Source organism: Haemaphysalis longicornis, unplaced genomic scaffold (assembly GCF_048455015.1).
Source record: "Haemaphysalis longicornis isolate Haplotype H1 unplaced genomic scaffold, Haemaphysalis longicornis Haplotype H1 scaffold_9, whole genome shotgun sequence".
Taxonomy (NCBI): Eukaryota; Metazoa; Arthropoda; class Arachnida; order Ixodida; family Ixodidae; genus Haemaphysalis; species Haemaphysalis longicornis.
This window is the reverse complement of record NW_027526460.1, coordinates 160,294,869-160,366,957: the sequence shown is the minus strand read 5'-3', so window position 1 is coordinate 160,366,957 and position 72,089 is coordinate 160,294,869. Positions and strand designations below refer to the sequence as shown.

Here is a 72,089-nt window from a genome sequence, read left to right as displayed (position 1 = left end):
CATTTCGCACACGTCGTTCGGCCACGGCAAGAGGTTGTACCGTGCCCGAACCGCTGGCACTTAAAACAGCGCCGCGGATTCGGGATGTACGGACGGATGGAGCAACGGATAAAACCCGCATTGATGTGTTGTGGAAGAACTGCGCGGTCGAAAGTCAAGATAATGTGCTTGGTGGGAATCTCCTTGTCGTCTCTGCGGATAGTGATGCGTCTCACGGCAGTGACGCCCTGATCCTTCATGCCGGCAAGGAGATCCGCATCCGTTTCGTTCAGGAGATCTGTCTCGGATATCACACCCTGGGAGCTGTTGAGGCTCCGATGGGGTGTGACCCTGATGTCTAGATCAGACAGTCTAGTCCGAGCTAGAAGCTTCGTGGACTGCTGCTTGTCATTTATTTCGATGAGGAGTTCACCAGACCTTTGTTTTTTGCACTTATATGATTTTCCTACTATGGCTTCAAGATACTTGGCGATCAAGAAGACTGACTGAGATGCTAGAGGATGGGTTGGATTGAGCGATTCCATCACAAGAAATCGAGAAAAATTATCCGGTTCAGGAAATTTTAAAGATGGCAATTGGGGAAAAGATACTTCGGTGCGGCCCCTTTTCAGGGACCGATCACGTTTGGGGGGGGGGGGGGTTTGAAAATGCCATATAGCATAGTATAAAAGCAGGGAGACTGGGGTACTTTCTTCTTTGACCTTACCCTGGTAGCCAAAGAGGTCCCGGAGCTCCCTGCCTGGTGAACAGACAGGGAGCCCATCCGCCGGAGCTTGACCTGGGCTCCGACGGCCACCGTTCGTGGTTTCTAACCCTCCACCTATAAACACATTGCCACGGTTGGATCCAGCGTATGTTTGGGGGCTCGGGGTCCGCGGTATCGCCAGTACCGTCACCAAGATTGCTCAAGGTGCCCCGTGCGGGGAGTAATGTTAGAGTCGTCTTAGCGGCTAATTGTGATGCAGTTCGTTCAGGTCGTTCGGAATTCTCCAAAAGGGTATTTGCTCCTCCTCCTCATCCTCTGCTTAAACAATAGTAACCTCAACTTTCAGAGTACGCAAAACGCATTAAAGAAGTCCGCGTGAGTGAATGCAACCTTGCCTTTGATAGCTTGCCATGCTCTCGCTTGCAATGCGTGGCCGAACTCTGTACACTTCGGGGAACAAAGTAGGGCAGTAAGCCGGATGCGTATTGACCGTCTTGACATTGCTTTTGGCATCACCCGCGAAGTGCTGTGAACATATTCTTGTGCCGCCTTTTGGCATCCATTCGGTGCCGTGAATGCCGCTAAAAAAGGTTACTGCTGATAAAACAATAGTGGCAGAAGCCGCAATACCCTGTGTAATGCAAATACTACGACGTCATGCGATTCATCGCAGCGCGCGATGTGTATGGAACACTGAAAGCAAACGTGTTAGTTTTACGGCCCTTTGTGTCTGCGCTGCGCATAAACAGTCATCGTACTCATAATTTTACTCCTTCCAGTGACAAAAAATGTCGTGGCTTTCTTACTGCTAAAATCCATTTCTTGCGACGCTTATCTCCACGGCTTCCCGAGAAACCTGTACAGAACGATGGCAGGCGGCCTTTCGCGATTGTGGCAGTCCTTCACGCAGCAGTAGCGGCGTGGCCACTAATTATTTCCTGCAGCATTTTGATCCTTTAGGATCCTTTGTGTTTAGGAAGTGTTTTGATCCTTTGATCTTAAAACACTTCCGCCACACAACGTCGAAGCGCACGCAGCGCGCGTATTTTTGCGTGCGCTGAACGGCCGGTCACGACATCCACCGACCCAGAGTTGCTAAGCGGCGGCGACAGATGGCGCTGCAGTCGCGCGCAAACTTCACTGTCCGGTGCCTATACACGGAAGCCGCGTGCGGAGGACCGTCCGAGTCAAACTCACGCAACAAGTGTGACATGTGATAAGGCTCCCTGGGCCATATGACTATATTTCGAAGCATTTAGTCGCGGACGCGGATTATATTCTAAGCCCGTCTCCGCGCTGCGCGCAGAGGATATGTAGAAGATGAATGTTGGCGGGCGCTCCTCACTACAAGATGACTCTGTCGTGTGCTGATGCCCGAATATAATTATGCATTGTCCATCGTACTTTTGTGGAATATTCCCGGAATTAATACATACTGGCTTGTAAATGGTGGTGATTAATATCAGAGGTATATAATTGGCAAACGTTACTGGCGCGCTGTCAGGTATGAGTGCTCTGCTGAATATGTAAGCGCACAAAACTGATTTGCATCGTAGTGTATGCCCGTAGCATGAACATGTGAGGAACCAGTGGTAACGGAGACACTGCTAGTAAATTCAGGGCAGTGTAACTACAATCAGCTCCATCATACGCTGGTTCCACGACGCTGGCCTGTGACACACACCTGGCGCTTATACATACCGAATATACCACACTAAGATCGCGTCAGAAACATTTACACTCTCGTAAACACACCCCATTTGCGAGCAGAGTGACTGCTCCACAATTACAGGGATTTTAAACGCACGAACGGTAAATCTCGGTCGTGAACGTGCCGCAAAAGCAGCGGCGAGAGTGGGGAGCGGGACGCGGACTCCCGCGGCTGCTTTCGAAACGGGCCGTTAGGGGGATTTCAGTGGCGTCCCTACACGCCGCGCTCGAGGCGTATAGGCTCCGGACAGCGCCCAGGAGGCGCTGCGGAGAACGGCCAGCCAGCGCCATCTCGTAGCAGCAGACACAAAACTGGGTCGGTCCCTCGTCCTACGCGGCGTTACCCGTGCCTGCTCGTGATACGTTCAGTCGCTGCTGTGTTTTCTGGCGCGTGTTACGAACGCGCACACGTTCTTTTGTTGCTTTCCAGCCATCATGTCGTTAATTTTGAGGTGTGGCTTCAAGCCAGTAACAGGAGTAGAAACGCATTTCCACTCTTCCGTTCTCGCGAAAGGACGCTTGCTGTACGACGCTGGGCGCGTTTTCGGCGCGACGGAAATCGACGGCGTCGACGTGCTGGGCCGATGCCATTCTCAGCAAGGAAAGCAGATATACAGCGTTTCGTTGCACGTGAGTTGCAAATTTACTTATATCGACTTTTTTCGCCGTGCGCGCAAATCTGCGGCTTGCTTGCGGTTTGGCGCTCGATCGATCTCGACATGCACGTCGAGATCGATCAAGCACATACGTGTGCAGTGCGCCCGCGCATTTTCGCGGCGTTGTCAATCTCAAATTGCTAGTAAACCTTCAAGTCCTTGCAGTGGTCAAATTTTGATTTTTCTTAACAATTTACGCAGCTGAACGAGTTTTTTCTTCCAAGCGGCACTTCCTGCTGATGGAGCGTTTGTTCTCAGCGTCACGTTCAAAATGCTCATTTGTAGGTGAATGTCGCCGGTATAATCTCGTTAACTCGAACGCTAGCTAGCATTACATGCATATCATATATAATCTCGTTTTTTTTTTGTGTGCAGCTAGACGAAAATGGACAAGTTTCGAATTTAAAGGTGCAGTTTGTGACGCAATGACAAACTGCACCTTTAAATTCGAAACTTGTCCATTTTTGCCTCATTGTGAACAAGGAACCCGTACGGGTTCCGAAACGTCTTTTTACATTTTTGACTTGGTCAGTGACTGCCTTACTGTTTCTTCAAAGCAATGCCTGACCAGACGAACTTCCGCCGAACCCTTGACTACATCCACTACAGGAGTGTTTTTGGACAAGACGTCGTGACCAGAATACGCCGCTATGTTTCACTAAATGCAAGGATTGCTGCTTTCAAGTCCCATCTCAACTTCAGCTTGACCTGCAGGAATGAGGGCCTGGTGCCCAAGTCCCTTCGACTGCAGACACCGGTGCGAACGTCGTGGGGACACCAGATCGTACGACAAGCAGAGCGCAAGCTCGTAAAAGCACAGGCCCAAGAATGCCGTCAGAAAATCAGGCGCTTAGAGACTGATGCCTTCTTTGCGCGGCGGCAGCTGGAACACACCATTCAAGGTGATTTCCCTGACGTCCATCTGCACGCCAACTTCAATGACAACTTGAGGGCACGCCAATGCGCTTCGTCTCAAGAAAAGAAACTTCCAAGCCCTGCGACCGGTCACAACCGACAGAGGCCAGAGAGATGTGATCAACCTGTACTCTTACCAGCCCACAGCTGCAGAGGCGTCCGTTCTTTCCCGTGGAATGAATTTCAATACTGACCGGGATCCGGACCAAAGGAAAGTAATATCCTGTGTGGAGCAAGCGGTCAACAGGTTACCACCTTCCAAACGGGATGAAGCACGTTCCCGGGCCATTGGCGTAATCTCCAAGTGGCGGAAAGGCGCCAGACCCTCGAATGTTGAAAAACAAGCCATCAAGACCCTTCGGTGCAATGATAATATTGTCGTCCTACCGGCCGATTAGGGATTAATGCAACTGTGCTGCTTGACAAGGAAGACTACGACGGAAAGATGAGACGACAAGGAAACATGCCCGTCTGCAGCGCGACCCTACGGGAGTACTTCAAAAGAAGCTGCAAGAACTGCTGGCAGATATCTTCCGGTTTGTGCCCCCGGACAAGAAGGGCCTGTACTACCGCCTACTGTGCACAAATGGCTCAGCTCCTGCCATTTATGGTCTTCCAAAAGTCCACAAAACAGGCGTTCCTCTCCGACCCATCGTAGATTTCAGCAGGTCTCCTCTTTATAACCTCTCGAAGTACTTGCACAGCGTGTTAAGTCCTTTGGCTGGCAAGACAGCCACGCATGTGGCTAATTCTTGCGACTTTGTGGAAAAAGTACGCGACGTACAACTAGAGGCTAAAGATGTGATGGTGTCCTTTGACGTCAAATCATTGTGCACCAGTGTCCCGGTCAACTTGGCCGTCGCTACGTGCGAGGAGCTTCTAAGTAAGGATGCCACTCTTGCCGACCGCACGCCATTTGACGTCCCCGACCTGTGTACGTACACTACTTCGGTTCTGCCTCAGCAACACGTATTTCACGTACTGCTCTGAATTCTACTCGCAGACGCACGGAACAGCCATGGGTGCCTCCAAACGACCGCAAATATTGTCATGGAAGCTGTGGAATAACAAGTCCTCTCAAGTTTTACACCTCAACCGAAGGTATTCTACCACTACGTGGACGATTGTTTTTGCATCTTGCGGAAAGAAGACTCATCCCGATTTTTACAAGCTCTTAATGCCGTCGAGCCGAGACTTCAGTTCACAGTCGAGTATGAAGAAGATGATCATCTGCCATTCCTCGACGTCTCGGTGGAACGCAAGAACGGCGAGCTCTCCTTCAGTGTGTACCGCAAGCCAACAAACAACGGGAAGTACTTGGACTTCCAATCGAACTACCCGGTCGCCCACAAAAGAGCCGTCGTTTCATCGCTGGTGACGCGTGCGAAGATAATCTGCATAGACGGGAACAACGTGAAAGCAGAACTTAAAATAGTACGCCGGGAACTTTCTGGCAACGGCTACCCACAACATTTTGTGGAAAGAATTGAGAAGCAAATACTACAACCTAAGGCTGCCAATCGTAAGGTCTTCACCGCCACTGCCGGCATTCCGTATGTACGTGGCATAAGCATAGCTTTGGCCCCTATTTTGGCGGATTATGACCTACGCATTGGACACGTGCCGGCCAGCAAGCTTCGGAATGAGCTGGTGAACGTCAAAGACCCGTTGCCCGATACTCTTTTCCCCGGTGTCGTCTATCGTGTCCCCTGCGCCGATTGCAACCACGTTTACATCGGTGAAACAGGAAAATTCCCAAGAAGAATGAAAGAGCACGAACGCGACGTGAAAAACCAAAAGGTGGCTTCTAATGCGATTGCGGAGCATGCGCACAAGCACCAGCACGATATTGACTGGGACACCGCTGCGATTCTGTGCAAAGAACGAAACGTGACCTCACGTCTTTTACTTGAATCATCGTTCATACAAACGCACTCCGACACGATAAATCGAAATGAAGGGACGTTACCATTGGTTTACATGCGGTCATTGCGTCACAAACTACACCTTTAAATTCGAAACTTGTCCATTTTTAAATGCGAATGCATTTCTTAGTCGAGCCATGTCAGGCGCCGTGCGGCGTCCACGCGCCCGCAGGTGTTATCTCTCCGCTCTCACCCCCTCTCCCATAGCAACAGCTGCGAGCGCGCGCGCTCCTCCTCTCCCCTAGCAACCGGAGCAGGTGGTGCGGGCGGATCAGCGGCGAGTGAGTGGAGAGGAGGAGCGCGCTCGGGCGTGTGAGGGCGCTCGCATCGCGGGAGCTCGCCGGAGCTCCCGCGTGTGTGGGAGAGTGTAGGCGCGATGCTTCGGTGCTTCTCCTCTCGACGCTCGCCCCACTCTCCCGTTCGCAAGTATGCATTCGCCTTTCCTCACGATTCCGTTCGGGGAGGTGGGGTGAATTTTTTGCCTCATTGTGAACAAGGAACCCGTACGGGTTCCAAACGTCTTTTTACTTTTTTTGACTTGGTCAGTTACTGCCTGTTTCTTCACAACAATGCCTGACCAGACGAACTTTCGCCGAACCCTTGGCTATAGACAGCACATCCCGTTTCACCCATCATATTTTTTAGGAGACGAGCCCATGTTTTCCATCAAGCGTGTTTTTAAGTATCTTACTGATGTTAATTTTTTACATCTCATCTCTTATCATGCATCATGACAACCTGGCCCTTTACACCAGTCATCTCCATTAGCTTGTGTTTTAATCCGTTTATTTTTACTGAAATGCTTCACTTCTACTTTCACGCCACTGCAATAAACTAACCATCCTTTGGCGCTCTTTGCCCTCAGTCGGCCTTGCGCCATAAAAATCGAAACATCATCATCATCATCAATTTTCTAATGTTTGTGCATTAACTCAAATAAGAAGTTCGAGGAATGGCTGTTTGGTTCTAACCATGAGTGTTGGAAGGCCAGATATATTCGGGGAATCAGTGCACTTATACCTATTGCAAATGAATCTTGCTACCTTCCTTTGTACTTCAGTTTATTTAATTTACTGACCATGCGGGAAACCATATTGTGTTAGTATATTCTAGTGCCGGTCTCATGTGGGAAGTGTAGGGTAACAGCTTGGTAGATTGCGGCGCCATTTGAAGACATCTGGAAAAATAAAACACCCTGCACAGTGCAAGAGTCAATGTATGCATCCCATTTGTCAATGTGGGCATCTCATTTAAGTAGTGAAGTAACTGTTGGGCCCCAATATCTGTGGGGATCTACTTTTTCAATTCTCGTGCTGTTAACGCTGTAAACATAGTTCACAGGTTCTTTCTTTCATGTTAAAGTCATGCACACAATTTTCTTAGGGTTAACAGACATTTTCAAATTCGCTCACCAGCGCACAAGGTTTTTTATGAATCGGCAGCCGCGAGGTGATCGGAATGACTTAATTTCGTTACCAACAATGCAGTTGTTGATGACAAGCTTTATGTTGCAAACAATATTTTTTTGATAATATTATTGAAAATGACAAACAGCAGTTGCCCAAGTACAGAGCCTTGCGGTACCCCAGGCGTGACAGGAATGGATTCAGATGCCACTTGCTTAAACGGCGAATGCTCATTCAAGAAATCTTTTATCCAGAATGTTAATAGTCTATCCCCAATCATGTGTTGGAGCTCCGGAGTTAATCTATTCTGACACATAGAATGAAATGTGTTTGAAAAGTCTGGTAACATTACATCAGTTTGGAAACAGTTATAATACATGCTACATCATAAACAACTTCTGTTAGTTGTGTAATTGTTGATAATCTATGAAATCCACATTGGCAAGGTGACAGCATGCTCTTAGTTTCCAACACAATCGTTAACTGTTTCAGGATAATATCATTGGTCTACGGTTATAAGTGTCGTCAGAATATGCTGACTTCAAAGTTGGTGTTTTCCAGCCATCCGGAACCTTTGACACTGAAAAAGATTTCCAAGAAAGCCAAGCCAAGGTATAATTGTGGCGCCGCTCCCGATATTCCCATAGAAATTTATTTCAAGTGTTATCTGTGCCCGAAGCTCTTTTATGGTCTAGGTCAAGCAAAAGACTACAGATTGCTCCGTCAGTTCTATTTTTGTGGATTGATTGAAGTATTCTTGGCTGATAAAAAGAGACATTTTGACATGATCTTTCGTGAATACGGGCTGAAAAAAGTGAGCGCTACATTTAACTTTTTTTCTGTCCTAATGATAGTGTAGAACTGCCTTCTTTCCTAAGGTGGAAATGTTTCCAGAACCGTTGCGGGTTATTAGTAATAAATTGCGGTAGCGTGATACTGAATTATTGTTTCTTTGTATGTTTGGTTGTGCTCCTAAATTTTGCAATGGCAGCTTGTAATTTTGACATTGATATGCCCTCGTCTTTTGGCTCATTTTGTAGCTGTTTGAAGTTTCATTTCTTGTGTAAGCTTCTCTCATTATCCAGGGATTATTTTTCTGTGGTCGCATAAGCCGTAATGGAATGAACTTATTCATTTAATGTGAAACAATATGGTTAAATCGTAGCCAGAGGCTGTTCACAGTGATAGAGGAATTATGGGCTAAATCGATGAAGCCGTACGTAGTATTCACGAGCCAAGGTGGTTGACACACTAGTGTCATTGGCTTTGTTCAAGTCTGCAACAAGAGTTGCTATTGGGTGGGACACTAAGCAATGATCAAGTTCCACGGCGTCAAAAGGAGAGCGTCGTCAAAATTTAAATGGTTAACTACTAGATCCAATATACTGGTAGCTGTCCCCTGAACACACGTTGGGCAGGAAACGACTTAGTAAAAGTTGAAATTTAACACCCAAATGATTAAAGCCTCCAAACTGGGTGAGGTGTGACACATGTTACTCCAGTTTATAACCGCAAGGTTAAAATCACCCATCAGCATGCACGCAGAACTATGGACATGTTTTCCCAGAAAATCGTGAATGGCAACGAGAAGATTGGCTGGAATACCCGCCACCTGTAACCAGGTTTGTAGCGTCCCACATTATTTTAGAGAAAACTGCTTCAGAACCTAAAATTCGAATTAGCATGCGATGCCTCTGCACAATATGGGCTGTGTTTGTGCATAACAGTGTAGCTCGGGGGAGCGAATTCATGTTTAAGAACATTTGGCGACAGCCAGGCTTTCGCAATCGCTACAATATCAGGTTCTTAATGCATTAAAGACTTTGTGAAGAGAAAGTGCATTTGCCTTCACTTAATTTTGTCTGCGTAAACGACCTTTTGAGAACATAAATCCGAAATATTCTCACAATGCATTGCTTCTAAAATTTAGGAGGCACCTTTGAAATTCTCGTTTTCAAGGCGCATCGTCAAAAGGCAGCGCAACTAGCAGTGACGTCGCAGTAAGGGCACTCAAAAGTTAAACCAGTTAAATGCTCTGTGTATATATTTTGTACAGCTGCGAACCCGATATCTTAAAAATAATGAATGGTTTACTTGTCATAAACATTTTATCGACATGACCGGCGTCGCGACCGCTTCAGCTGTCTGGCAACAATTGTAGCAGAACTCAGACTTGCTGTTTGTACGGTTTGTAGCCAGTTTCCTTGCTGAAGTTCACATTGTTTTGCTGAATTTTCTTTGGAACCTTACCTTTTTGTATCAAATGGCACAACACTGATGAAGCAAAAAAAAAAGTGCCCCGTGTGCGATTTGAAGTTGCAGCCGCTGGACCAGCCTGCATTGAAGTTAGACACTTTATCCACTACACTATCGACGAAAAAGCGCGCACAGCAGAAAACTGCGGCATAAAAGCTGATTTGCATTTGTAGCCCAGCGCTCCAGTGTTTTTTCATAAATTCTAATCAGCCCCGAGCTTTAACCGCCAACTTACCCTTGAATGCTTCTGCAGTAAGCCAAAGTGGAACATACCCAATCAACGAAACAACATTAACAGCATTGCTTATTGGAGGAAACAGGAAAGCAATCGAACTGCGTGATCATGGGACTCGGCAACCCGGCGCTGTATCACTGCTTCTCGCTAGATATTTTTGCGCTTGATGAGTAAGCGACGGGTTGGTTTTAAGTTTTGACTACTCGAAGTTCCTTCAACAAATGTGCCTATGTAGTAAATTCTCATTTTAAGCTTTCGGTCATTCATTTCGTCTGGTCAGAAGTATCCAATTCGCGCAACTCACAACGTACTCGGCTACGAGCAAGGTAGTGCCCTGGGGCAGCCGTGAGCCATGAACTATCAAGAAAGCCGTGGCGATCCATGGATGTCCACAGATAGTGGCGATCCATGGATGTCCACAGATAGGCTATGCGCAGACGCAGTGCAGCGAGCTTGGCTTAGAAGCAGGCTTGACTTGGATATTTAAATAAAAGTGACACTAGACACAAGGTTACTTTTAATTTCGGCTTTGCACTACAGGGTTAAAAAGTGCTACCAAGGCTTTCAAAATGCCGCTTTGGTGCACGTTTGGGGCAAGGCGAAATTCCCTTAAAATGATCATTCGGAGCAGCGTGGAGGAAAATTTCCGTCCCGGAGATCACTGCTTTTGTAGCAGATTTGGAGCAGCGAGAAAGGACTTCTGGAGCAGGTTTGGAGTAGCGAGAAAGGCTGCTTGGCAAGGGGCTGGCACAGGCTGCTGTGACAACCCCCTGCCAATTTAGTGTTATCTATTGATCTGCTATATTTGGCAATCTACTGTGCACTAGAACCTGCTCCAAACCAGGGATGCAGTTCTTGTGCTAATCTGAAAATTTATAGTAAGCGCAGTTATCTACCTTTGGCCCCAGCGAGTGCACTGTGCTATCAACATTGAACAGGTAAACCTCACGCGCACAGTAAATTGGACTAAATGACAGATCTCGCTTCGTGTCTCGCAGGCTGTAGTGTTAAGCGACTTCGCGTAGGGTGCCTCGATGCCAGCGCCGGCCGTACAGTAGAGCGTGAACCGAGGCACCCCAAACACTGCGGCACTCCATAATACAAGGCGTTTTTGCTGAATTTTTTCTATGAAACAGCAGTTTAAATGCCTGAAAAGCAGAATATAGCTTTGTCTCTTCGTCTGCGGCAGGGTTCCGAGAATCGACGAATGTACGCCGCAGACTCCATAACGAGAGCGTGTTAGAAGGCATCATTAAAGCCGGACCATCCTCCACATAAGCAAAGTTAATTCCAAAGTTCCCAGGTAAAAATGAATGATTACCTGACAATAAAGAGGAACCGAATGACCAAGCAAGGGCACATCGTCTAGGACCCTGTTTGTTCGTACATGCAGCTACACTCGTCAAAAATGGTCAACTAAATCGATGTTCCCCTTCAATAAACTACAACCTTTCGTACGAATATTATTCTGTTTTCTGTGTTTGCAATGTGACTCAAAAATATTTCACTCACTTTTGCCATTTTCAACTGATTTTGGTGAAAGGGCCAGCAGCGGCACAGAAACTGTGCAAATGTGGCACAAATAAACCTAAAGGGAAGGAGGGGAAGGCGCGTAGTGGTTACAGCATTACCGCGTAGCAAAAACCAACTTCCATAGGCGCTCATAGCCTTGAAGAAACCGAAACCGTAAACGCATTGAACTGAACACACAATGTTTTATAGTCACATTTTCTGGCATGGGGCATCAAGGCAGTCAAGGTCGCGGTTCAATGCAGGCTCTGCGGCGTAGAACGGCTCTGATAACCAAGTTTGGCGCAATTGGGGTGGTTTGGCGCATGTTGGCACGGGTGAACCAGTTTGTTGCCCAATAACCTAAATGCTGCAGCTGTTGTACCCCTGTAAGCAGGTTTATCTGGTGAAACTGCAAATCGCCTTACACTGGCTGAAAAGTGGCTGAACGGCACTACGGCGAGAGAAACCCCATGTTTTGCAAAAATCCTAGCTAGCAACAGTGGCATGAGGTAAAGGATAATCATTACATACAGCTGTACAGCAGACTGACAATTCTCAAGAAAAGGCAAACTTTCACAACCCACTACACGTGCGCAGTCTGCTTTCACTGGCGATAACTAGGTTAAGTGTTAAAACAGTCACTTCTTGTTAGGGTTATAAATGCAATATATCATTAAAATGGCACATAGAAGACAATGAAATACTTTGATTTGGTCGTAGGGTTTAACGCGCTGACATAGCGCAGGTGATGAGGCGCACCATAGTAGAGGGCTCCGGATTAATTTTGACCACCTGGGGATCTTTAAGGTGCGCCAAAATCTTGTCACACGGGAGTTTTTGCTTTTCGCCTTTATCAGAACAGAAGCCGCCGCAGCCAAGAATCGAACCCGTGTCGTCGTGGTCACCAGCATGCCTTAGCCACTGAGCCGCCCCGGCGGGTGGAGCACTGCACAGGCCTGATTTTAAAACCCGGCTCTAGCCCGAACCATACCCAGGCCCGTAACACGTAGCCCTGCTGGGGCCACTTGTGTATAAGTGAGCCTGGCCCGAGCCCGTCATCTCGTGCCCAGGCCGGGCCCAGTCAGATTTTTGTCTAGCGACGGCCCGCATGTATGTTACCAGGCCTGGGATTAGATGCTGAAGAAAATTTGATTATATTTGGTTGAGTGTCTTCATAGTGGGCAATCAGATGGACTATCTAGTCTCAACAAGCACGTCATGAACTGAAATGCAAAACATTACAGTTAAGAAGTGCAAATACTATACCTTATACATGTGCCACACGATTGTTTGAAAGGCCATTCGAACTGGAAGGAGTTCCACTAATATACATGACAATTCTGGAAGGCAGTTGTCAGTTTCCGTGTTCACCCACCATGTATTTGTGACGACACTGCTGCCCAGTTTCATTTCCGTAAAATCACAAAAAATTTGCTTTAGGAGTTGGAATATTTCGGAGGAGTATATTGAGTATATCCTACACACACGAATAAAACATGCACAACGTAGGCAGTCTTTTTTTACTTTATTTGCACCGCCGGTGTTGGGATCCCAAGTATTTTGTAATCGTACAAGTGATAGTAAACAAAAAAACAGTGATTAAAAGTGAGCTTTTTAAAAACCAAGTTTTATTTCTTAACATTTGGTTTTGTAAATGTAGCGTGCACAAACTCCGTATAAGGATATAAGTATTCGTATTTCAAATGCCTTTGAGATTCCCAAAGGTCGGTTGTCACACTCCTTTGACCCAAGCGGCATTTCAACCAAATGCCTTAGAAAAATTCCCCGCATTTCCCCGAGGGGAAGAATGTGAAAGTGCGAATGCACGAGTTGAATTTGCGCGGTTCGGTAATGTTCGCGAAAGAGAGATCACACACACACACACAACTACAAAGAAAGAAAGATGCATTTATTCACAGACACCTATTTGTGTTGTCTTTGTACTTGATTGCTAGAGCGGATCTCAGCTTTGAAATTTCGTGTCAGTACTCCTTTAAAGGGGTCCTGAAATGCCTTCCGCCGATGCATGGATGTACATGTAACCAAATAAAGCAATGTATTAGCAATCTCCTCCTGCAAGAATTTTGTTAAAGCGATGAGTATTAGCTGAGAAATCGTAAATCAAAAACCGCGAATTATCGTCGCGCCGTATTTCCTCCTCCTTTCAACTGTTTCTTCGCTGTTGGCCTCCTCTCCCATGATGCTCCGCTCCTCAGCGGTGACGTACTTCCGCTATTGCGCTCCCACAGACTGCCGTCTGCTACGGGCCAGCTCTTTCGGCTTTTTCATCTCTGTAGACACCATGAACACAGGCTGGAAAAGCGAACGAATGACCTGGCCGCATGTGTGCGGCCTGGCCTTGCCCTTTCGCGGTGTAGTTGGTATCGGCTGCAGTTGGTATCGGCGGCGAACTCGCAGCCGCGTGGGCTCGTTCCCTTTGGTGCACCGCGCACTCTTTATCCAATAAGCGCGGTCTCAGATGTGGCCCCGCTGGTGCCGGGTGTTATTTTGCGGTGGTTGTGATTCCTACTACCGGCGGCATGTGAAAAAAGACATTTTCAACCGACACAGAACCCGTGCACAAAACGCGCCGGATCGGATCGCTTTATCAGCGGCGATGAACGTGAAGGCGAAGAGCAAACCAACGCTGCACTCGATCAGCGAGAACCCGTGTTCTGACAAGCTGCACCCATGTGTTGCATTCAACACTGACGGGAAAGCGTTTGTTTGCACTTGTTTGGATAGTCGTAAAATTTCCAAACACTCCGGCACTCCGCTAGCAGATCAGCCGGCGAGACATTTCGGAAAACATTTGACAGATGGCGCCGTATGCATTAGTGTGTCGCTACGCAAAACTGATGAGACGCTCTACTAAAACTCCCATCGCAGTGTCACGTAGCGGGACGCAAAAATTTAGCGTTTAGCGTATGCAAAGGCCACAAACGCTGTACTAAAACTCTATTAGCAGCAAAATAGCCTGCGTATGTGAAACCGCTTGCGTTTACAAAGCTGCACGCCGAGCGCGTACGTTTCAAACCTAGTGACATCGTTTAAGTACACTGGCAAGCACAGTGTAACGTAGTCAGATATCAACCGTATGCTCAGGCGACAAGCAAGAGCTTGTTTTATGTGGGGCGGAGATTGCGCATAAAGGCCCGTTCGCACTTGCGACGAAAGCGAGTGAGAGCGGCAGGAATTCCGTCGCTTTGTCTCGCGACGATCGTTTTTGTCGCATGGTCGGGACAAATTTTGGTTGCGCGACAGAATTCTCGTCGCTTTCGCTCGCTTCCGTCGCAAGCGGGAATGGAAAGTTCTGCCGCTGCCGTCTGCTACGCAGCTCGGAGGTAACCGCGCGATCTGCTCGGGCCGGATGAACGCGCACACTCCCGCACGGCAGCGCCCCAAGCGGCAGACAGCCGCGTACATCGCTCCCGGCGCCCACCTGGAGCCCCCCCTCGGCACACTAGCCAGTATATTTCAGGCACTATAATGGAGGAAAGATTTTTTGCTTCCGATGAACCTAGTTCTTTGCCCCTGTGTTTTTAAATACGTGAAGTTGTTGGCACGTCGTCCTCACGCAGCTCTGTATCGTCGTAGCATCGCTGATTGTCCGAACGAAGCTTGCAGCTAAGCCAATGCAGCGACCGAAGCTGTGTGTGTGTATGTGTGTGCATCGCCTCCTGTGTGTTGTGGACGCGTTCGTTTCGCGATGAAATGCGACATTGTACTTCTGCGGGTGGATAGTGCTTCCCATGGTCTGGATTATCTTTCTCGAACGACGTACCACTCAACCTCGCATGGGGTATGTGCAGTGTGCCTGGCTAAAAGCCTTCTCGCTTGCGCGCCAGAGTTGTGACTTGCTGCTCGTCCCCGCAAACCGGGTGTGAGGTGAGTGCCGTATTTACGACGGGCAGGAGGAGGCAACTTATCGTCTGTCAATCGCGGTTCAGACTTGCAACGCATGTTGTGACGTTGCGTTCGTTCGAAACGCATCTCTGGATTGTTTTGAAGTTGAATAAGATGTACGCGTCAAACCCGGGCATTCGGCTCAGGGCGTTCTCTGCGATTGCACCAAAGAAGTGCCACGGGACTTTCTTTATGGTACGTACTCACGTAAGATAAAATCCACGTCGTGTTATGGCCGTGTTGCATTCAATACAAACGGTTAAGCGTTTGTTTACACTTGTTTCGTTTGTCGTAAAATGTCAAAGCACTCCGGCACTCCGCTGGCAGATCAGCCGGCGAGCCGACGCTGAGCAGACGACTCATCTCTTTGCCGGAAGTGCGTGAAAAAGCCGCCCAATAGCAGGATGTCTAGCTCATGACGAACATCTGGGAATCGATGATGTAGACATGTGAAGATGGCGGCGTCCAAAAACACGAAGGAAAGAGTGAGAAAAAAGCGACAAACTTTGCAACAAAAGTGTGAGCTTTCCGCTGCGCGTAAAAGAGTAATACTTGGCACAGGTGACGTTGGCGACCCAATCCAGCGATTGCGCTAGTTCATTTAGTGTGCTCAAAATGCCTTTCAGGGCCCCTTTAAGCGGGTGCATTAGCCCTTCTCACGCCCGATTCCTGGCCAATCCCCCACGTGGGTATGTGCCATGTCAGCGGCCAGGCAGCGTGCGCCCATCTCCCCCCGTTGCCAAGGAAGATGAGGAGATTCCTGGCCAATCCCCCACGTGGGTATGCTATGCGGACATCGCCGGTGGACGCAGGTTCAGGGTCGCTTAAGAAGTGCATTCGCACTTAAAACGCCGTGTAGCAGCTCAAAATTGGCAGTTGAGTTGAATGACATTCCGTTAAAAGGCCTTCGAAACGCTCATGTAGCACCATCCGCAGTTTACGTCACATCGGTGTGATAATAGCTTGTATTTTCACACGAGAGACACCATCACCTTTGGTGACCAGATTCTTGGCAACTTCACATGGTTGTCTCGGCCACATGTTAATATTGCTGAAATTTTTTGCTCCGCATTTGAATCCACGAGTATGTACGTGCATTAAAACATTTTCCCTGCAGTGGTTGCTCGGCGGTGGCGTTTCTATAGCACGCGAGTTTGATTCCCAGCCATGGCAGCCACATTTCGATGGCTGTGACATCTAAAACACGTGTACAAAGACATAGGTGCAGAGCTCCAGGTTGTCTGAATTAATCTCTTCCCTGCTAAGGCATTACTTGTAATTGTACCTTTGGTGTGTCCTACCCGAAAATATAAAATCCTGATGCACTACATGAAATGCCTTTAAAATTAGTATAGTGACTATCAGACCTAGCAAAACGTTTTTAATAAATGCGCACAACTAACATGCAGAAGCACGTAAAAATGAACTCATACTAGGGATGGGCGAATATTCGGTATTGTCGAATATTCGATCGAATAGCTCTCTATTCGTTATTCGCTTCGATCCGAATGCGGGTATTCGATATTTTCGAATTATTCGATGCTCCCGAATAGGCAGCTAAAAGCCAAGCTTTTCGGTCAAGCTTTCCGAGAGTTACCCCAGGCTTGGCTCAAGACCCACCGACGCGGACATTTCTATTATCAGTGCCGGCACTGCCGAGTTGCTGCCTTGCCTAGAAGTTCGACGAAGCTCCCGGCCGCCAGCACACTTAAGTTTAAAAAAAAAAGGCGGCACTGAAACGACACCGCTCCGAACATAGCGGCACCAAGCCAGCAGACTTGTACAGGCCGCCATTTTGAATAGGCATGCCGCCATTTTGAATAGGCTCGCACAGCGCGGCAGTACGCCGCACTAAGCGAGCCTATTCAAAATGGCGGCCAGCCACTTGCGCTTTGCTTGGCCACGGCCGAGGATACTAGTGGCTACAATACTTCTTTTTTTAGCGGAGCTTCTAGGCGGCGCTTAACTCTGCGAGTTTCTAGGCGGCGCTTAAACTTGTGAATGAGCAGCCGGCGGAAACTGCTGCACCTAGAGCATGTGGCGCAACAGGCATTTCTTCATGAAAACTTGTGAATACAGCAAATGAAAGCTGTGTGTAAGATTTTGCAATAAATGTTCAACTGGTAATAGTTTTACACAATGCTGTGCGTACGTGAGTTCTAATTATTAGAAAAAAATGTGTACATTAGTCAGGTCACAAGTTGCTCATTTGTCTTTGTGATTTGCAATGTGTACTATTCGAACTATTCGATTCGAAATTATTCGACCAAATCACTATTCGCTTCGAATTCGCTTCGAACCTCGAAATCTATATTCGCCCATCCCTAACTCATACCATTCCTTTAGTGCTCTTCTCTACACTTTGCATCGGAACTATTCACGGCCACGCCCATAAATTCAAGCTTGAGCCCAGCACAGGCCCGTGGAATTGGGCCCGTGACTGGCCTAGGCCCACCAATATGCGACTTTAGGCAGCCCAGCCAGGCCCGCAGGCCAGACTGGGCCCACACTTTCGGGCCAGCCCAGGCCCGTGCAGGGCTCTAAAATGAAATAAGTACTCAGTGTAAACGCGTGCATAGCATAGCTACTACGACAACACTAACAAACTCAGCATAGGCACGTGCAAGCATCCCAGCCAGCCATAAATCGACATCAGTTCAGGAACACATATACATGCTTGCTCAAATTCTGCACACTTCTTTATCAATTGTGTCACGTTTCAGGTTCCTACACATATTAATTCATGTCCTCACAACTTTCGCCTGGTGGGTGACGATTGAGGATCAACTGTTTTGCTTGGAGATATTTAAGGCTCCAGGCAGAAACTTGGAGGTTCACTAAAAGGGTTCAACTTCAACTGAGGACGACTCAGTCATTAATGCAGCGGAAGATGCTAAGCATAAGGTTAAGGGACAAGAATAGAGGGGAGTGGGTCACGGAACAAACGCATGCCAAGGACATATTAGTATAAAATAACAAATTGTCGTGGGCAGGGCATGTCATGCAAGGGCAAGATAACCGTCGCTTATTATGGGTAACAGTGAATCGCTAGAGAAGGCAAGCATGGCAGGGCATGGCAGTTAGATGGACAGAGATGAAGTTTGGATAAATTGGTAGCAATTAGCACAGGACTGGAAAAATTGGGGATCTATGGGAGAGGCCTTTTCCCTGCAGTGGGCATAGACAGGATGATGATGATTTGAGGCCTTGATAAGCACCAATTCTTCTTGTCATCACTTTGGCCCAGTGGCTCATGATTGAGGGTCACTCTCATTCATTCAACATTTCGTTGGAGTGAGGGAAAAAAAATCCCACCCCTTTTTCATGTTTTTCAAGGTGTCAGCAAAATGAAAGCATATTCTATTAGCAGTATAAAGTGACGCAAGAGGAACAAAGAAAGTCAGAGGATTCTGCCCAAAAGCGACGTGTACGATGCAGTAGCAGACACATTCGTGAAGCACAGCTGAAATTGGTGGAAGACATCACGAAGAAACAAAGCATCATGATGAATACTGAGGCGAACGCTTGAGCTGTTGACGAAGACAAATCAACCGAGGAGGAAATGCACACCAGTAACAAATTGCTGTTTTGATTGACAATAAGTCCAGTAATCCAATCACTTCAACAAAATTAAAGGAGGTGATTACCAGGACACCGCTTTATTTAAGAGAAGTAGATCCATGAACTGGTGGCTGGTCTTTCAGAACTCCTTTTGACTGTTTCTCGGCAAACATTTTCTGACAAACATTGTAAACATTGGGCTTTTATGGTGTGGTTACAATCAGTTTTTTACAAATGCTACAGGCAGAAGATTTCTCTCCATGATGGAATCTTGCATGATATATAAACATGCTTTTGAGAGAAGCCTTTTTGAACATAGATAGCAAACACCATATCACGAGAGTGCAACTACTTGCACAAAACAGTTGTGGACAAATGTTCCAGTTGTCAGCAAAGTGCAATCGTTAATGACTAACAAAAAGCTTTAAGAAAAAGCTCTGCTGATGTGAACACACTCTGCTAAGGATGAAATCACTAACACAATTACCCACGTGTCTTCCACTAGTGACACTATTGTGATGGATACTATACACATAAAGCCTTGCGATAGTGCAGTAGTTTATGCAAAGCAAGGCAGTATCTTTTAGTAAGCTGATTCTTTCAATCGCTGCACATGTACGGGTTCCCACTGAAGTGTAATTCTTCATGAACAACACAATTCCTCTTTGTATGTGTATATCTGACAGAGATGCACGATTTGGCCTTTCTGAGAGTGCCCTCATTCACGAGCGACCAAGCAGGACTATGCATACAGCTCTGTTGACAGGTTCCATGCATGGTTTTTCACAAGACTGCAGTCATACACGAGACCAGATGAACTTTCCCACTGACAGATGCCACACACACAGGCCGGGACGCAAGAATAAAGTGTTTCATGGGTAACAAGGTGGGTTTTCTGAGTAAAGCTCTTCTAAAAGATGCTGCACACAGATGGCCTTTCACCAGAGCGAAACTTTTGATGTTAATCCAGGTAGGATGTTTGAGCAAATCTCTTCTGACAGGTGCTACACAGATAGGGTTTCATGCCACAATGCAATATTTCATGCTTCACCAGGTCACCCTTCTTGACAAATGCTACACATTTAATGCCTCTCTCCAGAAGGCAATTTTTCATGGCCCACAAATTTGGATCTCGGTGTAAAGCTCTTCTGACCGGCGCTACACACATACTCTCCCACCAGAGTGCAATCTCATGAACAAGCAGGTGGCTTTTTTGAGTACTCGCCAGATTGCGACCTCATAATCAACCTCTTCTGACAGGTGCTGCACACATACGGCCTCCAACCAGAGTGCAATCACTCGTGATCAAACAGGTGACTTCTTTGAGTAAAGCTTTTCTGACAAGCAGCTGCACACATACAGCGTCTCGTGAGAGAGAAATCTTATATGATCAAAACTGGGTCTGTGCGAAAACCTCTTTTGATAGGTGATACCAACATAGCGTCTCATTAGTGTTTGGTCTCTCATGAACAATCAGGTGCCCTTTTAGTAAAGCTCTCCTGGAAGGTGCAGCACACATATTGGCCTCTCACCAGAGTGCGATCTCTCAGGAACAACCAGGCGCCTTCTTTGAATAAAGCTCTTCTGACAGGTGCTGCACATGCATGTCCACTCACCAGAGTGCGATCTCTCATGAACAACAAGGCTAGTGCTTTGAGTAAAGCTCTTCAGAAAGGTGCTGCACACATATAGCCTCTCACCAGAGCGTGATCTCTCAAGAACCAGTTGGCTTCTTTGAGTAAAGCTTTTGTGACAGGTGCTGCACACAAATGGCCTTTCACCAGAGTGCAATCTCCCATGAACAACCAGGATAGTTCTTCGAGTTACTCTTCTGACAGGTGCTGCAAACATACAGCCTCTTGCCAGAGAGCAATTTCTCATGATCAACCAGGTGGCTTCCGCAAGTAAAGATCTTCTGACAGGTGCAGCACACAAACGGCCTCTTGCCAGAGTGCAATCTTTCATGAACAATCAGGCTAGCTCTCTGAATAAAACTCTACTGACAGGTGCTGCACACATACGGCCTTTCGCCGGAGTGCAATCTCTCATGAACAACCAGGCGGCTTCTTCGGGTAAGCTCTTCTGACAGGTGGTGCACACATATGGCCGCTCACCAGTGTAATCCTTCATGAACCAGGCTAGGTTTGTCAGTAAAGCTCTTCTGATGTACTGCCCACAAACGGCCTCTCGCAAGACTAATTTCTCATGAACAACCAGGTGCCTTTCTTTAGTAAAGCTTTTCTGACAGGTGCTGCACAAATACAGTTGCTCACCAGAGTGCGATCTCTCATGAACAACCAGTTGGCTTCTTTGAGTAAAGCTCTTCTGACAGGTACTGTACACAAACGGCCTCTCCTCAGAGTGCAATCTCCAATGAACAACCAGGCCAGCTCTTCGAGCAAAGCTCTTCTGACAGGTGCTTGCACACGTACGGCCTCTGGCAGAGTGCGATCTCTCATGAACAACCAGTTGGTTTCTTTGAGTAAACCTCTTCTGACAGGTGCTGCACACAAACGGCTTTTCGCCAGAGTGCAACCTCCCATGAATAACCAGGCTAGCTCTTCAAGTAAAGCTCTTCTGACAGGTGCTGCACACATACGGCCTCTCGCCAGAGTGCGATCTCTCATGATCAACCAGGTAGCTGCTGTGAGAAATGCTCTTCTGGCAGGTGCTCCACACATACGGCCTCTCGCCAGAGTGCAATCTTTCATGAAGAATAAGGCCAGATCTTTGAGTAGAGCTCTTCTGACAGGTGCTGCACACATACGGCCTCTCAGGATAGTGCAACCTCTCATGAACAACCAGGCAGCTTCTTCGAGTAAAGCTCTTTGTACAGTGTTCACGGAATGAAACGCAACACTGCGAGCGCGTGGCCTGCGGTACATGCTGCGCCGCCCATGGACGCCCGTGGAAGCTAGGTATTGCATTGTGGTATACCGCGAAGATGAGAGCGTTTTAACCATAGCCTTGCTGCTTCCGGTTACCAACGAGCGGGACAGTGGTGCCCCGCAGCGACAGTTGTGCGCTGCCAGCCTGGGGAGAGCATGTTTGTGCGCCGGTAGTTGCCGGCGGTGGTTCGCGCAGCCAATTTCGCGACATCGTCTGCTCGGGCGCTCCTCTTACACGTGCCCTTCCGATGCGACACAGATAATGTGCTTGTAAGGCACGGTCACGCTTATCTGAATATAACGAGCGTCTGCACGAAGAAACAGCCAACTTTATTCCATGATATAAACTAAAAAAAGAGGAGAGCCGACGAAGTACTAATGCACTGCACCACACGCAAACGTGCCTGCCAAGGCGTCTTTCCTTTTTTTAGTTTACATCCTGGAATAAAGTGTGCTGTTCCTTCGTACAGAAGTTTCTTTTATTCAGATGAGCGTGACTGTGCATTGCATGAACATTACTGTGCCACATTGGAAGGGCACGCGTAACAAGAGCACGTGCACACGGTGTCGCGAAATCGGCTGTGCGCACTGCCGGGCTACGGCCATCGGCGCACAAACGTGTTCCAGTGCTCCAGGCTCGCAGCGCCCCGCTGTCGCTGCGGGGAACCACAGTCCCGCTCGTTGGCAGCCGGAAGGAGTAAGCCTACTGGAAACACGCTCTGATCCTTGTGGCATACCACAATGCAACACCTAGCTTCCACGGGCGGCGCTGCATGTACCGGCGGCCACGCGCTTGCAGTGTCGCGTTTGAATCCGTGAGCACTGTACAAGTAGTACACACTTACGGCCTCTAACCAGAGTGCGATCTTTCATGAACAACCAGGCTAGCTTTGTTAGTAAAGCTCTTCTGACAGGTGCTGCACACAAATGGTGTCTCGCCAGAGTGCGATCTTTGATGAGTAAGCAGGCTAGCTCTTTGCATAAAGCTTTTCCGACAGGTGGTGCACACATACAACCTGTCACCACAGTGCGATTTCGTATGATAAATCAGCTGGGTTTTTTGATTAAAGCTCTTCTGGCAGGTGCTGCACACGTAAGGCCACTCACCAGAGTGCAATCTTTCATGAACAACCAGGCTAGCTCTTCGAGTAAAGCTCTTCTGACAGGTGGTGCACACATATGGGCTCTCACCAGAGTGCGATATTTCATGAACAACCAGGCTAGCTTTGTTAGTAAAGCTCTTCTGACAGGTGCTGCACACAAATGGTGTGTCGCCAGAGTGCGATCTTTGATGAGTAAGCAGGCTAGCTCTTTGCATAAAGCTTTTCCGACAGGTGGTGCACACATACAACCTCTCACCACAGTGCGATTTCTTATGATAAATCAGGTGGCTTTTTTGAGTAAAGCTCTTCTGGCAGGTGCTGCACACGTACGGCCTCTCACCAGAGTGCAATCTTTCATGAACAACCAGGTTAGCTCTTCGAGTAAAGCTCTTCTGACAGGTGGTACACACATATGGGCTCTCACCAGAGTGCAATCTTTCATGATAAACCAGGCTATCTTTGTTAGTAAAGCTCTTCTGACAGGTGCTGCACACAAATGCCTTCTCGCCAGAGTGCGATCTTTGATGAGTAAGCAGGCTAGCTCTTTGCATAAAGCTTTTCCGACAGGTGGTGCACACATACAACCTCTCACCACAGTGCGATTTCTTATGATAAATCAGCTGGCTTTTTTGAGTAAAGCTCTTCTGGCAGGTGCTGCACATGTACGGCCTCTCACCAGAGTGCAATCTTTCATGAATAACCAGGCTAGCTCTTCGAGTAAAGCTCTTCTGACAGGTAGTACACACATATGGGCTCTCACCAGAGTGCAATCTTTCATGATCAACCAGGCTAGCTTTGCGAGTAAAGCTCTTCTGACAGGTGGTGCACACATTCGGCCTCTTTTCAAAGTGCCCTCTCAGTTGGCTGTCCAGGGTGCATTTTTCAAGAAACATTTTTTTGCAAACAGTGTAGCTACAGCACATTTTTCTGGCACACAATTTCACCTGATGACGGGGATGGTTGCATAGCTGACAGGACTGGCAGGAATGAAGTTTCTCTCTGAAATGAATTATTTTCACAATCAATACAAAAACTTCTAAGTTGGCAAAACAAGATACAAAAAAGGAAATATGAAATGAAGATATTGCAAGAAACTAGCATAATGCGACTTTGTGACCCACCAGAATAGGTGTCAACCCAATAAATGCATTTATATGAACTTTTTACAATGCACACACAAAACATTCGAGGTTTCTGCAAAATTTTTTCAGAGTTCTTTACAACTTCAGTGAAACATGGTTTAACCAAAAAGTGTGGCAGCTTGTTACATATCCACATCACATTGCAAGTCCTGTGCTTTAAATTTTTTCTACACAAAAGAAAACTTTAATTAGGCCATACTAATTCTTGTCTGCTAGTGGAACTACCCGCCGCGGTGGCTCAGTGGCTAAGGCGTTGAGCTGCTGAGCACGAGGTCGCGGGTTCGACTCCCGGCCGCGGCGGCCGCTTTTCTGATGGAGGCGAAAAGCAAAAACGCCCGTGTGTACGAGATTTCGGCGCACGATAAAGATCCCCAGGTGGTCAAAATTAATCCGGAGCCCTCCACTACGGCGCGCCTCATCGCCTGCGTTGCGTCGGCGCATTAAACCCCAGAATCATTCAATCTGCTAGTGGAACTTAGTATGTTTAATAACATACTAAGTTCCACTAGAAATATTTATACTTTATCCATTTTATGTACACAAATACATAAACAATAAGGGCCTGATATAAGTGAATTTAGGTTGGATTAGTTCATTTTCAGGTACACCATAAAAGTTAATGAAATCCTCCACAACTGCACGGCTTACTTATACAGGAAACATAGCAGTGTCATTCCCCATGAAATGTCCCAGCCCGAAAATCGACCATTGTCAATTTTGTTGAAAGAGTTTCTACTAGTTGGTGAGTATAGATAGGAGGTGCACACGCAGTACTTTTATCAAAAGGTTTTCCAGTCATGTGAGCACTCCTTGAAGTTGCTGCAAACAAGGAAAATGTGGTTGGAGATAAATTTTAAATAAAGAGATGAAGCATGTGGAATGACAAATATCCCTGTAGAGCCTTCCGCTTGCATTGCTGTTTGATGTCGCTCCATGACTGAAGCTGTCTAAAAATTTTTAGTGTTGTATTAAGTAAAAATGAAAGAAATGGCATGTTTTGAGAATTTTTCACAAAGGCACCATTAAAGCTTCAGTGATATTTTTATTGTACATTGATATATTCTTTAAGCGTCTAGTAAAAATAATTTAGGTCGATTACAGACTAATTTTAGAGAAACTGCTTATAAAAATGCCAGAAATGAGTTTGCGCCAAACTTCAGACCTATGTAAAGCACCAAATCTTAACAGGTAAAATAACTTGAGACAGGTCATTATACACACCCACCCTTTAGCTTTCCATTCAGAAAATGACCAATGCTATATGCCCTCTGGAGTGAACCTAAACCGGAAATGACTATATGGACTCTGCTGTGCAGCGCCATCTAGGAGGCGCCTTAAACACCATTTTGTCACGTGGAAGGGGCTTTTTTTGTTTTGTTTTTTTATGCATCGTTTTTTGGCGTGCGCACGCGGTCTCCGACAGTACGCGCGCCTTCGACCCGACATGGTGGTTAGAGTCGGTGAAAAATTTAATTCTTAGGACGAGTTTGAGACAGCATTGCATCGATTCGGGGTGCAAACAAACACAGTGTTTGTCAAAGAGAGGACCAAATCGGCGGCAGTGGTAAATGCCTCCTTGACAGCAAACTCGGTGAAACTGGATAGTAAACTAGCGTTTTGTACCAGCAGTTAGCAGCGAGCCTAATCTGACTGTCTGATGTAGAAGAATAAGAATCACAGAGTCGTTTTTCCCTCTGCACCGCACTTAACCTGGCCCATAGACATTACGGCAGGATACCCCTTACTGCAAACATGAAATTTCTAGCCGGCTGTTTCGTTTCCCTCACAGATGTTGAACTCTTCTCCAGTTAAATAACATCAAAGAAAGCAGCCTAGTTCATTTTTGTTTTTTTACCTGAATTTCTTCGAAGCTTGAGTACCATGTAATGGCAATGCAAAGTGTTGAACGCGTAGCTTGTCTGAAGTGATAAAATTATCGCGTTCCTTTGACTGGAATTGCTATGGCGAATCCTGAACCTAGTTGTGTTCTTGTATTTTAAAACTTGGGAAACAGATCGGTGTTATTTCTTTGATATTGTCTTTAGCACCGGCATACAGGTACTTTGACATGAAATCTGATCTTGAAAAGGTCTCTGGAGAATTGCTCTCACTGCCAGACATAAAGTGATGATGAAGTTGAGGTTTTGTGGCGCAGCAACCTTTAGGTTATAGTGCGGTTAAATGTAGGTTAAAAGTCTTGCTCAAGGTATCATGAATATAAAAATGAATATTTTTAAAACTTCTGCGAGATGAAGTAGCTAAAACCGGTGTAGAAAGCCAGTGTCTCTAAAAAATTCAAAAACTTCAGTCATAGGTTAAATTGCTTCATCACAAAGTAAAAGCATTAGGTGTAAAGGTATACAAAAGGTGTATAAAGTTCTAAAATGTCTAATGCGTTCCGTTTCCAGGTATGGACCACTTATTAGGGTATGTGGTACAGTAAGAGGTTCTCCGCAGTGCTCCCAAATGGGTTCCTGTTCTTTTCTCACTAAGCCATTGGTCATCACAGTTTGACCTATATGCAGCCAGCACAGAATAACCTCGAGGAAACGATTTCTGTGTATACAACTTTTCCATTCAGATACATAGGGTTTGACTAGATGTAATTTATTTCTGGTTTGTTTGTCCCCTTCACACTGCCAGTACAATTTCATTGACTTTCGTATGGTGTTTTGAAGGTCCAGGTAGGGAAGCTTTAACTCTGTTATTTGAAAAGGCTTAGTCTCATATGCTGCTTTATCAAGTTTCATTTTTGGGGATGCCAATATGGCTTGGTACCCAACAAAGGACAACACTGACCCCTACTAATGTAAGGCAGCCCAGTCGATTTTTCAGCTCACCTACAACTGCAATCTTTAAAGGGACAAGGGAGGTCATAGCATGTACAGCACTTAAAGAATCTGCAAAAATGGCCACTTTTCATACACCCTTTGCTACTACATCTTCAATAGCTGAGGTCATACCTAAGATTTCCTTAGTGAAAACACTACTCTCATCAGCAATCCTCTTTGCTACTGTCACTGGTGAATTGAAAACAGCAAAACCTATGTGACAGGAGGTTTTTGAGCCATCAGTAAATTAGTGGCAATAGCTACTCTACTTGTCTTTAAGTGCGAGAAATTCTTGGCAGAAAATTTGGTGCAGAAACGCTTTTTTGTCATATTTTAAGGACAGATTACATTCAACGGCCCTGTGGTCCCAGGGGGCCACAGCATCTGAAAACCTCAAAAGGTTTGACGGGCATATCTTTAAAGAATACTGAGACGTATTCCTCCAAAGGAAGGGCAAGAGGGCAGACCACTTAAGGCTTGTATTCTTACAATTTCTTGTACGTATTCTCAAAAAATTTCCCAGCACAAGGATGGTCATTTACAAATGCTGTTTTGGCTACATATACTCCACTTAAGTGTGCTCGCCGGCATTCCAGGGGCCGCTCATTGCACTCAACTGTTAATAGGGGAGGTGCGATATGCACCTCTGACTAGTCTGAGGCCCAGATTGTGTACTGGGTCAAGTGAGGCGAGGACAGACTGGCGGGCTGACCCATACACGATACAGCCATAGTCAAGACGAGACTGAACCACCGAGCCATTAATTGCTAGCATACATGTGCAGTCTGCACCTCATGACTTGTGCGACAAAATTTTCAGTATGTTCCATGTTTTCATGCAAGCCATTCTGAGTTTCGTTATATGAGTTCCAAATGTTAATTTCGAGTAAAATGTGACACCTAAGAATTTGTGCTCACTGTGTGCAGTAACAGGTGCATCCTTAATTTTTATACCAGGGTTCGGATGAATACCTCATTTTCGCATAAAGCACACACATGCACACTTCTCAGGAGAAAAACGAAAGCCATTTTCATCCGCCCATCATAACTGATTTACCGTAGTTTGGACGTGCCTTTCACAGATAGAGAAGTTGCATGAGCAAAAAGCGATCTGCAGGTCCTCTACATAATGGGAGTACATGCCTGGCCGGGGAATAACCTTTGCTAGACGTGGCGGTGTGACTGTTGTGTGTCCTGAACTACAAAGCAATAATTTTCCACACAATTTATCACCATGATGGCCTCATGCTGACTTAGGTTGGCTTTAAGGTATCAGAAGTGGCTGGCTTGCTTACTGATAAAATGGTGGACATTAATATGGTTCAACGTGTCCATAAACTTTTCCCAAAATTCTTCAGGACTGAAAACAATGCGCTCAACATTACAGCACATTCCACTGATCCATTGGTGGAAGTGTGTCATCCTTTCTCCGAAACACGTCAGCCAGACTTCGCTGAAGTAGTCTCTCTGCACAAGCCGTACTTGAGGAGGAGCCGTGAATATTGAGAAGCCACACTTTAAATAGGGTGCCCTCTTCCATTCATCGTGCACCTCTTTGAGGTTCACCAACAGTCGCTTTTTTGAGGCCTTGAAATATGTCCTTTTTGCCTGGCAGGCAATAGGACACTGAGTCATCCTCATAGAAAGCTCTGATTCATGCCTTCATTTATTTACCAACTGGGCAACCCCATTTTCTTTTCTGGGTGCCTCGAGTGCCACTGGCATGTCCTACATTTTCATTGCCTCTCAAATTGGTGTCCGGTTGCTTAGATTCCGCTATTCTTCACGAGGCAAAAAATGGGATGCCGAATTAAGAAAATCATTTTTTATCACCTGTCTTCCCGCAAAAACTTTTTTGAGGCCGTTCATCAATATCCCATAATCCCTGAGAGGTAACTGGCCACCCTCACATGTGTCACAAGTGGATAGTTGTGTCATTACGATAGATGTAGGCATCACTCCCATTGCGTTCTCTCAGAAAGTTTCCGTCGCTGGCTCATACTGCATTCATTTTTTTAACGCAGTTACCAGCAGCTGCTTCTGAGTCCCCTTTTCCGTTCCATTAGTGGAAACTTCAAGTTCACCATGAGTGCCTCCAGATATGGCATCGAATGTTCTCTCAACATAATGAAAGGTTATTTTTTTAGTTGTATACAACTGCAGCTGTAAGCTTCACAAATTCGGTTTCCCGGAACGAGGTCAAGTAAAGGGTAGGCATCAACAAGGGCCATTGTGACCATTGTTCATGTAAACCCATGGCAGTGCTTTGAGTGCATGCTTCTGAGGACAATACTGACACTATTTTGGAAGTGTATCGGTGATGGTAAAGCTGCTTGTGGTGTTCCCAAATTGTTGTGTACTCCAGATCACGCAGTAAAATCTGATTCCAGTCGGTTAAGTGGGGCCCTAGCCGTTCCGCACAGCAGTAATCTCAGCGCACTACCGCTGCCACCATTATGCCTGAATTATGTTTGGTGCTATTCTACTAAATAAAAGTACACCTTGCAGCAAAGCCCACTTTTTTGTTAATGCACTACAGCCCTTTATCTAATTCTATGTTGAAAAGAACCAGTGGCATTTGTGGCTAAGGTGGCTTTAGCAGCAAGGCATGTTTCAATTGCTTGTCAGAAGTTCGCACTGGAGTTGTTATTTCAAAATTTCCCCTTCCTGTCAATACACAGGCTTCTGCAAAAATCGTTAGATTAACGAAAAAGCTGCAACTAGGGCTTTATTGAACAATGCCCAAAAAATGATTCAACTTCAGGCTGTTCATACAAACAAAAAACCGCTTCATCACAGCAGGTAGCACAGATAAGTATGAGTGGCATTGAAATACAAAGAAGATGTAGCTGCTGCTTACAAGGACTTTCAGCAGCAGTATAAGATCTGACAAAGCCACTGCGAAACAGGCAGCCCCATGCTTGTCTGTTAGGGTGAGGCTGTAATCTCTTCAATTGTCATTCCCCTATTGAACTGGTATGTTAAATTAAGCATTACAATCTATCATGTACTGTTCCTTGTGACCATTTAAACTGCGTACCAATCGATTGTCATTTGTGTTGCGAACTCGTTCGACTTCTAGAAAACTGCAGCAAGATTTTGCAGCTTATATACTTTCTGCTATGCAGAGAACTTGACAAGTAATTTTTAATGCCTCCGAGTTCCTTCACATCAGTTTTTTGACACCTGAATAACGACAGCAAGCTGGTGGTAATGTTGTGAGTGTGCACATAACAAAAGTCGGCTTCGAGGGTTCTGCCAAAATTTAATGTAAACCTAAAATACCATAGTGCCAAAAACTTTTTTCCTTATGACATGCTTACTCTAGATTACTTTTTTACTGAGTGTTAGCAGTGGCACTTTCATTTCGTTTTGTACTGATTACATGAGACTGACAGTTAAATAGTAGGAGAAGGTACAAACATTGAATCGCAAGGCCAAGACCAATGCTCCTATAAAAATAGTGGTGTAATCACAAGACAATAGACAAAGAGAAAGAAAAATGGCCGAAGCAGCAGATCGCGCATGCAAGACAGGCTGCACAGTCACCGACACTGTAATTGTCAGGTGAGCCCATGAGAGAACACAGGCACAGGCTGGGCACAAACCAAAGAAGGACAAACAATGTCTTAGAGGAAGATCATCAACACAGGATTGCAGAAGGAGAGGCAAAGAACAGCGGACGGTGTGCAGGGACGAAAGGCACTCAGCCACTTGGACTCGAGCTGGGTTCCAGCGACTGCCTGTGTGACACTCTGTACTGCTGCATTCTTCTTATGCCAAGATGCACTGACTTTCTCAAGCACTGAAAAATGTGTGAAAAGGGGCTTGTGCTCCTTCAGTGCAATGTTATTACTACCCTCCATTGCATAAATGCCATGCAGTGCTGCCAATGCTGCAGATCGTCGAAGAACAGTTACGATGACGAGAAAAGTGGAGTGCAAGGCTTCTCAAAGCAATTATATTGTAAATTCAGTTAATTCAATTATTATAACTATTACTTCATTGGTCTATCTGAACAGGTTATGTAAATTTACTGCGGCAATATTCGATATTGCTTCGCTTTCATTATTTGTCATAAGATAAACCTGGAGATGGGACCATATGTCCAAATAGAGTGCAGAGGCAAGCACACCAAACCTTTAAAGGGAAAAACAACCGATTTTTGTCGAGTTTTTATTCTCTATCCCAAATGAAAAGGCATCATTTAAAGCACCTTAATGAGAAACAGTTTTGCTGATAATGCCCTAGAACTTTCTAAATCGAAATTTTTAGACCCACGAGCCATGTGTCCTCCCAAATATAATGCTGGAAACCATGACATACAGTAGCGTGGCAACATACTTTTGTCTGTACGCAAAATGAAAAGCGATATTTAAAAACTTGTCCCCAGATAAAAAAGTGTTAATCGCAGGCTTTCTTATTCCTTCACGTGTTTTTTTTTTAATTCACCAGGCTATTTTGCGCGAAGGCGCCATCTGTTGGGATGGACGACACACGCCAAAACAGCGCGCGCCAACTGCAGCCAGTGCATTGGCCACATGACCGGGGCCCTGACGTCAGCAGTTTGGGGATGGGAGAAGTAGGTGGCGTGATGCTGATGCCGAGTAAGAGAGGGCATTTGTTTTGAGCTTTGTCATGCGTGCAGAATAAAATGGAGTTAAAATATAATAAACGATTACTGTTGAAACTTAGTTGGAGATATCTTAACCTGCAAAGGAAACCTTTTACATAGTTATCTCTGGCTTGAAATTTTGCGTCAGTACTCCTATAAAGGGACGGACAACCAATTTTTGTCCCATATATGTTCTCTAGCTCATATGAAAGCCAGTGTTTTATATAGCCTGGTAACCACAAGTCATTTAAAAACAAATTTGCGGAAATAATTTTGAATTGGCAGCAAACTATATGAAATTGGAGGGGTGGTGGTTCGTAGTGTCGAAACTTGACACTACAATGTGTCCCGGTCACGTGACGTGCAAACCTACTTGCTACTGTAACTGTTGAAACGTTTATTCACTTATTGAAAACCTTTTAGCACAAGTATTTGTATAAGTTTAAATTGCATATGCATTTTTAAACACTATTTTGAAAATTTATATAAGACACGCTGCCCACTATACTGCCCGCCGCCGCTGGGTTGCTCCCTGTGTGGCTAACTGAGCTTCCATGCCCAAAATCAACGGCAGCATCCAGTGAACAGACCCAGTGAAGGAGCTTTCACGATTCTGCCTGGGTCAGGGGCGTTTTTTCTGCGGTGCTCGTTTAGTCTAAACTGAAAGTGACACAAATAAACGAGGCTGGAAATATTTATTTACCCAGTGACCGACCGCCTAATGTGCAATTCAATGATTAGTAAGCTTGTAAGCACCCATACCAGCGAAAAGATGTAACAGAAAAGTTTCGTCTCAGTACTCCTTTAAGCAGCCGACACATGCAGTCTCACAACTTTTACCGTTCTTTTCAGCCACATAGGCAGGAATAATTTGTCTGTATGTATTACTTGTTCTTCTCATCGTTGTTTTAAAAATTACTTCCAAAGATGCCCCAGGCTGTTTTTCGAAACTGGTACCTTCAAGTGTATTCTGTTCCCCGGCACAGATTGTATACCACTGGGCATGGCCTGAGGTGGAGCAAAACAATTTGGATATTTCTTGCTGCAGACATCCATAGCTCCTCTGCGTAGCATGGTAGGTATGAAATAAAGAATACCAAAACTAAACACCGACCTTTTTAAAATTCTCACGGCCTCATCGAGTTCTTAAATATTTCAAATTAACTGAAATTATTGAAGAAACAACATTCCCTAATTCTAGTGTTTACAAGACTCAGCCCAGATTACAATCCTGTCATAGTACCGTATTTTCCTGTGTATAAGTCGCGGTTTTTTTATGAAATTTTCGTTGGTGCGTCTTATCCACCGCTGCGAGTTATGTATGGAATAAATCCGGTTCGCGGCGGCAGCGCATGGCCAGCGCACGTTAAGAAACACAGCTCTATGGTCTAAATGAATCAGAAGCGCACCGCTACGGTGTTTCGCATAGCCCATTTATCGCTTCCGGACATTAAACCAAAGAATTTGCAGCTTTTTCTAGTCAAACACAATGATAATGGCCTCCAACAACCGCGCGCCACTTACTGCCATGCGCAGTAAGTTCAGTTCAGAATAAATTCAAAGTAATATCAAACTAGGTTGCAAAAACAAAATGCAGCGCTTATAAATTGTTACAGTGAGTTACTCTGGAGGAGGTAAAGGTGCTGCTAATTTTTAAAATGACAGCTTGCTGATAAGTTTTGATTTTCGGGCCGCTTCCGGTTGCGTCACTTCCGTCCGCCATGACACCTTTATTGCGCTGATTTACGAAAGCGATGACAGCACGCAAGAGACGTGCGACGTTTGGAGAGGTGGCCAAATGGCACTCCATTTCTACAAAAACAGAGTTGTAGCCGGGTTCATAAAGGCCGGAGGGATCCGGTCCGCGAGTGGTGACGATATTGGCGAAGAAGACGTCAGTGAGTCGGAGGACGACAGCGATGTGCCGGAGGAACTCCCACTTGAAGTTGCTGAATTGTTTGTGAGCCAGTCGGAGGAAGAAGGTGGTTTGCCTAAACGCCATCTGTAAGTACATGCCATCTGAGTGTATCAATAAACCATTTTTGAGAAGCTAGTTCTGTCTAGACTTAGGACGGTATATGCACGGGTCCAGCCCTCTTCATCAGGGGATGCGTTCATAGGCGGCGGACGCCGCAACCATGTAATTTCGCCGCTCTTTCTAACATCTCAATCACTACGAGTTTACCTAATTAACAAGTGTGTCTTATACACTGATGCGATTTATATATGTTTTTTTTCTGAAAAACTGTCATTTTGAGGGGGGTGCGACTTATACAAAGGTGCGACTTATAGTCCGGAAAATAGGTACATATGGGTTGATACATTACATCCAGTAATGTTCGGCCAGCTACAGGTACTGTTTCCATTGCTATTCCTAACGGTGCACCCTCCATTATATTTGCTCCACCAGATACCGAAAAAAATAAACCCCTGCCTTAAGCTTGCATTTCCCACCCGATGTGTTCTGCAAACAGCATTTCAAGCACTGTAACCCACCCTGTGTTGCCAGAGTGTTGGTTGCACGAGGAGGTGTGAGAACTGGGTTCTGCCGAAATGTCTGCACCATCTCGTGAAGTTGTGAATTTGTCCGATGCATCGCCAACTTGAGGGTTCACTTCCAGAACTGCAAAAGTCAAAGGTTTGAGCAGCTTAGGGCAAACAGTGCAATACAAATCCTCAAACAGCCTATATACTGGAATACACAGCACAGTTTCCTCTAAGTGGGACTTGGTGATGCTAAGTCGAGGGTGTCTACCAAATTCACATTTTCAAGTTCCCCGAGTGTTCCAGATTTTCTGACAGCGCTTTTGCTGAAATACACGAGTGAAACAAACATTGTTTGAATTTAGGATTGGCTGCACCATGTTGCCGGATGCTGCTACTCTCCAAAAAGCATGTTAAAAATTTTAAAAATGCCAAGTTTCGAATGGTAAGGTATATTTTTATTTCATTGAAAATGAAAACATAAGAAACAAGGTAGTAAAATTCACAGCCCAAAAAAAATCTAGAATAAAACGGTAAAAACATTTCAACTTATGTCAAAATTTTCAAATGGTAACAATAAATACAAGGCACAAACAAATATTCCCAATTGTGAGATATGTCTATCTCTGCATATCAATTCCAATGGTTCAGAGCCTGTGGCGAAAAATATGTGCACCACCGATAAAAATACGGCAAAGGAGAGCATAGTGGCACCTGCGAGGAGTACAACACGCGTTCCACTCACACACGAGATTAGGGCGACAAAAGCGACGCAATCTGTCACCCAGTAACTTGGCACCCCAGTGTTGCCACTACAGCACATAGAGCGATTGGTCTGAACCCTATACGCACTTTGCAAACGTTAGGCGGTGACCCGTCCATCAGACCCGCAGGGCCACCTGGCAAATAGTTGCTAAAATGCTGCAGGATTATGCGCACTGTCAGGGGCCCGTGCTGCATGTTTGGTGCTCTCTCAAATGCTAGCGATGGTGCAGAACAACGCGCCGATAGTAATCTTAGCAGGTTTTTGAGAATTAAACTCAACAACTTTTTCATGCAAAAAATTTAAAGACAGGAACACGTCTCTTTGAAGCAGGGCGTAAATATGATGTATAGGAAGTGCTCGGTTCGTGCAGGTCGGAGGTGTCAGTGAAATGTACTCCGCAGACGAAAATAAACGAGCCAGTGAACTGTGTGAAGCTCAGCGCAAGTTTCTGGGTTATACAGCATGGACACATGAAATTAGAAACATAATTGCTTGCAGATCAACAGCAGCAGACAAATTTTCAAAAGGAGCCGCGATTTCCGTGTTGGCGTAGCGGGGAAGTGCAAGCATGCCGTGGCAGTTGTCCTGTAAGTACACGACGGCCAAAGCGACTCGAAGACATTCCATCCACGAATGTGGAGTATACCGGCGCTTTACAAAATTACTTAAGGCAGTGAAACGTTGCTGTCCCCAAAAAAGGAACAGGGGAGAAACTTAGCAGCTATGTACAGTACGCCGAGAAAATATTTTTCTGAAAATTTATGGGAAGTTTGACTGCTTGTATGTTGCGATTTTTCAGTGCGTGCAAAGAAAGCACTCGTGAACCACATCGTCGAATACTTCAGTGACCTCGACTTCCCAGTTGAAGTGCTCGGCATGGACGAGGTTCAGCATGGACTCTTGAGGGAGCCATCAGCCCGCAGGCCATTTGAAAGAAAACACAACGGGGACGTCACACAATTCAGCCTTGTGGTTTGCTCTGGAGAGCCATGGCTTGCATGCTCACCGGACGGCATTTTCAGGTAATTACATTAATCAAGTTGTTCTAAATAAAAACTCCCAAGCCATCTCCACCAACATGAAACCTGGGGAAGGGCGAAGCAAGCAGTTTATAAATGTATTCTTGGCATTTTTGCCCCCGGAGATAAAACCGTTGGAGATGCAGGTACACAGCGTTGCAGAAAAAAGTCTCGTATCTTTAAAGCAGTATGCGTTCTAGCACGAGGAGTTAGAAAAAAGAGTGACCCGGTGTGTTCTTTTAGTACGCATTTTGCCTATGGAGATAAAACATTCTAGCGCGAAGCGCTGGAAAACAAGTGCCTTGGTGTTTCCTTTTAGTAACCGTTACGTTCTATTGAAGGGCGTTGGGAAACAAGTGCCTCAGCATTTTAATATCATGACTACATGAGACGATGACAGGAGATGCCGACAGCCTAAGTCCTATCGGGCTTTGCCCCCAAAATCTAACTTTCAAGGATGAAGACTGCAACCAGGGTGTCGAACCAGAACCAGAACCAAACTGAAAACCGGAACCGAATCCAACTTTTTGCCCGGAACTGGAACCGAACCGAACCCGTATTTTCTGCCATTTAGGAAATGAACCTGAACCATGGCTCCAAAATCGTAATTTCTAGTTTTTGATTGTGGTGCTCAACCTCGTGCCTGAAGATAGTTTTACCGCTTGCCTGACAGCACCACCAAATATTATGCATGGTCGGTAGTTTAATGACCGATCAGGTTCTCTTATTATTATTACGCTGAATTTACTCGAAAGTTGTACGTGTATGCTATCAGTTTGCATTAGATACTGCCCCCCTCCCCCAGTTTTCTTTTCAGTTTCAGTTTCAGTTTATTGTTTCAGTAGAAATGGTACAGTGCATAAATAACTCTAGGAGGTCCCGTAGTCATAGACTGGAATAATAGACTGGAACTGCAGTTATAATAGGGTACGTTAAACATATATTCCGAGCAACATATTGTAGTGATAAGCTCCAGTAAGGAGAGTAAAAGTGTTTATTAACAGGGCGAACTTGTGCCGCCAAACACTGGCGATCCACAAGCAAGCTAGAGCAAGCGAGCTTGGACTTCTTTCTCTTCCGTCCACCAGTCAGCACATACCCATTACTAGAAACAGCCCCGTTAGCCGGTCGGGGATTGCTCCCACAATAATAAAGTCGTGGCAATATCATGGCTTATTCTTCGTGGTTCCTGTATGCATGGTGTTTAATATTGTGCGAAGTTTTTAATGTGTTTGTAATTTCAAAGCACCCGTGCCCCTTTGTGAAGGCCCTCAGGTACATCATCAACAAAAAAGTGCAGGAAGCTCACACTAACGCGCAAGACTTGAAGGTAGCGAAGCTGTACGCAACCTTCACAACCATCAGGACAGTTTAAGTTCACGATTGCAGCCGATTTGCTTCTTCTTTGCTGCTGCAATGACCTTTGCTCCATCATTGTTTCTATAAGTGTGAGCTCCTTTCATTTTTGTAACTTAATCACCGGGTATCATCTTAGAGGGGCGTACGCAATGACGTGTCTTTCTCATTCCGAGCAAGTGTTGCCACGATTATGGTGAACAGTGAAGTTTTCTTTGGCCAACCTTGGCCACTCTCCCTAACAAGGTAGGCTCGGCTTGACAAATGTGCTTCAGGAGGCTGGGCGGTCGCCGCGATGCATGCACACATGAGCACCCGGCATGTTCTTGTTTTTTTTTAAACTGCTGGGCAATCGCCGCAATTATGGCCAATCTTTCTAAGTGCGTATTATTGGTTTGACAAACGCACGCAGGCGATGCTGGGCAGTCGTCGCGAGGCACGCACACACGAGCAGTACACTTTTGTTAGTTTTGTTAACTGCCGAGCACTCGCCGTGCGGCCCCGTGCTCACGTGCACGCGCTCGGAAACTTCTTGGTATTTTTAACTGTGGATACGAAAAATTGCGATTTTTTAAACAGCTCTGCTGTTAATAAATTCATATCTTCCACTTTTTTTTATTCGAATAGGCAGTTATATACAAACAGCAGTGAGACACAAACACTCGCAGTCCTCTACGTCACCGGGACTTCGTGTACAGACATTGTGTCTCTTGTTTACTGCACTAAGCGTGTGTGAAAATTAAAAAAAACTTCGGCGCCATCTCAACTCCACTTTTAAAGTAGACAACAGCATTTTCGATCATCTTGAGTTTTCCCAACCTTAAAATTACAAGGTGCAAGGATTAAAGAAGATTAATATGGATTAGCAGATACGTATCTGTGGTCGTTAGTGAGTGGGTAGTGAGGTGATCAGATGAGCTCATGTGAATTAGTGGGTTTTCTGCATTCAATTGGGACTACACGAATTAGTGGGCCGGTTAGGGTGGATTGCCCAGATGCACCTCGCCCTCACCGAGGCCAAAGACCATGTGAGATCGACCAATAACTATCTCATACCACCCGTGGCCGAGCCTGTTTCAACTGTTCACCGTCGCCCTTCGCCGAACCGCCATACCAATGCTTACTTCGCACGTGGAAGGTCCCCCCACCCACTTGGGGGAAACTAAAAGGAGAAACTTCTGGAGGTGAACTTGCACAACGGTGGAAAAACAAAAACCGTCCAAAAACACAAGGACACACAGAACACTGCGATTCATAACACGCCCTCAGCCCGACGACCCGATCTAACCGTGACGCGACTCGAACACGACTACAGACACGGTGTTATGAGTATCCGAATTGACCTAGCCTGCTGCTGAGAAGACAACGACAACGACGACACATAGTTCCCAACTGTCAACACGAACAAGCCGAGATACGACACCCCGACGCACCAAGAACTCGAGGAAGGCGGCATCCAATGTCCAGTTGTCCATCGGTGACTATGATGTAGTCACCCTTATAGACATGGGAGCTAAGTAATGAGCGGATCATTCGCGTCTAAGCTGAAGAAAGTTATGACCAGATGGGACGGTCGCACATACGCACAGCAGGAGACCATCTTGTAACACCAAGTGGAACGTGCACATCACGCGTCACCAGACGGCACCATGTACCCTGCTGCGTTCGTAATTTTGCCTAACTGCTCCCACGATGCAATTCTCGGAATGGACTTTTTGACGGACAGCGCAATAATTTATCTGCAGACCAAGTCGATAACTTTTCCCTCAAATCACTCCACGACGCCGCAGCCGAACCCCAAACACCGTGCTGCTGTAAGGATTGCCGATGACCATGCAACGCTGCCACCCAACGCCAGCTTGATGAAGATGCTACCGTTTGCTGTGAAGATGCTACTCCTGACATCGACGCTATCGTACAGAGTGACCAAAGGTTGCTTCTTGACCGCGGTGTCTGTGTCGCAAGAGGCATTGCACGCTTTAGGCAACACCAATCCCATGTTTCGGTCACAAATTTCACCGAGGAATACCAGCTTATTTAAACACGGGCAATGAAATTGCGTTTCTCAAAGAAACGCAACAAGCAGGTGACGTGATCAAGGTCGCCGACTTTGAATGCACTCCCAAAGATACCGTCAAGCTTCCGCATCCCTTCAACATGAATCCGGCACTACCGCAAGAACAACGGAACAAATTATTGCCTTTGCTGCACTATAGCAAGTGTTAACGTCGAACTCAAAATTACGTCAAACACCTCTAGCGAAGCACTGAATAATAACCGAAGATGGAGCCCGACCTACCTGACAGTCACCGTACCGCGTCTTCACATGAGCGGGCAGCCATTCGGACTCAAGTGGAAGACATGCTAAGCGACAGCATTATGCAGCTATCAAAAAGCCTTTGGGCTGCACCGGTCTTACTTGTGAAGAAAAAAAAACGGCACATTCAGGTTGTGCGTTGACTACCGGCAACTGAACAAAATCACCAAAAAGAACGTGTACCCCCTGCCACGAATCGACGATGCTCACGAACACCTCTGCCACGTGAAGTACTTCTCATCAATGGATCTAAATACAGGTTACTCGCAAATAGAAGTGGACAACACAGACTGAGAGAAGACTGCCTTTATAACCTCGGATGGCCTTTACAAGTTCAAGGTGTTGCCGTTCAGGCTGTGCACGGCCCCAGCAACGTTTCAGAGTCATGGACACTGTACTAGCTGACCTGAAGTGGCACACCTGTCTCGTATACCTCAACGACGTTGTGGTATTCGCCTGAACTTTCGACAAACACCTTGCAAGGTTAGAGTTTGTACTCGAGGCTATTCGCTCATCGGGGTTAACGCTGAAGTCCGAAAAGCGCCGCTTCGCTTAAGAGAAACTCAAGTTTTTGTGCCATGTCGTCAACACCACGGGAGTCCTGCCTGACCCGGCAAAAACTTCAGCAATAGCGAACTTCCAAAGAACAAAAGATACAAAGTGTGTGCGAAGATTTCTCGGACTGTGAGCATACTACCAGCGCTTCGTCGCAAACTTCACACGCATTGCAGAGCCAGTCATGCGCTTGATGAAAGATAGCACCCCTAGGAAAACGCCCAAGAAAAAGCGTTCTGCAAGCTGCAACAATGCCTGCAAAACCCACCCGTGCTCATTCATTTCGATGAAAACGCCGAAACTGAAATGCACACTGACGCCAGTGATGTAGGCTTGAGTGCCGTCCTCATCCAAAACCAAAGCGGTTGATAAAGAGTAATTGCCTTTGCCAGCCATGGTCTTTCAAAGGAGGAGAAATACTGAGCCTCTCAGAAAGACTGCCTCGCCATTACATGGGCCATTTCAAAATTTCGCCCATACCTGCGTGGTAGGCCATTCAAGGTTGTGACAGACCACCGTGCGCTGTGTTATAATCGTCTATAAATACAGCGGGAAACACTTTGATGCCGAGTGCCTGTCCCGCGCCCCTGTCGACCCACCACTACAAGACTCCGATGAAGACAGTGCAATCTTCGGAGTCGTGACGGAGAGCAACCTAGCCGCCCAGCAGAGTTCCGACCCCGACTTACGCGTCATGATCGACTATACCTTGAAGGATGCAATGTCACCGTGCCTAGGGCGTTCAAATGAAACTTACCAGTATTCAGCTTCAAAAACTCTGTCCTCGTGAAGAGAAATTTCAGCCCTGGAACGAGAACGAATTATGTCCTTGTCTACCCCACAGACCTCCGTGACAAAATTTCGGAAGCGTGCCACGACGACCCATCTTCCGGACATCTCGGCACAGCTCGCACTATTGGAAAAATCACGGCGAAGTACTAATGGTCCCGCCTTACATGCGAAGTCACCCACTACGTCCGGAGCTGCCATGACTGCTAGCGACGAAAAACGCCACCGACGAGACCCGCCGAACTTCTGCAGCCGATCGCCGTCCCATCGAGGCCCTTCCAACAGATTGAAATGGACCTTCAGGGCCCAATGCCTACGTCACGATACGAGAACAAGTGGATTGTCATAGCGACAGACTACATGGTGCGCTACACAGACACCGCCACTCTTCCAAGGGGGACTGCACAAGAAGTCGCCAAGTTCTTCATAAACCAAGTTGTGCTGCAACATGGAGCCCCTGAGCCTTTACTGCAGAGCTTATGCAAGGAATCGCACGCTACAGGAGCAGGGATCACACAAGAACAGCGCCGTACCAACCCCCACACGAACGGACTAACGGAACATTTGAACAAGACGATAGCACACATGCTGTCTATGTACGTTGACGTTGAACATAAGACTTGGAACTAAGTCCTCCCATATGTCACGTCTGCATACAACACGCCTATCGAGGAAACTACGCAGATGACACCGTCCGAGCTTGTCTACAGAAGACGGCCGACTACAATGCTTGACACCGTACCATGCTTCCTCATGTAGAAGACGACGACCTCAATGACGACGTCCAAGGATACCTTCAGCACACGGAGGAGGCCCGCCAGCTAGCTTGAGATCGCACAATGGACCAACAGCTGGTGGATGCCAAACGCTACAACCTCCGATGCCGAGTACCGCCCAGCGGATCGTGTGTGGGTTTGGACTCTCATCCGAAGATGTGGACTCAGTGAGAAGCTTCAACAATGGTATTTCGGACCCTACCAGATTCTACGTGTCGGCCAACTTACCTACAAGGTGACTCCCAATGGTGATTCCGGAACATCACGATGACAAACGCGGCCCGAAGTCGTCCACATGGTTTGCCAAAAGCCTTTCTATGCAAGATGACGGACTTTATTTTTTTTGTTGTGACTGTCGCTTTATTTTGGCATCGGGTCGATGCACTCTTAGAGGGGAGTAAGGCCGCGAACCATGCAGTGGCTTTGTTTATTTGTTTTTGCTTTTACCGCCCAGCTGCGCCGGGCTCTGTTATCTGTAGCCTGAGTGAAGCGCATGTTCCATTTTTTCTTATACCGCACGGATTATCTCATTTTAAAGCGAGAATGATTTGCCCTAATGCGACTAGCCTAAAATGATCTTTCATCTACAGTGTTCTCGACGTAATTTGACAGTTCGAGAAACACCCGTGCCGAAAGATAAATTCCAGCAGAGCAGATGCCGCGGCATTCTTTTTGCTGACCCTTGCCTGCGCACATCACTATGTTGACTGCTGCTTCGCCGCCTCTGTATTTTTTTAGTTGTTAGGGGAGCACAAGTTCACGCCAATAAACTTGTTTTTCGAAAACTTCAAGCCAACTGCGTCATCCCTCCCTCCACCGCTGCCTCGAGTCGATGACGAAGAGCTGGTGGAAGTCCACGATGCTGAAGGTGACTACGCATCCACCACTCACTACGAAAATGACGACCTCTTCGATGCATATGACAATGACTACTGGCACCGCAACTATGGAAACAAGCAATGATACCGAAACTTTACTATGTGTCCGGCAATGCTCAGCTACAACAGCTTCGCCATTCAAGCCTTGAGCGTGAGTGCAAGCTTCCTGCGACTTCTTACGATAAAAAGCTTTTTTAACTGCCTTGCCTGCTCTGCGAGATGCTCATAATAGAAACGATAACGAAAAAATCACACCTGCAAATCCTGCCTCTGTTTGGGAGCCAGCACTGATGAGTGATGTCAGAGAACACTGCGTACCTGAAAACAAAAATATTATCAATGCATACCACCTAGCGGTTACAGAGAAAAAAGGCTCAGCACCTGTTGTACTTTCGGTAATGGCCGTCTGGGTGTAATGGCTGCAGGAGACACCCTGGCTACATGCTGCATCCAGAGACAGTGCCCCAACACAGCTTCTTGGCATCGATAACGTTGTATGTGACATGCTTGCTGTTGTTTTTGCAGTGTCTTCTGGAAGTAAAAACAACCACAGAAGAAAATTCCCATAATCCAACTACACTGGAAGAGAACCAGCAACAGCCAAATCAGTAGTTTCCCATTCTAAAGAAAACGTCACTCAGGCACACAAATGAGGCCACCAGATATGCCTTTTGAAACAAACAGGTTGGCTTGCTTTCCAAGTGAAAATTGCAGACTAACCATGCATTTTTCTTATCCTTCAGCCCAATTGTTGTTCACAGTGTAATTTTGCAGGAGTGCCACCCAAAAGTGCTACTTGGCTGCCTAGAGCTGTTCCTCCATTAACTCTGTTCCTCCGCTTAAGTTTGCAGAATACGCTGCAACGGCGACAGGATAGAGTACGTGGTATCAACCGAGAGGCTTTAAAAGAAAGAAAGCACAAAAGGAAAGCTACCGCCTTCGCTGCCCTGAATCGTCCGAGTTGGGAAGGCTGGTCACAGCCTCACTGGCAGCACATGTTTCCGTGAAATTTTCAGAAAATACAGCGGCGATGACTACCAAGCAGATTAAATGCTGCTGTCAAAGTGGAGTATACGGTTTGCCAGCTGTTAAGACTCGTGAGCTTACAATAAATATCCTCTCCTAGCGAATACCGTGCACATTGGCACTATTTGCACAAAGGTTGGTTGCTCTGCATTGTGCATGTGTCTTCCGCAGCGTTTATAATGAAAATTTATGCGGCACGTAACACTCAGCCGCATTTTAATTGTAAGACAACTAATTGATGGCTGCAACATCTCATGCCTTTTTTGGAAAAAAATATGATTCTTTTTAAACAAAGTAGGGACATTTGTTTTAAAAAAACCTGTCAAAAAGTCGAAATACCTACGTCAGTACAAGGTACAAAAGCAACGCTTGTCTGATTTTTGCGCTGCAAATAATGCTGTTGAGTGTTCAATAAAACAAACTCATCTTAACGGGGCTCACAACAGCCACACAAACTTCAGAGACAATAAAACAAAGTCATTTTAACGGGGCTCACAACAGTAACAGAAACTTCAGAGAATAAAAAATAAACAAAGTTTATGATGATTCTAATATTTGGAGGCCCTGCTTACCCAGTAAAAAGGCAGAGGTAGTCTGAAAGGGACACTGAAGTGATTTGTAAACAATGCGGGATTACGAGCGCCAATTGTAGTCCGGAGTCCCTAGACCCTGTTTTGACCACTCTCAGCGCGTTTACGCGAATTTATATAGTAGAAAAATCAATTCAAAAATGCTGTCCTCCTCTCTGCACTCTCGCCCATTTTCTGTGGCGTTTTCATGTGACGTCAGCAGGAGAGCAGCTGGCAATTGGCTGCGCTACTGCACGGCTTGCCGGCCTTCCGCGACCAAGTCAGTCGGCCCAACGTTTAGTCCGCCAGCCGCCAACGGGACGTCACAATTCGCTCGATCAGTTGAAACTAAGCCACAACACGTTTGTGAATGGAAGAATGTGCCTTTCTTTACTTCGTTAGTTTGTACACTGTATCTAGCTCCAAGTCAAGGTCGCTTCACACAAGCGCTGCATAAGCGCACATTTTTTTTTTTTAATGCACATGCGACGCTTCGCTGACTGGTACGCCAGTAGGAAAATATAAGGCCTCTTGAAGTGGGGAAGAGTCAGTGAAGTCAATATAGGCACTAAGGAAATAAAATCAACTGATATTTTTACCGTACAACGTAAAACTAGGGTGCGGGAAGCACTTTTTTGCACTCGGCGAACAAGCACAGCGGCCAGCAGCACGACTAAGCATCTGCGAACGCTTTTCCGTCTAAGAAATGCAATTGCTAGACGTGAGATAAAGGCCTCCTGCGCTGGAGTTTTGGAGACATGCAGCGCCCCTAGCGGCCGACGCCTCTGGGTAGTACAAAAGCAGACGACCCTCGCCACCCTCCATTTGTTTTCAATTACAAGCCAGAGTGACAGTTGGTTGTGGCACTTTGTGGCGTGTTTAAATGACTGCATACTGTATGAAATAGCCCTTAAAGTAGTGGCAGAGGCTAAACAAAATAATATCCGCTAAAAGAAGCCGATTTGTCGGCTGTCTTTTGAGCGAGCTGTCGCGGTGGTCGGACGGCAAATCGGGTGGGAGAAGGAGGGGGGCTTTGAATGCAAAGAGAAAAAAATCAGCAAATTTCTAATAACATTTGACAATAATCTGGCGAAGTGTGAAGATGGGGAGGCAATTCAACTGGAGGACGCCAATTCTCTGTTCTTGTTTCGCTGTCTAACTCCATTCGAAGTCAAAACTGGCGTGTCGGCGTTCAGATTCGACGATCCCTGCACTAGAAAACACACACAGTCAGTGATGATCGTATGTAAATATTCGGGGCCCCGCGCCGTGAATGCGGCTGTGTTATGTGATGTTACAGAAGTACACATCTCTGCAGGCAGCGGGCGTGTGATTTGGTGCATGTTTTGCGTCCTTTAATAGCGCTTAATTTGTTTATTTGGCGCTATTGCCCCACATACTCGCTAGTATACATGTACCCTGCCGTTCGTAAATGGTGCGGCGTAAAACGTTACGCAAGAATAATTTAGTTTGCGAGAATACGAAACAAAATTTCCACTTGTTTCAAAGGCGGTGCCAGGCCAGCAGTGTCAGCTGGCTTGCGTTCGCTGGCATGCTCCCGCTGAAGCAACCTTTTGCAGTTACCTCAGTATATAGGATGAGCAGCGTTCCGTGTTTATGCTACTCGTGAACTTCCCTTTGTCGACCGCACGCAAGAAGAAAAAACTGTAGCTGTCGTCAAACAATTAAACCACCCGACCTGGCGTACTGTCCCACGCCGCGACCACCGCGACAGCTCGCTCAAAAGAAAGCCGACAAATCGGCTTCTTTTAGCGGATATTATTTTGTTTAGCCTCTGCCACTACTTTAAGGGCTATTTCATACAGTTTGCAGTCATTTAAACACGCCACAAAGTGCCACAACGAACTGTCACTCTGGCTTGTAATTGAAAACAAATGGAGGGTGGCGAGGGTCGTCTGCTTTTGTACTACCCAGAGGCGTCGGCCGCTAGGGGCGCTGCATGTCGCCAGAACTCCAGCGCAGAAGGCCTATATCTCACGTCTAGCAATTGCATTTCTTAGACGGAAAAGCGTTCGCAGATGCTTAGTCGTGCTGCTGGCCGCTGTGCTTGTTCGCCGAGCGCAAAAAAGTGCTTCCCGCACCCTAGTTTTACGTTGTACGGTAAAAATATCAGTTGATTTTATTTCCTTAGTGCCTATATTGACTTCGCTGACTCTTCCCCACTTCAAGAGGCCTTATATTTTCCTACTGGCGTACCAGTCAGCGAAGCGTCGCATGTGCATTAAAAAAAAAAAAATGTGCGCTTATGCAGCGCTTGTGTGAAGCGACCTTGACTTGGAGCTAGATACAGTGTACAAACTAACGAAGTAAAGAAAGGCGCATTCTTCCATTCACAAACGTGTTGTGGCTTAGTTTCAACTGATCGAGCGAATTGTGACGTCCCGTTGGCGGCTGGCGGACTAAACGTTGGGCCGACTGACTTGGTCGCGGAAGGCCGGCAAGCCGTGCAGTAGCGCAGCCAATTGCCAGCTGCTCTCCTGCTGACGTCACATGAAAACGCCACAGAAAATGGGCGAGAGTGCAGAGAGGAAGACAGCATTTTTGAATTGATTTTTCTACTATATAAATTCGCGTAAACGCGCTCAGAGTGGTCAAAACAGGGTCTAGGGACTCCGGACTACAATTGGCACTCGTAATCCCGCATTGTTTACAAATCACTTCAGTGTCCCTTTCAGACTACCTCTGCCTTTTTACTGGGTAAGCAGGGCCTCCAAATATTAGAATCATCATAAACTTTGTTTATTTTTTATTCTCTGAAGTTTCTGTTACTGTTGTGAGCCCCGTTAAAATGACTTTGTTTTATTGTCTCTGAAGTTTGTGTGGCTGTTGTGAGCCCCGTTAAGATGAGTTTGTTTTATTGAACACTCAACAGCATTATTTGCAGCGCAAAAATCAGACAAGCGTTGCTTTTGTACCTTGTACTGACGTAGGTATTTCGACTTTTTGACAGGTTTTTTTAAAACAATTGTCCCTACTTTGATTAAAAACAATCATATTTTTTTCCAAAAAAGGCATGAGATGTTGCAGCCGTCAATTAGTTGTCTTACAATTAAAATGCGGCTGAGTGTTACGTGCCGCATGAATTTTCATTATAAACGCTGCGGAAGACACATGCACAATGCAGAGCAACCAACCTTTGTGCAAATAGTGCCAATGTGCACGGTATTCGCTAGGAGAGGATATTTATTGTAAGCTCACGAGTCTTAACAGCTGGCAAACCGTATACTCCACTTTGACAGCAGCATTTAATCTGCTTGGTAGTCATCGCCGCTGTATTTTCTGAAAATTTCACGGAAACATGTGCTGCCAGTGAGGCTGTGACCAGCCTTCCCAACTCGGACGATTCAGGGCAGCGAAGGCGGTAGCTTTCCTTTTGTGCTTTCTTTCTTTTAAAGCCTCTCGGTTGATACCACGTACTCTATCCTGTCGCCGTTGCAGCGTATTCTGCAAACTTAAGCGCTCGTAACCACTTGAAAGACGCCTTTGCAAGGGCGCGTGCATAGTGCCTAAAGCAGGCGGCCGGCCAGGACGGTGCGGCGCGGCCTACCCAGTGTTGTGCGGGCGCAACACTGGGTAGGCTGTCAGATTGGTGGCACTGTAACATACGCTTGCAGCGCCGCAGGTCCAGACGGCACTCCAAGGCAGGTAAAATTGATAACAGGAGGGTTCACTACGTTATAGGCTCCGTGCAGTCAAGTTTGTCGAGCGAGCGCAGTGCCATCTACCGTGCGCCCGCGCAACACTGGGTAGGCCGCGTAGGGGTGGGACAAACTGGCACCAGCGGAACGAGCAAGACGTGAAATTGAAAATCACCGTCAGGCTCGTTTCCCAGCCGTAGCGGCCGCTTTTCCCATAGAGGCGGAAAACGAAAACACTGGTGTGTTCGAGATTCCGGCCACGTGAAAGATCCCAAGGTGGTCAAAATTAATCCCGATCCCTCCACCACGGGGCGCCTCATCCCCTGTCCGGCGTCGGCGAGTTGAACTGCACAATCAATCAATCGAAAATCACCGCCACTTGGTGCGCAGGTCTGAATGCTTCCCACCGGCCTAATCCACATTGGAGCCTGCGTATTTGATGTAATTATACTTGCTTTGAAGTCGATGCTACTAGCACGTAGCGCAGCGTACATACCGCACTACACCGCGAAACCACGGCGGTCCGATTTCAAGTATGCAAACAAAACGGCTTCTTTCCAATGCTTTGAACAGCTAATTAATTTGTGATTTCTAGCGGAAACACAAATTCGCTGAAAGAACTATGTGCAAACGTGAAACCGTGCGCATGAAATGGTCCACCTGCGTTCTGGCTATGCGTGGCACTGGGAAGTCAATATCGCTTGCCCCCCTCCTCCATCGGTGCAGTCAACAGTTGAGTCCTTTAGTCCATTCCTAGCCCAGTGCATATATATAGAATTACTGCGGCATGTTTTAATTAATATAAAACTTAAAAATTGCGTATACTACATTTGATCCGGTGCCGCCAAGCAGGAGCGCAACTGAAACCAGAGCACGCTGGCGAGCGGTGGCCGACCCAGTATTGTTCTGATTCCCCGATGGCGGCGCTGGGTGCCGCTGCTCAGTGTCGCCCTCTGTTCACTGCACGGCGCCTAGAAAAAGACGGCCGCGACCATCCCGTGTATGACACAAAAGAGTAGCGAAGCGCTACGCCTGAAAACCGCGCAGCGTACCGATGTCGCCGATTCACTCATTCGTCAAGCTCGACTTCAATCAGCACTGCAATGAACAAAAGAGTCACTTTTCTTTGTTATTTTTCTCTTGAGTTCGATCATGTGACCCAGCAGCTTACTAGGACGAGTGTGGACAAATGCCATGCATTAGGTTCTCTTTGTTATGGAAAGGCTTGTACTGCCCTCTTATGTTGCGGTTACGCCAAACAAATAATTTTTTGGCTGCGTCTGTTGCAACCCGGGGCTTCCGAGCCGATTCCCCCCAAACTGGCTGCTGCGCCCCACGCGAGTGACGTGTGTTAACAAAAAAGGGGAAGTCTCGTGCCCCGCGCGGGGCACGAGACCTAGCCCCCTCGCGGTGGCTCCAGCCTCGCATAAGTGACGTCAAACTAAACTACTGTCACGTGACTTGCTGTGACGTCACTAAATATTTTTTTTTTGCACAATTCAGGACATTATTTGACGGCGCGCGTGTGCGCCATGTGGGATTCCGCCTGTGGCTCCAACCACAAGCCTGCGCAACATTACGTCCTTATCGCCTTGCACAGAAGCTGTGTCGAGGCACTTTTTTCTTGTTGGGAGGATTGTTTGTAATTATTTATTGACTATTTTTCGTGAACTTCCTGCTGCTAGTCTTGGTAAGCCTAACGCATCCTATTTTGGCAAGCTGCTTCGCCCCGCTTTTTCCCGTGCTCCTTTTGTTGCCATTAAATATGTTGCTAGCTCCATATAGGCCTCCTGCGCTGGAGTTTTGGAGACATGCAGCGCCCCTAGTGGCCGACGCCTCTGGGTAGTACAAAAGCAGACGACCCTCGCCGCCCTTCATGTGTTTTCAATTACAAGCTAGAGTGAAAGTTGGTTGTGGCGCTTTGTGGCGTGTTTAAATGACTGCATACTGTATGAAATAGCCCTTAAAGTAGTTGCAGAGGCTAAACAAAATAATATCCGCTAAAAGAAGCCGATTTGTCGGCTTTATTTTGAGCGAGCTGTCGCGGTAGTCACGGCGTGGGACAGTATCGCCAGGTCGGTTGGTTTAACTGTTTGACGACAGTTAGTTTTTTTTTTTTTCTTGCGTGCGTTCGACAAAGGAAAGTTCACGAGTAGCATAAACACGGAGCGCTGCTCATCCTATATCTTGAGGTAACTGCAAAAGGTTGCTTCAGCGGGAGCATGCAAGCGAACGCAAGAATTGCGCAGCCGACTCAGCTGACACTGGCCTGGCACCGCCTTTGAAACGAGTGGAAATTTTGTTTCGTATTTTCGCAAACTAAATGATTCTTGCGTAACATTTTACGCCGCACGATTTACGAACGGCAGGGTACATGTATACTAGCGAGTAGGTGGGGCAATAGCACCAAATAAACAAATTAAGCCCTATGACGCAAAACATGCACCAAATCACACGCCCGCTGCCTGCAGAGATGTGTACTTCTATAACATCACATAACACAGCCGCATACACGGCTCGGGGCCCCGAATATTTACATACGATCATCACTGACTGTGTTGGTTTTCTAGTGCAGAGGTCGACGAATCTGAACGCCGACACGCCAGTTTTGACTTCAAATGGAGTTAGACAGTGAGACAAGAACAGAGAATTGGCGTCCTCCAGTTGAATTGCCCCCCCCCACCCCCCCCATCTTTACACTTCGCCAGATTATTGTCAAATAGTATTAGAAATTCGCTGATTTTTTTCTCTTTGCATTCAAAGCCCCCCTCCTCCTCCCACCCGATTTGCCGTCCAGCCCTCCGCCGTGTCGGCTGCATGGAACTCGGCCGTTGCTGACCCTCATTCTAGGCTATTAAGTGCGAACTGGGAATGTATGCTGCAAGAGCGTAATTAAGTAAAGTGAGAGCAAACAAGGAAAGCGAGCGGCCTCTTAGTTCGCCCGACGACTTTGTTTTACGGCCACTAATTTCGGAATCGCAAAACAGATTTCACGCTTCTGACGGTCGTGGCATTTTGTCACTGAGACACGCAACAAAACGGCAAGCTAACGCTGCACCATGTATTTGTAACGGCGACGCAAACGAGCACTGTTTAATGAAAGTGCACGCATAGTGTGCAGGTACGCAGAAGAGCGGCGCACCGCAGCAGGCGAGCCTGCGGTCCGCCGGACTCGCTGGCTTTTTAAAGCGCGATCATCGCCGATTGTGTCACTCTTCTTTTTTGATCGGCTGTTTTTGAGAAGTCTTCGTCACCTAGAGTATTAGTTTAAACTAGAAATTTCACTTAAGATTTCACGAATTCGTACGACTATCGATCGGTGAACCTGCCAGTAGCAGACGCCGTCACGGTCCCGGCACTTTCGTCGGCGCTGTAAACGTGTTTAGCGCTGCTAAGCTTTTTCCCCTAATGCCAAGTCGATCGGTGAAATAGATCGGACGCGTCGGGGATGAGCTGGTGACCACGTCGCAAAATAATCAGGAGCGTCGAGTTCATTTTGCTTCTGTCAACACGGGATGCTATGGGACCCGCGCAGCTTTGTACTACCCGGAAGTACTGCCCGGAAGCCGTTTGCGCAGCGCCCCCTGGGCAGCGTAGGAGGCCTATTGTCTTGCAATTCGCGTGCCACCGGCTTTATGCTCGTGCATTCATTGTCTACTTGTTCCAATCGCTACTTGCATTCCAAGCCTTGTGTTTTGATTCTGGCGTAAAACGTGCGGATCAGTTTTCCAGCGCTTCGCGCCGTGGCTAACGAGGTAGCTGACTTGGATGCCATGATAATGCGAGCGACGCAGTGTCAGCGGCGTCAGTGCGTGCACGAATCAAGTATCGGCAGGTAGTGCAGGGCATCCTCGCATGTAGCCTGTTCTGCAATTTTTCTCACGGGGCAGTGCAAGAAACTTTACTACCCCGCGAAAATGATCCATGCACGCTGCATGCAGGGAGCGCAGCTCCACTTTCGTGGGTGGCCTGGTGAATAGGAGAACCCAGCAGCTGCCCGTCCATAGGTACTCAAGCTATCGCTGAAACCAGCCGCTCACTGGCTGGCTTCGTGTGCAAGGAGGCTCAAGGTCCAAATGTGCAAGTTCTGGAGAAGTCAAGCCGATAAGATGGCCGTTTGTGCCAAGCTTGACACTTGTGTAATAGTGCTTTCAAATTTGGTGTGCTCAAGGTAAACAAGTGTCACTTGTTGTTCATTTATATTTTTTGAATTTATTGCTTCGAATACTATTGTGCTTTCATGATAGGCAAGACTTCAAATGAATTCGTGTATGAATGAATTAAATCAAGGTTCGTTATATCGAGGTTGAACTGTGTTAAAATTTTTCTGCTGTCGGTGGTTTGTTAAAACAACTCCTTGTTTTTCATTTTCTTCGACCTCTTGACAAAAAGTTTGGTTGTGATATTTTTTTCGCAACAATGATGTTTGAAAACATTTAAAAAACTGCTGTTATTGGAAAGGACGTTACATAATCTGCATTTTGTAGTCCCGTAATTAATGCCAAACCAATTCTTTCAGCAGAACAAAATGTTTCCTTGGACCCTTAAAAATTGGTGATTTTTCCCGCATTAAAAGAAAGAGTTAATGTCGCGGCCCCACCTTACGACATGTACCAAATTGCACGTCCCACTCATTGCAATTGTAAAGCGGGAGATTCGTTTGGTACTGAGAGAATACAGGAGGCGATGGGTGAGGGAGGGTAGCATCATATTTCATCCTCGGGAATCAAAAAAAAGAAAAAAAGTCGTGTTAAGGAAACCCCTCCAGTGAGGAAAGGCGTCAAAATCCCCCGAAAAAGGAAAGAAAATGGAACAAAGAAACGGTCATTAGAACTGCGCGCCAGGAGCGCATCAGTGAACGAACGCCACGCTGAGACCCCAACACATCAGAGTCGAATGTGGAAGCACACTGGTCAGCCAATCAGAACGCCGTGCAGGAGACCAGTGGCGACCACATATGGACACGAAAATGCAAGGAGCCAATGAGAGTGTGCCACGATAAAGCCCAGAGGGGTTAAAAGCTGGGTGCACAAGAAGCAGGGGGAGGCAAAAAACCAGGAGGCGGAAGGAGCCCGAGCTTCAAGGAACGAGACAGGGGGATGCGGCCAGGCCACCTAATATGCCTACCAAGCCTGGGCGGGAGTGGGCACCTGCGGCCAATGTCCACGCTCCGATGACCTTCGCTTCGACGGCCCCAAAGGGCTTCGTTCATGCCGAGACCTACCTGGGACCTCCAGAGGCAGCGACTACCAGGGGGTAGCCACTGAGGAAACTTCAGGATGCACGGAGCCCATGCCGCCCAAGGAACGACACGAGCGCATCGAACGCCGACATCAACAGTACCATGACGGCTACCACTGAGTCACAGCCAAACAAGGGTGCGACACGTCAGCGCCGACGACCGGCTTAGGCCAGTCCAATAGGGACGAATTCATAGGACGAAACTATAGAGTTGTGGTTGTGGAGATCACTAGAAGGTGATGAATTTAGTGTATTTGAACTAATGGTATAGGACTTTATTGTACAGACTTTTGAATTTTGATTTCAATTGTATTTTGGGATTTTTAGTTAGGGATTTCAGTGTTTATTGGTTGAGTGCAACTGATTTATTAAGTGGTCTGCTTGAGGGTTTTTTTCTGGTGCATTAAATGTGTTTTGTCAAACCCGTCAATGGCTTTCCTGTATCCATCTCTCTGAGCTTGTCAAGAAAACCCCAGCATCCGTTCACGTGACAATAAAAACAATTATTAAAAAAAACTGGTTCAGCTTGGCCACTGATGCCCTGTTCCACAACCCCTGCTCAATTCTCTCAGCGCACGTTTCACTTCAGACTTCACTTCACCTTCCCTTTTTTTCACACTTTTCTCTGGTTCACTCCTGTCCTCAAATCGTTACCATTTTTTACCCATAGACTTCACCATTTCTTCAACAAACACCCACTCTTAATGCACATTTCGCAACTACCTCATGTGTGGCTCCACTTCCAGGGGTGCTACTGACTAATTGCAATTTGGAGCAATTTTTGGAGCACAAATATTTAGGTTTTGGATCACTTTTGGAGCAGCCAAATACAAGTTTTGGAGCACTTTGGAGCAATAAATTATTAATTGTATAGAGACATATAGGAGGGTTTTTTGGGAGGGAAATCGCAAGTAACAATGCGTTGCATCAAGAATGAAATGCTACCAAAGAAAAACTAGTAAATGTCTAAAATTAGGACACTGAACACAGTCACAAGATGATTACAACTTGTTTATTTGAAATGAAACTGATGACCCCACTGCACCGCATTCTAGAGCTTCTGCAATTCTTCATTGACAGCTGCCAGCTTGGCCATGTTCTCGGCAAGGCTAGAATCAGCCTCAGAAAGTAGCACCTGGACACATACAACATCATCCATGTTCCTCCTAGTCACACCAGACTTGACTAGGCTACTCGACGGGCGGGACTAAACGAAATGAGCACGAAGCCGATATACATATGAGTGCGCGTTTTTGGTGAGTGTCATTCGCACGTGCCTTAATTGTGACAGGTGCACTCGGAATGACTTCGCGCTTGACAGCGGTATAAGCTTTCGCACTAAGGTTGCGCACATATCATTCACAAAGGCTTACTTTCTTCATTGCATCTGTGCACGCTGACCGCTGTCCGGGTCCAACCGCACGGTAAGGAGGCCGCAATTATGCTACACAAACAGTTCCTCCAACAATACACATGTCAACCGCACGTGAACTGAGTAGCTGCGAGTCACAGGGAGCGCCCAGGGCAACCATTCCGCCAATGCGCCACATCGTGCGCTATGGACGTAAAATAACGGCGTTTCATGCAGTACAGTTGGCTGAGACGTGAAATGACGTCATTATTTAAAGATATTACGACTGTTGCGACAATAGTCTGAACCCGGCCTAACGCGATACTCAGCCAAACGTGTACCGAGTGGTACCTGTGACAAATGCAACAAATGGCGCCGAAGAGCAACGCCTACAAGCATACAAGGCCCGCCATTCTCGCGCTGTTTCGGTACACCCGCCAGGGGGCGGTAACAACAGACAAAAAAATGCAGGCAGTCATTTTGGAGCACACTGGCGCAATATTTTGTGTTTATATCAGTTTGGAGCAGAGAATTTGTCTTGGCGCAAATTGGCGCATTTGGCGCAAGAATGGAAGCCCTGCACTTCAAGTATTTACACCAACCTACTCATACAATCTACTTGAGCACATCATCAAATCAAACACATCAATGATCTAATATTCAACAGAACTAGGTATGTCTCAATCCGAACTTCGTCACTCACTAATTCATCTCTCTATTATATAGATTTGCTCCAACCTTGCCTTTTCACTACACCACAATATTTATGCTGTGCCACAATACACAACTTATTTGTAACCGTTATGGGCCCTATTTCTGTCCAACTAAGCTCCGTGTTCCATCAGGTTTGTTGATTTTTGCCTTCATCTTAACCTTCTTCCCCCTCAACCACTCAGCACCCTTGGCTATACTGTTGGCTCGGCTTTGACACTCATCAATATTCATTCTTCTCCCCGACCTATGACACAAGCCCTGTCTCCAGTCCTTGCCTATTGCACGCTTTCTCTGGATTTTGCTCGACTCGCACGCTCTCTTTGTTTTTATCTCATTTGCACGAATGCGCTGGCGGCACTCTCCTATGTAGTTGGTTGGGGAGCTTGGCTGGGGGGCTGGTTACGGAGCCATCCATTCGTCTTACAGGCCTTATGTTATCGTCTGCGTGCCATCTTCGTAACGTGCCCCGACTCTAGAAACTTCCCAGCTACCCTATCTCTTTTCGCACACCTCCGCTCACGCCCTCTAACCTTCCTAGGCATCGGTCTCCTTTACCCCATTTGCTTCGCAGGCTTTTGCAAAAATGAGCTTTTTTTCTCGCGCCATTAAGTCTCAGCTACCAGCCCCTCTCCTGCATCCCTTTCGCACTGCTCTCGTTCTTGCTTTCCATCAACGTCCCAGAGCTCGGACAGACGGTGCTGTTCTAGCTGGTTTGAAATACTCGTACTCGGCTGCACCCTAGGGCTGCACCACCCATTGACAATCTCAGGGGTGCACCAACTTAGGGCTGCACCATTGACATTCTCAGACTCTGAGCTGCCCACTTCACTGTCCAACTACTTTCACTAGCCATAGGCATTTCCAAAGGACTACAACCTTCTTGCCGGCCACCATTCATACCAGTGCCTGGAGCGGCAGGAACCTCAGACTCAACTAGTGATCTTGAGAAATCTTTAAATCAATTTGAACCGAAGGGGGAGGGGAGGAGGAGGAAAAATGGCGTCGGGTTCGCGCCGCGCTCCGCACAGTCGGACTGCTGTAGCAAGCATTTCGGCAGCTCCTGCTGTTGATTTTTCTGATTCCAGCAGCAGTCAGGGGTCAAGCAATGATATGGGATCTTCAGATTTCAGTTAGGACGATGAAGCTCCGGTTCAGGTGCCTCGCACTTCCACAAGCGCTGGCAGGTAATTTCGTTGTGACTCCGCGCTGTATTTATAAACAAAACGTGCTTCTTATCTGACGACTGCGGTTTTGAGTTTGTGTTTAGGGTCTCGAGAACGTACGGCCGGGATATTTTGCCAAATGCACCGCGCTGTATCGCGCTATCACCTTCAAGATAACCTGGCGCTCGTGTCAGATTAGCGCTGCAGGGTTCAGATGCGACGCTTGTCGAGAGCGCTCATTTTTTTTTCTTGTTTTTTACCACCGAACTGATACGAATTTTTTGCGAGGACACAAAAGAGTATACCGTAATTACCCGATTCTAACGCGCACCCGATTTTCCTGACAAAAAAACTAAAAAACTTGCACCTCCGATTGTAACGCGAACGGAACTGTGTGAGCAAGAAAAACAAACGCGAGAGAAACGGGTGATTTATTTCCCGAAGTAATCTCACTCATCTCACTCCTCGTCGCTCTCCGCCGACCGCAACATCTCGTCCTCGGTGCCGCCAAGCACGTTCACGATGCCACACTTCTGAACTAACGTTCAACCGTGGTCGATGGGATCGTGGCCCACGCCTCACACGCCCATCCCGCGAGCTTCTTCAGAGGCGCACGCTTCAACCGACCGCTCGTTTTGAACGCGTGAGAGCCGCTGGTGCCATTGCTGTTATCAAGCGCGCAAGTGGAACGATTTGACGATTTGTGTGAACGCCGATAGAAAAGCCTAGGCGCCTATGCTTCCTGCGTCCGAAAAATCGTTGCTAAACATGGAGGAAGAAAAAGTTAGGAGACGGCATGACGCCATGCAGCTAGCCTTCGCAAGCCCAGCTCCGTTGAAGCCGCTCCCTCCGCCGTTTCCCTTTCTCAAGCCGCCGTAGTCGGCCCAGCACGTGACCTCCATGGTCGGGTGGGCCGGCGGCGGCGGCGGTCTCCGACTCCGGCGCATCTCGCGTGTTTCGTTGGCGGTAGCTTTTTCCCGTCCTTCCAGCATTTGTCTGCTCGGCGATCTCATGCCCGCGTGCAGGCAGGAGCGCCGCGTACGTGCGGAAGACAAAAGCCGTGGGAAAAAAAACAACATATAGCAGGCTTCGCGACAACGAGCCGCAGAGCAGTTTTGAGCAGACGAAATTGAAGAGTGCGCGGCGTCCCATACGGCGGCGGCGAGGTGGGGTCACGTGGTGCAGTGACGCCTGGGCCGACTTCGAGATGGCGATGGGTGGGACAAAATTTCCACTGTTTCGGTTTCGGTTTCGTATCCCATGCATGCGATTTTTCGACCTATTTTTCCGGAAAAAAAGGGCGCGTTAGAATCGGGTAAGTACGGTATTTGGATGCACGTTTTACAGAGACTCACTCACCCTTGAGTGCCCTCGCGGTGTGGCACAGCCGTCAGTTGCGCTAGGTTGACGGGCCCTCAAAAAGCCAAAACTTGGTGTACACTGTTGAGTTATATATTGAATCATAGCCAAGGAACGTAGGAACAATTTGTATATCTTAAGATACCTGAAATAATTTTTAGTCTCGGTAAAAGTGCCGATTTGTGTTTTCGTATACTTTTCTTGGGGGCTTTTTTCTGATTACTTGACGAATAAACTGTAAGTAATTGTACCTTTAACAAAACTGCTCGTTTGTGTTTGGAAGAGCAATCTATAAGCTACAATTTCATGCATAGCAAGGCTACGTGTGTCCAGTAGCTCAAGAGAAAAAAAAACGTTTTGTGGAAGCACTTAAAATCGGCCGTTTTTCCGCCGTAACGAAAGAGTTAATAAATCAATTGCACTCAACCAATAAACACTCAAACCCACAACTAAAAATCTCAAAATACAATTCAAATCAAAATTCAAGTTTCTACAAGAAGTCCTACACCCTTACTTCAAATACACTCAATCCATCACGTTCTTAGTGGCCTCTCTACAACAACTCCCTAGTTGTGTCCTATGAATGTGTACCTAATCTACCCCAGCCGTCGGCCCTGACGTGTCGCACCCTTGCGTTGCCGCAACTCGGGGGCAGCCGTCATCATCTCGTTGATGCCGGCGTTCGATACGCTCGATCGTTCCTTGGGTGGCATGGGCTCCGTGCATCCTGAAGTTTCCTCGGTGGCTACCCCCTGGTAGTTGCTGCCGCTGGAGGTCCCAGGTAGGTCTCGGCATGAACGAAGACCTTTGGGGCTGTCGAAGCGAAGGTCAAAGAGCGTGGCCATTGGCCACAGGTGCCTGACCACCGGCACTGGGGCCACGAAGACACAGGTTCGTGGTGGACCTAGGATGCCGCCGCCAATGCGAAGTCGGCCCGCTCCCGCCCAGTCTTGGTAGGCATAGTCAGTGGCCTGGCTGCGTCCCCCTGGCTCATTCCTTGAAGGTCACAAGCTCCTTCCGCCTCCTGGTTTCTTGCATCCCCCTGCTCCTTGGGCGCCCGGCCTATAGCCCCTCTGGGCTTGATTGCGGCACACTCATTGGCTCCTTGCCTTTTTGTGTCCATATATGGTTGCCACTGGTCTCCTGCGCAGTGTTCTGATGGGCTTACCAGTCTGCTGCCATATTTGACCACGATGCCTCGGGGTTTATGCGCGGCGTTCGTTCATTGGTGCGCTTCTAGCGCACACTTCAAATGGCTGTTTCTTTGTTCTTTTCTTTCCTTTTTCAGGGGATTTTGATGTCTCCCCTCTCCGGGGGTGCACTTGACACGACAAAATGAAGGGAATGCATACCTGCCAGGTTTGCCGGGATGGCATTAGGGAGATCTGACCGGGGGGGTGTAGCAACAACAGAATGGGTAACCTTACAGACTTTTTTTATCTACTTACAACATAGCAGGAAATACACGGTTTCTTTGTCCAAACTACCAACAAGCTACACCACTTAAGTGTTCGACGTGGCTGCCGCCGCCCCTTTAAGAAAGTCCTGGAAATAGTACTGCAAGCGCAATACAAAACAGCAGGAACTGAACTGTTTTGTTCTTTCGTCTGAACTAACAACAAGCTACACAACTGGAGACTTGCTAAATCTTCAGAACTGCCATCCAGAACGGCCGTGCTCGTGCGTAAATGAAAGCGACGGTGGCGCTGCGCTTCCATCAACAGTAAACTAACAATGGGACAAACAGGTGCACCGTCTGCGCATGGCCGACTACACTTTTTAAGCACTTCACTGATAACGATGCCGATTGGTGTCGGGTTCAGGTATACGTCCGGCGCATTGTGGCCAGACTGGGAAAAAGATTTGGCCAAAGACGGGTGCGTTTTCGGGAGATTTTTGTTTCGGTCGTACAATCGTATAAAACCATGACAGTTCGGGAGTCTCCCGGAAAATTCGGGAAACCTGGCAGGTATGGGAATGGCGCTGTTGTCTTGCTTGGTTGGGGCTTCCGTGATGACCTTCAAATTGATCCCGAGTACGTCCCTCCACTCTACTACAGACACGATCAAACGCAACCGTGGCTGAACAGTGCCAGTCAGGGCAGCGACAGATACCCGTTCACTTGATGAAGCCAGCCGAGCTGAGAAGCAGTGCACACCGGATGACGGGAACAAAGGTTCGGGACCGACCGCATGGCAAAAGACATGACAAACACCACGAGCAAGGAAAGACAGACCTGTTCATGTGCGAATGCGGCAGCCCAGGGAGATAATTCTGCAGACGCTCACGAGATGCCCGGCCGTGTTGACAACCACACACAGCGCTTTGCCCTTGCACGTTGGTGGCACGACAGGTGACGAAGCCCTACGAGCAAAATGCACACGCATTAGCAACTTTTCTGAGCTCCGCCTTCCCACACAGACGATGCTCACACATGCACGATCGCCAGCTATAAAACACTGCCCACTACTACGGGATGCACAGCAGAACTATGCAATACTGCAGCACAAACATTTCACCTCAGCAAAACGCGGTGGCTGTGTCTAACGCACGCTCTTGTCTTGTAAACCCTCCCATGGTTGAGTCGGTTGATTTCACGCGAGTTGGAATAGGTGACCGGTAAAAAGCGCAAAGGCCCAGGGGTACGTCGTCTGCTCCCGTAACTTCCGGTTCGAGATCTCGGCTGGCCTCCCGTACGCCGGCGGCTTTCACGCGCCTGTGCGTGTTGTTTATTTGTCACAGAGTGCTTACCTTTCAGAGGAGTCCCTAATAGGATTCATCGTTGTTATTCATTGAATGTGCGATGCATGAACGTTTATTTTTTAGGTGGAAACAGATAAACAACGAGCACACGCGCGCGTGAAAGCGGCCAGCCTACGGGAGGCCAGGAGAGCTCTCGAACCTGAAGTAGCGGGGCTCCGCGGGAGCAGACAATGTACCCATAAGCCTTTGGGGTTTTTGCCGGTCACCTATGCCGCTCGAGACCAGCGGCGCTCCAGGCGTATGTTCGTGTGGCTTCTGTGCGGCAGTTTTGAACGTGGTGGAAGAAAAAAGTTAACTCGTCCAGTCACTTTGTAAGGAGAAAGTTTGTTACTGAGTACTCACTAAGAAACAGCATGGTTGAAATTAGAGCCCCAAAGTAGAAAGGTACCGTAATTCAAAGTACTTGAGGCGCACGTACGCGCGCCTGTCAGTACTTCGAATTATGCCACACACTAGACACAAATGACGGGAAGCATACAGACGCACGCACGTGCAACAGAAACCCGTGTGGGGCACAGGTGACCGCAAGTCTGACCCCGCAGGAGAGAGCGCTGAGCTACTCTTTGTCAAGGCTTCGCTTTTTTTTATCACAGTGCCCAGCATCGATGTGTTTATCACAGCGAGCGCGTACGAAACGGGAATGAGCCCACTTGTCACAAGCCCACTCGTCACCGGAGAACTCGTCATAGGCCTACTTGTCACACCGGCCTTTTTGTACAACACCATATCGAGATAGAAACTCTCGGACAAGGTGCCTTTTCATCCCAGGGATTTCGTCTCATCCCGACCGTGTGAACAAAAGACTCGAAGCACTGACCGGAAATTGGCATTGAAAGCAGTTCTGAGGCTGGTTTCAAAAGTATTATACTCGCTGCAGCTGTTTAGGAGGGCGTGGGGAGGTCTGTGTCACCTGAACGCGTGTATAATGCCCTGGAGCGCTGCTTCTTTTTTTTTCTTTGGGGAAGGCAGGGTGGTGGAGAAGTCAGCGTGACCTGGACTGCTTTGAAGGGCTGATCATACAGGGGCGTTGAGGTTGGGTACTTAGCTGGTACAGACAATGGCACTAAGTTACAGCTGTAATTGGGCAGGGTGGTACTCTGAGAGGTCTTCGTGACCTCGTCATGATGTGACCTGCACATGTTTGAACCCTTTAAACACAGCTCAAGCGCTGTTCAGGGGGGGGGGGGGGACAACACACTTGTTTCGAAAACAGCCTTGAGCAATGTAAGTTTGGGCGCAGAAAATATGCTCGTTTTTGTCGTCCGGATTTCTTTTTTGTCGCTTGGATTTCATTGCTCTGCAACAGTGCAAACAAAGCACTGGCTTTAAAGAGCCAGGAAGAATGGTCTATGGTCAAATCACGTGACCCCTCAAAAAAGAAGCATCAAGGTGTAAAAGCACGACATGTGATATACGTTTGATTCCAATTATACTTTTAACATAATTAATGAGGTGTGACGGTATATTAACCTAACTTCTTCCACAAAAAATTCGGGCACACTCGCCCTGGGCCGTAGCCAATTTTTCCGTTTGGGGGTGGAGGTTGGTTGTTATAGGCTCCGTGCGCTGGTGTTTCGAGCGCGACCGCAGCGCCGCCGAGCAGCAGCGCCGTCAGAAATCGGATGTTGGTCAGCCCGAAGGAGCGGCTGCACAGGGCGGAGATTCCGCAGTCGTTGTGAAAAAGTAGAGCTAGTAGTGCGTATTTCTGTATGTATTGCTGGGTCTACGGCTCCCGCAACATTTTAAAAAGGCCGCGAGAAGGCTGACGAAAAAATAGTTTATCTCGGTTCCCTTGAAATTAAGCGGAAAGGCGACAGCGATGAACCCGCACAGTTCGACGAGCAATGCGAACAACGCCGATCGACTTCTGGCCACAAGCGTTCATTGCGCTCTTTTGTGTGAATGTGGCTTATGCTCTATGATCTTGTTTCTGTGCACACCCGCTATCAACTTCGCAGGGGACCTGCGACAGCCGGCGAAACTTGCATAGGCAATGTGAACTTCATAGGGAACAATTTAGCGTGCCAGCATACACCCCAGCAATTTTACCTGAGTGCTACGGAATATGACGCAGCGTAACGGTTGACACGAAACTGCAGTGATCCCACAGGCAACCACCGCAGCTAAACGAATGGGCCATTAATCTTGAAGCAGTGACAGTGTCGGTCATTTTCTTTTTTTTTTTTTGTCTTTTGTCGCTGAGCTTATGCCTCCCCGGCATTTTAGCATTACGTGTTGCTTATGCTTTAGCAATATGTATCGTTTATTCCTCTTCTGTTTTATGGTGCTCATCGCTGCTTACCCTTTCCTAGGTGTACGCGCGGAGCATCTGCCCGTGCGGCCTCGGCCGCTGCTTTGACGCAGATATTGCGGCCAACTCTATACGAATAACATTTCGCTGATTCCGACAGAGCTGGAACACCGGCGTTGATACCGGCGCTAAAATGTGGCAATAGCTGCCCGGTGCTCACCGTTATGAGTTGACGAACATAGCAACTGCATCAGCATGTTTACACAAGCCGTGGCAACCGGCCTTGCACGTGCAGCTTCCCCGCCTACCTCGCTTAGACTCACTGAACTCATAATGAAGTGCAGAGATGCGTGAGCCGCGTGTTTAAAACAGAACTCATGACCACTCACTGTATCCGACTTTGACTAAAAGTCGCAAGCCAGGGTCACGCCTGTTATGTTCCCAACGCCATTGCTGGAAACATCGGACGGGTCCGTCGCGTTCGCTTGCTCCTCCCGGACGCAGTAAACATCGTTTGCGGCGTGTAGCTTGCGACCGCGTTTGGAGGTTTTCTTAGACAAAAAACAAAACGAGCCAATATTTCCCACCTCTCTACAACCGTTAAAACGAGCGCGCTGGTTTGAGCAGTCATCGGAGCGTAGCACTGGCGTACGGGGAAGGGCGCAAGCGGCGACCACAACATCCGATAAATGCCCCCAGTGGCCGTAGATAGGCGCTAGTTGTTCAGGCGCTTGTGTCGCCACCATACCAGCGCACGGAGCCTATTGCAAGGGAGAAGATTTGCCGGAATAAGCACTAGGTGTGGCTCCTGTCGTCCCTGCACTCGCCTGTACCGTTCTTTAAAAGGCGACGGATAGGAGTCGGTAACATCACTTTGATGTTCCAAAACATGCTCTTAATCGAGTTTTCCACGTGACAAATATTTCGCCAACAAGAGAATTCCTCGCACAAAATGCCCTGTGACAAGTTGGCCTTCCTGACCAGTTTACCTGCGATGAGTTGGCCTATGACGAGTGGACTTGTGACGAGTGGGCCTAGACCCGTACGAAACACATGCATCTGCACAAGCGTACGTCCTAGGTTGTAAGCATAGATCCCAGTTCTGCAGGGAATTCCGTGCATTCTTGCCTACATAATGTTTCAGCAAGTACGGACGTGCGCAAGTGTCATTGCGACAAAAGAGCGTGTAATTTGACGTTTATCTTGCAGAAATAACCACACGCGGAACCAGCGCTAGGCTCTCTGGTCCGAATCACTTTAGGGGGTAACCGACGGTCCCAGCACGCATGCACGTTTACACCTGTCAGGAAAGCAGGATGTGAAGGCTTTCCTAGGAGGTGTAAACGAGCACGCGTACAGAGGTCAAAACTGTTAACAGCGCACGAAAGCGTGGCTTTCGATACGTGCAGCGCAGCCTGCTGATAGCCACCGGCGTGACCAGCGAGATTAGGCTACGGCGCTGCGGCAGCTAGGCATGCAAAAGCTATTGCCGATACTTTGTTGTTTTACAAGGAGAGGTTTGACGTCGAAAGTCCCGCACCACAACCACCGCCAACGCCTATATTGAACAAATCCAAATAGGGAGGAACCCCCTGAAAGGATTCGGACCAGGCAGCCTAGTGCTGATTCCGCAAGTGGTCATTTTTGTACGGTGAGCGTCAAATCAATCCGAAATAAAGATCTGTCTGACGACAGTGTAACATGCGCGTACAGCGCTGCGTGCAAAAACGGCACTCCATTAAAGGAGCCATGAAGAGAAAATGCAAGTTGGTTTTATTCGAAAGATTTCGTGTTTTATAGTGCCCCCAGGGCTTGTCCGGATACAAACGGTGCTTTATTCACTCAGAAATAAACAATTTAGGTTAAAATTTTGATTTTCCCGCTCAATCGTGCGTTTTCGTGGTCCCAAATGACATCACAGGAACCGACCGCTCTGCAGCCTAGAGTACCTTCATTCACGCATCCGCCGTACAGGGTAGAGACACGTATACGCTGGCGCCGCGATTTTCGGTTGCTCGCTCGCCGCCGAAGCAAGTCATTGTGTCAAAACCGCGCTAAAATTATCGCCGCAACGCGGTTTACTGAAGAAGTTTGAATCATATTGTCTGTTTCGCGTTGCTAGGTCTCGTGGGAAACGAAAAGAATAACGCGTTGAGCCCGTTGGCCCAATTGCGGCGGCACGGGACCATTCAAAGATTGTCTCCATCCTGTATAGCGGTGTTGGTTTGTTCCCGCGTTTCTTTACGTTCCGTAACCTAGATGGCGCCACCATACCGTGGCAAGCGTTTGGTTTGTTTTTGCCCGCATTTAAACCTGGCTTGTTTTTGTTCTGGGAGAAAATATTCGTTCCCTGAAACAGTGCTCGCTCGACAAATGGGGTCACGTAAGACACCGTTGCTTGCGTCAATCGGCCAGTGTTGTCTGAGACAACCCCAAGCCCCGTAGTGCTGTGCAGCTAAACCAAGCATGCTGTGCGCAGTACGAACAGCAGAACGCATAGTACTTCTATGTTTACATGTGCTTTCATAACTTCCACTGTTTATCCCATCATTCTTATTGCTTTGTAAAGAATGTGCCCTAAATTTAAGCGCAAATCGCTCGTTCGTCTAGTTTGTAAGCTCTACCTAATTTGCGTCTGCTTCTGCCAGCCTCCGCCAATCGCAGAGCTTAGCTCATGTGACATCATAGGTTCTGTTGCGGGAAATGAGCTGGTGGGTCGCATGACCATTCCCGTTTTTCCTAATTATGTAGCTTATTTGAGCGAAGTTTACGTTAAAAGTGGTGTCAGTATGATTCTAACGAGACAATCTTTTGAATGAACCAAACTTGTGTTTTCTCTTCATGGCTCCTTTAAGCATTACGACGTCGCCATCTGGACACACGGGCCTACCAGATTGGGCAAGCACGTGAGGGCGTGCCTGCAGGAGGCGCTGGGAGCAGTGGCTGCTTTCCTGTCAAGCCGTGGCCTGCAGCTCTCGGAGGCCAAAACGCAGGCCATGATGGTGCACCCAAGAGGCACCGGGGCCCGCAGGGCAACGCCACCCATCACCCTCAATGGCCAGCGACTCCCATGGCAGCGCCAGGTGAAATACCTGGGGCTGCTATTTACTCCCGGCTGTCATTGCTACCACCTGTGTAGGCACTACGGCAGCGCACTGCGGCGGTGCAGCAGGGCGTGCGGATGCTGCTGGCACGAGGCAACGGCTGCTCCCACCAGGTTGCGCAGCGCATCTTCCACAGCATGGCCTCCTCGGCTGGGCTGTACGCGCTGCCCCTCACCAACCTGAAGCAACTGCGGTGGAAGGCGCTGGAGCTCGACCAACGCCGGGCCATCCGGCTCTGTCTGGGCCCCCCACGCCGATCTCCTGAGGCGGCCACGTACACCGAGGCAGCCACTTGGCCAATCGAGCTACGAGCCTTCCAGGCGGGCCTGCGCCACATTGACCGCCTGCAGAAGAGTCCAGACGGGGCCGCATTGCTGCACCAGTTCCGTGGCCGTCCGAACTCGCGGATAGGCATGCTGCTGCACACCTACGAAGAGGACATTGTGGTGCCTCAGCGACCCCCTCTGGAGCTTCCACTGCCCAGCACAGGAGAGGCCCTAGACATCAACACCAAGCTGCCTGGGGTGCACAGCAAGAGGACCACTCCGCACCAGGCCATCTACCAGGAGGTGGCCGCCCTGCTGGAGAACAACGCCAGCCTCCACGTCTTCACGGACGGGTCGGTGCTCCCCCGCACAGGAAACGCGGCAGCCGCCTGCACTGCCCTGGCACTGGGCGCCATCCGGGTGTGCCGCCTGCCCTTCCCAGCCTCGTCCACCACTGCGGAACTGGCCAGCCTGCACCTGGCTGCGGACCTGCTGCTCGAGCGGGCAGGCCCAGACTGCAAGGCCCTCGTCTTCACGGACTCCCGGGCAGCTCCAGTGGCCACGTGGAGTGGTTGCTGGCGGTCAAGCTGCAAGCGGTGGCCTCTCGCGGCTGCACCGTGCAGCTACACTGGCTGCCGGCCCACATGGGCATTCCGGGCAATGAGGCGGCCGACGCTCTGGCCAAGGGTGCCCACCAGCCAGGGACCCCCGCCTCCCAGGATGTGATGGCGTTTGACGCCCCACGCCAAATCCTGGCCCGAATGGCCCTGGCCACACACCCGGACCCCCGAGTAGTTTCCGGCCAGGCCCCGCCCGTTCTGCCTGGACGCCTCACCAGGGATGCCCGGAGCCTGCTGTTCCGGATGCGCCTCAACTGTTGCAAGGTGGCAGCCCTGCTGCATCACCAAGGACGACGTGCCTCCCCCGCCTGTGCTGACTTCCCCGAACCCGAGACGCTGGAGCACCTGCTCCTGTCCTGCCCCCAGCACGCAGCACACAGAGCAGTGCTGCAGGCTGCACTCCAGACACAACCTACAGGACCTGCTGTTCCCGACAGGTCCTGCCAGCTCCCGTTACGAAGTGTTCAGCCACCTCCTGGCATTTCTCGAGGCCACCGAACTTACCCAGCGCCTGTAGCTGAGGCTACTGAACAAACACTCGCGCCGAACACTCGTGCTGCTGTCGCCTAGGTATTGCTCCCCCCCCCCCTTTTTTTCTCTCTTTCTCTCTTCTCTCCCTCTTTCTTTTCTTCCTGTCTTTTCCTTTCACGTCTTGTCTATTCCACCCCTAACCTCCTCCCAAGTCTTTTATCCCCTGTTCCCCCTCCACCGCACTGGGTTGCATGCAGGTGAGCTCCCTACCGAGCCCAATAATATCCCCAGTGCACTTTCCTTTCCTTTTCTTTCACCAAATCATTTCTCTCTCTCTCTCTCTCTCGGCAAGCATTTGAGCCGTCTGACGAATCTCAACCAGACCGGAGTAACGCAGCTTGGCAATACCCTTCTGTTCGGTGGCCCCGAAGGCCGCGCCCACGAACCGCAAGTGAGAGGGAGCGCTAAGTACCACGAGCGAGGTTATCCAGACAGACCTTTTCTGTAGCAGCTGTAGGGCCAAGAGAGATGTTTCCGCAGAACCTTGCGATATCCCGGGGGTTTGGCAGGCACGCACACCACTTCGTTCACGCACGGTGAGGCCGCGACTGGCTACACAGCCCTACGTGAGCTACCACTAAGAACTGCGCTTTGTCAGGCAGTCACGTACCATAGCCTCCTTTATAGTAGGATAGGAGGCTATGCACGTACGCCTGCTGCGCAAAATTCGCACTCAGGAGTGGCAGCGTCCAACCGTTAGCGCCGTTAGGCCCAGGCCCAGCCCATGCTAAAGTTTAGTGAACCCTCCCATCGTTGATTTGACGTGCATTGCGCGCCGTTTGGGCGCTGCAAGCGGATGTTTTCCCTGACAGACGGTGTTTTACCGCAGCCATAATAGCGACGTCTAGCCGTTTTGTAAGCACACAGTATGTTAACTATTAACTAAATATTAACTAAAATGATTGCAAGTAGAGCTAATAGAGCCGCAAAATAATGTGTTCTAGTTGCGCGTTCTAGCCAGCGCATGTGTGCAGTCACCACAGACTTGATACGAATGATGGAAAGCGTGCTGGCGTGCGTTCAACCATAGGTTCAACCTAACTCCCACAACACTGTGTTCTCTCCCTGCAGCCACTGCAGCGCCGCTTTTCCCGAAAGGCGCTCCACGGCCCCGCAAGAAAATGACGAGAGGGGCGTCAGACGGCTCACTAGACGGCCTTCCCGCTGTCAGAGAGTTTTCCTATAGTCGTGTCGTCGTGTGTCGTCGCCGTACTTCGCATTGCGTTGCTGTGTGCAGTGTCAGTTGTTTCTGCAGTCGGAGTTGATGTCTGGGCATGCACCCCGGGCGCAGGCGCTGTTCTCGGCCGCTTCTGAGAGGCGACAACCCCAGTTGCGTTCGAGCCTTCTTCCACAGACTGCCCAGGTCGGGTTGTTTCAGGCAGTTCCTTGCCATTGAACCTCCTGCAGGCGTTCGAAGCCAACGTTCGAAGCTATGGCGTCTTTCCGCGCTCAGGAATCTGTCAGCAGATACCACCGCAAAAGCGCCCTGCCAGCATGCCAATGAACGCGTGCGAAATTTTGGAGTGACTCGCCTAGTCTTCACCAAGCGGACGCGTGGGGCAAAGCGGCAAGGATGGAAACTGGTGGATTCTTCGCGGTTGTTCAACCCAGACCTCCGTTCGAGTGTGCCTCCGAAATCTAGAGGCTGCTGCTTCCAGTAGGTTATCGTGTGCTCGAAGTGCGCGTGCATAGGTAAGCGGTAGTAGCGCTTACCTATGCACGCGCACAGGTAAGAACAAACCTTGGTGGGTGCTGTGCTGGGGCTGGACCATTGATACAGGCGTGTAGGTGAAGTTCAGCGGAAACGAAGAATGTACCATCTGACAAACCCTTCAGCGGAAAGTTCAACGGCAGGTCGAACTAGGCTTTCGCCGTTGTATTCTGAAGTTCTAAGCATTCCCCGTAAGTTCTTTCCACAGCTATACAGCTGCCATCTTTAACTCTGGTCGGCGATCGATCATGGGCTAGTATAACTTTTGTTGGATTATCAGGATTTTATGGTGTGCCTGCAAGCGATCTGAAACTTCAGAACATATGTAGCATGCACGAACTATGCTGCATGATAGGTGTTATAATAATGTCTGGCAGAAAAGGGGCTGAACATAGATGGATAGGCCAAAAGCAGTTTTGCCTTGCAGTGAAGGTACAGGTGTTGTCAGAAGTAATTGGAGCACAGGAGCTGTGGCTGAACTGCATACGAGCGCCGTGTAGCTGCACTGGCGGCAACCGAAAGGACGAGAACACACGCACATCTGCAGACAGCAATACCCCATTCATATATCTCAAACCACTTTATTTAACCTGGCTTTGAGCATTTTGAGCAGCATGTTGTTCTCAGCGATGGCGCTGATAGCAGAGACACATCTGACAACGTCTTTGACACACTTCCAGCGCACACGAGCTGCCGGAGAAGCGGCGCTGTCACAGGGATCGTTTTGCGCCATCGCGAGACCAGTATGCTGCGAAGAATTCTCGAATACAGGTTAAAAGAAGTGTTTTGAAAGGTATAAGTGGGCTATCGCTGTCGACAGGCGCACATGCGTGTTGTCGTCCTTTCTTTTCCTGCCGGTGCAGCTACATGGCACTCCGATGCAGTTTGGCCACAGCGCCCATGCTCCACTTCTGAGACAGCACCTGTACCTGAGCTTCTGAGCAAAGTTGTTGCTGGCACCCTTGACATTGCGTGTGTGAATCTTTCTTCTCTCTTTTTTTTTTTTTGGTTCCAGAACATGCCGTACAGTGCTGAAAGCTCGCATCCCACATGCTGTGACATCGTTGATGCCCAATAGCCGGGTTCCTGCAATGTCTACGGATCGAGTCTGCCGCCAGAATGCGTTTTGCAGCCAACAGACCCAGGCGACCATTGCCACCAGTGCTATAGGTACACGCGGCCACAATATTAAACCGACCGAGTGAGCGGTGCGCGAGAACTATTGGTGTGATACTTTCCGGGCCGATGCCGGCTGTCGAGATAGCTCACTACGCTTACGGGTCCTTTGCATGGCAATGCATATCAATTTTCTTGATTTCAGTGCACTGCGCGATTCCACAGCCTCACCCTTCACAGGGGCAATAATCCTGATGAGGAGAAAGCGACGAGTCCACGTAAAGCGCTGCGGTAGAGGATAGAAAATATTCCTCGTGCGGGGTCTGCCGGAGTGCTGGAGGGCGGCAAACCTGAGGGCCGGTGTTGTCCCTGTGCCCTTCCTGCCAGATTTCAACCCGAATTCGGAGAAACTCCAAGACTTCCTGGACTCACTTTGCATCACCAATCACCTCATCTGCTGCCGATTCTTTATCTATTGCCGGTAAAGAGCAGTGTCGCATGGCAACATCTTGAGCAGAACGCGGTGGATGATAACAGTGTATTGGTCGGGCGCCGCTCCTAGTTCCTCCAATGTGTTTAGGCGAAAGGCGATCTCGTCATACAAACTGCACTGCCTCTCAACATGAGCAGAGGTCTTCACCAGTGTTATGGCGAGGAGGGCATCGACATGGTTCACCATAATAAGCCTTTTCGGCCAAAACGGTCTGAGAATCGTGACCGCAGAGTCATATCCATCCTGCGTGAGCTTGATGCTCTCAATCACGGCCTTAGCAGTGCCGGTCAAGTACGAGTGGAGGTACTTAAAGTTGTCGATTTTCGGCAAATGTTGGCTTGTGTGAATGGTGGCACCATATTGTTCCCTGAATCTCTGGCAGTCTCAATGGTCCCCAGAAAATGGCGCAATCTCCAGCTTGGGGAGGGCAACAAAGACAACTGGCGTGGCAGTATGAGGATCACATTCGCTCACCATTCGAACTTGCATAGGCTCACTAGCAGCGGAGCTTGAGGGACCGGCAGCAGCAGGAGGCGATGATTGGGCAGCGTTTGCATGGGCCTGAAGTTGGAAAATGCTGTCGTTGTAGTCCCATGCTGTGGCATAATTAGCTTGAAAGGCCTCATCTGTGAGTTCAGCCTGGATCTTGGCGTTCAGGACGTGCAGCTCTGTCTGCTTCTCGGTTAGGAGGGTGACGTCCTGAATTCAGTGCTTGGGGGCAGCAGGACCGTGGAGCAGAGCATCAAGCGTGGCAGTCGTCTTTGTGATGGCAGCGTGCACGCACCCTTGGAGTCACTGTTCATGCTCCTCCATAAGGGAAAGATGCAGCAGCAGCGTGGGCGGGCTTTTGTAGCAGAGTGGATTCAAAGGACCATGGTTCTGCGGGCTGCCCACACGATGCGATTGCCACACACCACCACACCAACTTGCAATTGGAGACATGATAGCAGTCCACGACGAAGGATGTTATCATGGTCCAAAACTACAATTTGGGCCATGGAAACAGTAGGGACAGGCTGGACATAGCAAGGCGATGTAGGAGCAGGAACAATAGCCTTAATATCGTGGCAAATGATCTTGGTTAGACGCTGATTCTGATGCGAAAAGGCGATGTCCACCGGCATGGGGAAAGAGCTCCTCACACGAGGATGTGGCGGCCGTGTTGGGAAGCCTCGTGAGCTGTTGGGCAATGTGCCGGCTTTCAGCTTGCTTGAAGCAGCGGCATTGTGTGATGATCTCATCAACACTTCGAGACTGAAGGCACTGTCAGCTATCCGTTTAGCACAAGGCTGACCTTTCGGGTTTCAAGCATCGGGAAGTCAACTTTGTGGGAAAGTGCGAGTAAGTGCTAAATGTACATGATGCATGATTCAGTCGCACTATGAGCACGCATCGAAAGTTCCTTTTTGGCAGCCAACTCATCATCAACGAACTTTCCCAAAAAAGCAGGTATTTGCTCTTTAAAGCTGCCCCAACTGGTGATGTTTGCTTCATTAGTGTCAAAAGAAACCATGGGGGTTCCTTTAAAGGAGTACTGACACGAAATTTCTCACTTTCAGTTTTTATGCTGTAAAGAATGCCTATTGTCACGATTTAGACCCGCGTTCGTGAACCTGGAAGGGTAGGGGTACCCTCCAGCCGAGAGACGACATGCAGCGTGCTGGTGGTGACGGTGAGTGACCCCCGAGCAGCTGTGCTCGGCGGTGTTTATTGCCCGGCCACACACAAGGTTGCCCACAGAGCCTGGTGGGGCCACTGAACTTAGCGGCCAACGAATATCAGGGATGGGGGGCGCCACACACTTGTCGCACCCCTCACCCCCAAGTTTGTCCTACACAAACACAAA

General features: G+C 48.0%; 1 protein-coding gene across 4 annotated transcripts; it reads right to left on the bottom strand.

Moving 5' to 3' along the window:
• Positions 1-23,196: 23,196 nt before the first annotated feature.
• LOC144153064 (uncharacterized) lies at positions 23,197-67,633 on the bottom strand. 4 transcript variants are annotated; one of them, XR_013319293.1, is made up of 7 exons: positions 67,361-67,633; positions 65,686-65,850; positions 59,625-59,752; positions 42,688-42,837; positions 42,562-42,624; positions 33,863-33,989; positions 23,197-23,778 (listed from the first exon to the last, which is right to left on the bottom strand). XR_013319293.1 is itself a non-coding variant. In XM_077684711.1 (6 exons), the coding sequence occupies exons 1-3, from the start codon at positions 65,446-65,448 to the stop codon at positions 42,744-42,746; spliced, it is 378 nt and encodes a 125-aa protein (XP_077540837.1). In that variant the 5' UTR covers positions 65,449-65,673; the 3' UTR covers positions 23,197-23,778; positions 33,863-33,989; positions 42,562-42,624; positions 42,688-42,743. The 4 variants fall into 4 exon arrangements, 1 of the variants encoding a protein (XP_077540837.1); XR_013319291.1 differs by lacking the exon at positions 65,686-65,850; XM_077684711.1 differs by lacking the exons at positions 65,686-65,850; positions 67,361-67,633 and adding an exon at positions 65,293-65,673.
• Positions 67,634-72,089: the final 4,456 nt, after the last annotated feature.

Coding starts and splice junctions, on each gene's coding strand:
- LOC144153064 (XM_077684711.1), bottom strand. CDS start 65,448: ATGGGTGGCGTTGCCCTGCGGGCCCCGGTGCCTCTTGGGTGCACCATC. Junction 59,753..65,292: donor TCACGTGCTTGCCCAATCTG/GTAGGCCCGTGT, acceptor TTTTGCTCGTAG/GGCTTCGTCACCTGTCGTGC. Junction 42,838..59,624: donor CCGCATTCGCACATGAACAG/GTCTGTCTTTCC, acceptor TTTTACTTCCAG/AAGACACTGCAAAAACAACA.